At 35.8% G+C, this 72,089-nt stretch overlaps 4 protein-coding genes across 5 annotated transcripts; 2 read left to right on the top strand and 2 right to left on the bottom strand.

Annotated features, from left to right (window-relative positions):
* Positions 1-8,185: 8,185 nt before the first annotated feature.
* LOC122604344 (uncharacterized protein K02A2.6-like) lies at positions 8,186-8,782 on the top strand. Its single transcript, XM_043777234.1, has 2 exons — positions 8,186-8,206; positions 8,309-8,782. The coding sequence occupies exons 1-2, from the start codon at positions 8,186-8,188 to the stop codon at positions 8,780-8,782; spliced, it is 495 nt and encodes a 164-aa protein (XP_043633169.1).
* Positions 8,783-29,351: 20,569 nt separating this feature from the next.
* On the bottom strand, positions 29,352-30,587 carry LOC122604343. The gene is made up of 2 exons (XM_043777233.1): positions 30,219-30,587; positions 29,352-30,107 (listed from the first exon to the last, which is right to left on the bottom strand). The coding sequence occupies exons 1-2, from the start codon at positions 30,585-30,587 to the stop codon at positions 29,352-29,354; spliced, it is 1,125 nt and encodes a 374-aa protein (XP_043633168.1).
* Positions 30,588-58,031: 27,444 nt separating this feature from the next.
* Positions 58,032-59,085, top strand: LOC122604342. Its single transcript, XM_043777231.1, has 3 exons — positions 58,032-58,186; positions 58,300-58,543; positions 58,741-59,085. The coding sequence occupies exons 1-3, from the start codon at positions 58,032-58,034 to the stop codon at positions 59,083-59,085; spliced, it is 744 nt and encodes a 247-aa protein (XP_043633166.1).
* A 2,234-nt stretch (positions 59,086-61,319) lies between these two features.
* On the bottom strand, positions 61,320-68,570 carry LOC122603862 (cleft lip and palate transmembrane protein 1 homolog). Of its 2 annotated transcripts, none has more exons than XM_043776695.1 (12): positions 68,256-68,570; positions 66,227-66,373; positions 64,748-64,862; positions 64,531-64,625; positions 64,296-64,393; positions 64,166-64,203; positions 63,652-63,887; positions 63,169-63,262; positions 62,891-63,081; positions 62,559-62,778; positions 62,239-62,406; positions 61,320-61,698 (listed from the first exon to the last, which is right to left on the bottom strand). In XM_043776695.1, exons 1-12 carry the CDS (start codon positions 68,484-68,486, stop codon positions 61,541-61,543), a joined length of 1,791 nt encoding a protein of 596 aa, XP_043632630.1. In that variant the 5' UTR covers positions 68,487-68,570; the 3' UTR covers positions 61,320-61,540. The 2 variants fall into 2 exon arrangements, with proteins under 2 accessions (XP_043632630.1, XP_043632631.1); XM_043776696.1 differs by lacking the exon at positions 68,256-68,570 and adding an exon at positions 67,580-67,596.
* Between the last annotated feature and the right edge of the window lie 3,519 nt (positions 68,571-72,089).

Here is a 72,089-nt window from a genome sequence, read left to right as displayed (position 1 = left end):
TTATTTCCTTATTATTTATATTATAATTTCGATGATTCCTAGGCAGGTAGTTATCTATAAATAGGGGCTCATTTTCCTTGTAAGAACTTAGATTATGTTGTGTTGAATGAAATTAATAGAGCAGCCTCTATTTCTTAAAAATCTTCATTTACCTTTATACATCTTTGATCTTGGTGGTTTTGAGTGATCTCTTTATATATAATTGTTGTGGTCCGTCCTTTATCAATTATAGTGGTGAGATCCAAAAGCTTCGATTCCTTTATCTGTGTTTGTGGTGGCTAGACCTTTATCAAACATAGTGGTGGGTTGGAGTGTTTCCTTTATCGTTGGTTCCGGTGGCTTGGCCTTTACGAATCTTGGTGGTGGATTCTTCTATCTATCATTTTATTTATCGTCTTATTTGTTGTTTATTTCATAAAATCTAGAAAATACCAAAAATATCTAACTCCATTTTGTTTAATTTCTGCTGTGCTTGAGTTATTGCTTGTTTTACGCATCACAATGGAATCATTCCACTTTTCTTTATTCCATTCTTTATTTCAACTTCATTCTCTACCATTCACATGTACCAAACACTCTGGTGGACTTCAATAGGAGTTGTATTTGATTAACGAATTGATTCCCCTTTTAGGGATATCCTTATTTATACCTTAAGAAGAAATATAAGGCCAAATCTCTATTTTACTTTGTATGGGTATCTCGACCTTTTCAACTTCTATGCATGAATCCTTTTCTTGGTTACATATCCTATCTACCATGTAATGTATTATGGAACCTTCGTACCGTTGGAGGGGTATATTATCGGGACCCCAAGGCTAACATGATTGGATACGAAGTGCAATGTGTTAAACTCAAATCAGCAACCGTCGTAAAGTCAGGGGTCAATTTTAGAAAATTCAATTTAAATTTGAAATTGATGTGATGGTTAATTAACCCTAGTAGTTAGCACATATCTCGAGGTGTCAAATGGACGATTGGATCTACATGTATCCTATCGAAACCCTTTCACACCTATTTCTATTTCGTATCAAAATTTTGCTCAAAAAATATATCAACCTTCTCTATTTCTTCCGATCTTACATGTATCCATTTATTTCCTTTTGTTTTTCACTTTCTTCTTGCAGTACTACTTAGTATTGTTTATTAATGGTGAAAAGGGGTTGTCAACCACTGACTAGATCGTTATTCGATAGAGATTAAATAGCTTTGTAGACAAGTTCTTTCTTGGATTGTGGTGATTTGTTAGGATTCTCGCTGATGGGAAACCATCATTACTCTGCCAAAGGGATTTCTAGGGTCTTATCTTGAAAGCACGTCTACCGGTAATGTTAGGTATCTATATATTCACCCATCCTTTCTAGATGCCTAAAAACTAGGGTTGTGTACAGGTTAAAAACCGACCTGACCTATTCAAACGAGAAAAATGACCCATCTCGTTACTCTCTCTGGACGGGTCTGATGAGTGTTCATTTTGTGATTATTTCCCATATAGTTAGGCCGTGTTGAATGTGTAAATGAGTTTATAAACGTGAACTTTTGGTACTTAATAAGATTCACTATTAACACAAGTTCACAGGAGATGCGAACGAGGGTAAATGTCATCAACCAACTCAACTTGGATGCCAATGGACTTTACAAGATAAAAGAAGATTAAATGGAAGTCAAATGGAGAATATCTGGAGCTTCTGGAGAAACCAACGCTGTCACCCAGCCCAACGCCGCTGGCCTTCCACAGTACACTACAAGCACCGCTGGTAGTCCTCACCAGCGCCGATGGTAGCCCCGAAGCCAAAACCGACTTTCACCAACCACCAGACGTTACACACAAACCTAGGTCAAAAATTGAAATTGTCTAAAAGGATTTTGGAGTTAGAAACACCTCTTGATCTTCATATTTGAAAGTCCCTATACCACCGGATCAAACGAGATTAAGTATCTACTGTATAAGTGCGGAAAATCTTATACATTAGCAATCAACAACAAGAACACGAATGTGAATATAAACTTGAACTGTATATTACTTCAGTAAATGCCAAGTTCGGAATATGAAATGATGCAAACAAAATGACTGGAAGAGTAACCTTAAACATAAGGTTTAATCTCTATTTATACTAAAACTAAATGGACTAGACGAACCTCAAATTTCATGGACCGAGCCCCACTCGTATGCCCATTCGAGCTTGACCAGGTCGAGCTCGACCCAGTCAACGTGTTGACCAATTCGAGGTTGACTTTATTATACGCGAAACTTAACGTTTATTACAAGTACATATTCAATAGACTCAAGAAAAACTTCTATAATGATGTTGTCACCCGGAAATGCACCAATAGACTCCCCCTTGACATCAGCATTTAGAAGTTTTTATCGTTCTTCAAAGTCTTCACTTGTAATACATGGAGATAGAACAGAAATGCTCAATCAAGCACTTCTTAACTATTGCTATCAATTCTGACAATCATAATAATATTATGTCTTCTTTCGGTAAGAGTTGATCTTTATGCGCTGCACATTGATCTTCAAACCGCAAAATCTCTGTATCCTTATGACAATTAACAAATCCAATACACAAATTGTAATTCTCCTTTAAACAGTAACCTCCAAATTAAGCTCCAAGCAACATTATCATGCCAAACATCATTACTTTAAAGTAATACAGACATCATTGCCTCCTCATGCAATTCGGATATCATCATTCCAGACATTATGCAAAATAACATCGCCCAATCTATTTTGATCTTCAAGTTTAATCGACATATGATAAAGAAGTTGAATCTCTAACAATCAGCATCGAATTTAATCAGCTCTCACAACGATAAGAAATTATGTAACTTGAATATCAGATATGCAGCACTCACAAGATCTATGTCTTCAACCAATAGTGTCTGACTTTGTCTTATCTTCATGAATCCATCAATCACCTGAAGTCTTTTATATCAAATCTCCCTTCAAGGTAAGCATCTCCAAAATACATAGAGAACCACTTAATTTGCAACCTCTTCACTAGTCACCGGATTAATCATCTCTACATCATTGGCATTAAATAAATGTTTGATTTTCAGTTACTCGGCTACAAATGATTAACTTTATCACAAAAGCTTTTCAATCACGGTCTTCAATCTTCATCTGATTCATTTGAATCGCCTAATCTTAAATCAGGCGCCTTTGATCCAAAAACTAGGTCGGACACATGTCACACAAATTCAAAACCAAAAAGATACCATGACTAAACCCTATCGAAACACCATGATCTTCATTTCTACGAACATCTAAGAATTTTGCATAGAAAACATGGAAGCTTTAAATTTTTATCCCCCCCTTTTCTCTACAAAATTCTTAAAACAACATATATGTTTGTTTTTTGTTACAACAATTCTCCCATTCTCATCTTAATCCCATAGTTGTTCACATATGCAATCCAGAGATAACACAATAGCTCATTGCCATAACAACATGGTGACACAATTGTTCACATATACAATCAAGAGATAACCCAGTTGCTCCTTGGCAAAACAACTTTTTTGGCCTGGTCTTGAATTCCTTCTAAGATTTCTCAGAATCTTCTATAAAGGATAGAACTCTAGCCATCATTGATTTGAGTTGTTTAAATTTAGAACCTAAAGTTGATCAAGTTTTCAAGTCTATTGCTTTATTACAGAATTCGAACCAAAACTCAAAGAGTTTACAAGTTCAATATTCCAACAAGCTTAGACCAAGACTATATCAAAGTTACAAGTTCACAATTCGAAAAGTAATAAGTTAGAATCTAAAGTTGATCAAGTTTACAAGTCCAAAACCGTCGATTAACAAATATCAAACCTAAACTCATAAGAGTTTACAAGTTCAATATTTTTAGACAAGTTTGGAACCTAAACATAATCAAAGATTGCAAAAAATAAAAAACTAATCATTTCATCATAAAATCTGATTATATAGTCGAACAATAGATATCGGTACCTAGTCACTCGAGCTTAGATAGGTCGAGCTTGGACTGGTCGACATGGGTCAATTGCTTTATTAGATAGTTTCATTTTTAATTTATTTGTCCCAGGTGCGGTTAACGTTTTGTCTTGTGGTGCTTGTGCAGGTTCTTGCTAGTGGATGAACACAAGAGCTTCTGGCCGACCTTTGCTCAGTACATTGTCAAATCCAGGGAAAGTCAGACGTTGATTTGGATCTGTATTATTCAAAGCATCAAAAGTTCAATTATGTACTAAGTTCTCACAAGGAAGTGGTTTGTTTAAATCAGGTGATAGATCAGGAGACGAAAGAGATAACAAGAATTAGACACCTATACTTGGTTCAGCAGTAATTCCTTGAGTCAATCAACCAGTTCAAGTAGGAAGAACGGGTGATAGGAAGAACGGGTGATAACCAACCAGTTGTCCCGAATAACCGTCCCTGTGGGGAAAGAAGAAGAACCATACCGGCTAACTGGGGCACAGCTATTCGCCCTCCGGCAATCGCAACAGATTTCACCTTGAAGGATAACTATCTCAAGAGTGTTGAAGATGATAAGTTTGATGGAGTTACAAGTAGTGATCCCTATGCTCATCTTGAGAGGTTTGGGAAGATTTGCAGACTGTATCAGGATGGTACAGGGCAAGCTGACATTGTAAAATTGGAGCTTTTTCCCCTGACTCTTTGTGGAGAAGCTAAAGGTTTAAGGAACTACCTGATGATTTGTACTCTACTTGGGCTGAACTTAGGGAAGGCTTCATAGATGAGTTCTTAGGGAAGGCTTCATATATCAGAGCTTTTACTTAGGACACAGGAGAGGATGTTGTTAATGCTTGGAAGAGATTCAAAGAAATGCTCAGAAACTTCGCGGGACATAAAATGACTATTGAGGCAATTGTTGAGATCTTCTATGATGGTTTACTGAGAAAAACTAAAAGAGAGCTCGCGGGTGCATTCGGGAGTATTTTGAATAATGTTTCTCTGAGTGAAGGGTATAAAATCCTTGATAATATGGCAAAGGAGTTCTCAACCCATGAAGAAACCCAAGGTAGGAGATCTGGAAGTAAGACCGTGGCTAAGGTAGAGAGTGGTGAAGAGTCAAGACTAGTTGCTGAAGTCAAGTCTATCTCAAAGCAAATGAATGAGAGGTTTGATAATCAAGAGAGTAGGTTTAGAAGTCTTGAGAGAGATGTAAAGATCATGGCATACGGATGTGACCACTGTGGAAATTTGCATTACAGCGAGGATTGCCTGGACAAGCCAGCTCAGGATGTTAGCTATGTTCAGAATTAGTCGCAGTGATATTTCAGCCAAAACACCGATTATCAAAACCGGCAGTCAGCAAAATGAGCAGCAGGTTTAACAGTCAGCAAAATTTCGAATGTCGAATTAAGGGATATCATGAAGGATTTTATCAGCAAGTAGACTGGCTGTTGAAGATTCGAAGAAGTTGCATTCTGCACTGGATGTTGTAACTACTCGATTGGATGGTTTAGGGCAGCCCGGTACACTACTGAGCAACACTCAGCAGAACCCTAAGCCTCAGCAGAACAATCAGGGATCAGGACAGAAGTATACTCCTCCTAATGCTCGAAATGAGCAAGTGAATGCAATTACTACGAGGGCAAGTAAGACTTATAATTCTCCAAATCCTTTGCCTGATGATTCTACCCTTCTTGTGTAGGTGAATGAAGCTGATGAAACTGAGAATGACAAGATTGAGATGGAGCTGAACCCAGCCGTGCCGATATCGGCCGTTCCATCCAAACCCGTTAAGAAACCCGCTGAGAAACCCACGGTTAAGCCTTATCAACCGAAAATTCCATTTCCTCAACGGTTGAAGAAAGCAAAGATCAAGGAAAATTTCAAGAAGTTTGTTGATTTAATTCAAAATGTTAATATAACTATTCCTTTAATTGATCTTCTTACAGGTATGCCTAATTATGCGAAGTTTCTCAAAGATCTCATCAGTGACAAGAAGAAGCTGGAAGAAGCTAAGACTGTAGTCAGAGTGCCGAATGTTCCACCATTATCAACAATGAGATTCCTCCCAAGTTGGAAGATCCAGGGAGTTTTCTTATTGCTTGTTCTTTTGGAGCATATTTGTGCAAGGCAATGGCCGATCTTAGGGCCAACATTAACTTGATGCCTTGCAAGAAATCATTACATTGAGTGTTGATGAAACTCTACTGGATGATGAAACATTTGAAGAGATCACGGTTGATGAAAGCACACGGGTGCTAACCTTGGTTGAGAATCATCCCACCGACTGGAAGCTCAAACCCTTACCGGATCATTTGCAGTATGCATACTTGGAAGGTACATCTCTTTTACCAGTTGTCCTTTCGTCCTTATTATTGAAGGATGAGAAATCTAGACTTATGACCGTTCTTAAGGCCCATAAAAAGGCCTTTGCATGGAAAATTTCTGATATTCCGGGTATAAGTCCAGAATTTTGCAAGCACACCATAAACATTATTGCTAATTTTAAGCCGGTTGTGCAAAGGCAACGTCGATTGAACCCTAATATGAAAGATGTCATAAAAAAAGAGATAATAAAGTTGCTTGATGCGGGAATCATATTCCCCATCTCGGATAGTTCATGGGTAAGTCCGGTACATCGTGTACCGAAAAAGGGTGGGATGACCGTAGTTTTGAATGATAAAAATGAATTGGTTCCTAAAAGGACTGTCACGGGGTGGAGGGTATGTATAGATTATTGGAAATTAAATGATGCTACCCGCAAAGATCATTTTCCCTTGCCCTTTATTGATCAAATACTCGAACGGCTAGCCAGTAACGAGTATTTTTGCTTTTTGGATGGGCTCTCCGGGTACATCCAAATACCCATTGACCCCAAGGACTAATAAAAGAGCACGGTTACTTGTCCCTTTGGCACTTATGCCTATAGGAGGATGCCATTTGGTCTTTGCAATGCCCGTGAAACTTTTCAGAGATGTATGATTGCCATTTTTCAAAACATGATCGAGACTTCCATGGAAGTTTGCATGGATGACTTTTCCGTTTTTGGTTGTTCTTTTGAAAGTTGTCTAGATAGTCTTGATAAAATGCTTGAAAGATGTGAAAGGGCACACTTGGTTTTGAATTGAGAAAAATGTCACTTTATGGTTAAAGAGGGAATTGTGTTGGGACATAAAGTTTTTAAAGCAGGTCTAGAGGTAGATAAGGCAAAAATCGATGTCATAGCTAAATTACCTCCACCTACTAATGCTAAGTCAATAAGAACCTTTTTGGGTCACGTCAGTTCATAAAGGATTTTTCAAAAATCACCCGGCCAATTACCAAGTTGTTAGAAAAAGATGTCCCATTTGTTTTTGATAACGAGTGTCTTCATGCATTTAACTTACTTAAAGAGAAATTAGCTAATGCACCAATTATGTCTCCACCCGATTAGTCATTACCTTTTGAGTTGATGTGTGACGCTAGCGACTTTGCCTTAGGGGCCATTTTAGGCCAAAGGAAGAATAAACATTTTCGTCTCATTTCATATGCTAGCAAGATCCTCAACCCGACCCCACAAAATTATAGCATAACTGAAAAAGAACTGTTGGCCGTTATGTATGCTTTTGATAAGTTTCGACCCTACTGGGTTTTTAATAAGGCCATTGTGTATACCGACCATTTCGCATTGAGGTACTTGTTCTCTAAACAAGATGCCAAGCCTCGTCTCATCCGTTGGGTCTTGCTTTTGCAAGAGTTCGACATTGAGATCAAGGACAAAAAGGTGGCTAAAAATGTGGCGGCCAATCATTTGAGTAGGCTCGAAAACCCTCCGAGTAATTGCAAGAGCATGATATTGATGATGCATTACCTGACGAGTATTTGATGCAGGTTCAAGTTGAGGAGGAAGCATGGTATGCAGACAATGCTAATTATCTTGGTGCTAATGTCCTTCCCAAGGATATGACATTTCAACAAAAGAAGAAATTTTTTTCTGAGATTAAACATTATTTTTGGGAAAACCCGTATTTGTTTAGAATGTGTGCAGATGGGATGATCAAGAGATGTGTATCCGGTGCTGAAACCCGAAAGATTTTGGATGCATGCCACTATGGACCTACCGGTGGTCATTATGGACCGTCAGTGACCGGTAAAAAGGTATATGATGCAGGATTCTATTGGCCAACCATTTTCAAGGAAGCTAAAACCTTGGTTGAAGTTTGTGATGCTTGTCAACGCTAAGGTAATCTCACTAAAAGAGACAAAATGCCTCAACAGATGATTCAGGTATGTTAGGTTTTTGATGTATGGGAGATTGATTTTATTGGTCCTTTTCCCTCGTCAAATAAGTTTCTCTATATTTTGGTAGTCGTTGATTATGTGTCCAAGTGGGCCGAGGCTCAAGCCCTCCCTACTAATGATGCTAAAGTACTAATTGAATTTTTCAAAAAGTTGTTTAGTCGATTTGGTGTACCAAAGGCCTTAATAAGTGATCGCGGGACTCATTTCGTGAATCACCAGCTTGCTAAGGTTTTAAAGAAGTATGGGGTGACCCATAGGTTCTCCACTTCTTATCACCCTCAAACAAGCGGCCAAGTGGAAAACACAAATAAGGCCTTGAAACGAATTCTTGAAAATATCGTGCATGATAACCCCAAGATTTGGGCCAAGAGGCTTGATGATGCCTTGTGGGCGTTTAGAACCGCCTACAAGACTCTAATTGGCACTACTCCTTATAAGTTTCTTTATGGCAAAACTTGTCATCTTCGGGTTGAGATTGAACATAAAGCCTATTGGGCTTTGCAAAATTGCAATATGGATTTGATTTTGGCAGGTGAGAAAAGGTTTTTGCAGTTGCACTAGTTGGATGAAATGAGGTTTCAAACTTATGACAGTTCCATGCTATACAAGGAGTGTACAAAAGCTTAGCACGATAGCAAGATCAAGAGGAAAGAGTTTAAAGCTGGTGACAAGGTACTTTTGTTTCAGTCAAAGTACAAACTTAAAGCACCAAAGCTCAAGTCAAGATGGATAGGACCATATGAGGTTAAGAAAAGTTATTCGTTCGGATACGTGGAGTTGTTTGGAAATGGTAAGTTTCTTGATGTGACTTGACATACTTTATTCCCAACCTTTTTGCTAAAACTTTCCCAATCCCAGGTTGATAGTAATTAACCGGGTAAAGGTAGTTAAAGCTGCAAAAAGACTTTCCTCGTAATCAGTGAAAAAGTGTTGGTTGATTCTGAATCTGAAGTGAAGCTTCAGTGAGCTATATTCTGAATGACTTCAGAATCCTGAGTAAGCTTTCTTCACTGAGCTTCAACTATTTTGAACAAATTATACTTAGTCGATTTTCGACCTAACACGAATGATATTTGAAACTTAATGTTGATGTTTTATCTTTAAATCTTTTGTACCATGTCGTTCTGTGACACTTCGTGTTTCTGCCTTAGTCGGGGTGTTACAGAATCTACCAAAATCAAAGTTGAAACAAATGAGGAATCTCAAAACCCATTTTCCAAAGCTCCAACTTCATATTATTCAAAGAAACAAGTTATTTCCAAACTTGTCAAGACTAAACCAAAGACCATCACAAAAATCAATAAGTTAAAACCAAAGTGTCCTACCCCGGATAATCATGTCAAAACCAAACAAGTTGAGACCATTCCCAGAACAAAGTACACCAAAGTGAAACTTCCGAAAGACAATCTTAATGTTTCTTCATCTAACTCTCAATCTAGCTCATTACCTAAGGTATCTAAGTCTAGCTCAGTTTCGCTAACTAGGGTTACTTCAAATGGTGCAACTAGATATAGGGATAGATATGGGTGGTTTTCTCACGATAAACCAAAGAAACAAGAAGTTTCCGCACCTACAAAAGACTCTAAAAAGATGAAAGTGTTCAAAAACCCTCGTTCTAATCTTCTTAGTGTCAATTCAACAGGTGGAAAGAGCTTAATTAGTGATACTAAATGGGTTGCTAAGTCATTAGAACCTAAGATCACTAGTAAGTATGTTGAAGAAAAGAATAAGAGGGGAGAAGAAAGAGTCATAATAGGAAGAAGAGAGTTCCTATTGATCTGAACAATTCATCTTTGGAAAACAATGTTAATAATACCAAGGCAATGCCTTGTGGGTCTGTAAACAATTTTAATTCTCGTGCTTATGTGAATTTTGAATGTTGATAAACATGTTACTTTTAATTCTAATGTGAATGTGCATACCTTTTATCCAAATGTGCTTATTGATGATGTGCTTGTTAATGCTTATGTTAATTCTAAAGCATGTTTGTATGCATTTCCAAAGTTATATACCCTGCCTGTGTTAACTAACCACAAAGGACCCATCTTCAAGTGGGTACCTAAAGTCGGTTAAATTTCTTTGATTGCAGGAAATAACCATCTGTGTTTGGATACTTAATTCTGGGTGTTCAAAACAATTTCACTCCTATCTTAGGTTATGGAGACATTGAACGCAATGGAATTGTCATTAAGAAAGTTCATTATGTTAAAGGATTAAGTCATAACTTGTTCAGTGTTGGACAATTCTGTGACAACAATCTTCAAGTTCTTTTTCGACAATCTCTTTGCAAAGTCCAAACTCTAGATGGAGTTGATATTCTTTGTGGTGACCATGATGATAACCTTTTTACCGTTAATCTCGATAATAACCAATCAACCGATAATATTTGTCTCATTTCCAAGGCTACATCAAAGAATTCTTGGTTGTGGCATAGAAGGCTTTCTCATCTAAATTTTCCAACTATCAATACTTTGGCCAACAAGCATCTTGTTGAAGGCTTGCCAGACTATAAGTATGAGAGTGAGCATGTTTGTCTTTCTTGTGCTGTTGGGAAGATTAAACGAGCTTCTCATAAATCGAAGAAATCTTCAAATTCGTTAGCACCTCTTCATTTGCTTCACATGGATCTTTGTGGGCCGATGAAAGTACAAAGCCGAAATGGGAAGAAATACATCTTGGTTATTGTTGATGATTATTCAAGATATACTTGGGTCAAGTTTCTTGCATCCAAAGATGAAATAACTTAGATTTTAATTGATTTCATCACTTCTACTCAAGTAAATCTTCAACTTCCAGTTCGTTACATCCATTCGGATAACGGTACTGAGTTCAAGAATACCGTTTTTGATGAGTTTTGTAAATCCAAGGGCATTACTCACCAATTGTCTGCAATTCGTACCCCACAACAAAACGGTGTCGTTGAAAGGAGAAATCAAACGCTAGTGGAAGCTGCAAGAATAATGCTTGCTTATTCCAAGTTGCCTTCCAATATGTGCGCTGAAGCTGTTGACACTGCTTGTCACACTCAGAATCGGTCCATTGTCAATCAGCGTTTCGAGAAGACTCCTTATGAGGTTGTTAACAAACGCAAACCCAACATCAACTATTTTCATATCTTTGGGTGTGTTTGTTATACTTTGAATGATCGGGAGAATCTTGGAAAGTTCGAGAAGAAAGGTGATAAAGGTTACTTTGTTGGTTATTCCAAGACATCAATTGCCTACCGAATCTACAATCGCCGAACAAATACAATTCAAAAAACAATGAATGTTTGGTTTGATGAGATGTCGGGCATGATCTTTGAACAAGAAAGTTTGTTACCAACAAGTAATGATCCAAGTGCTTCAAGTACTTCATCAAGGACTTCTACTTTAGCATCTAAATTCAAGAAGTTTCCAACTCCAACAAGTGATGATTTAGATATTCTTTCTGAAGAATTCTACAATTCCAAACCGATTCATGATGAAGAACCTCGAGTCATCATTGAACCAATTTAGACAAATAATACAGTTCGTGACAGCAATCGTGAATCATCATCAATTCATTCTGAGCAAGGTGCTACATCTTCTAGTAGTAGTTCTTCATCCTCTTCTAATGATTCTTCTTCACCACCTTCTCCTGATAATTCTTCTCAAGTGAATGTTCAAGAACAACCTACCCAATTTACTCAAACAACGAATCCGATAAACACTCCAAATGTGTATGTGCCACTTGACTTCGATCATCCATCCTTTGAGGAAGCTGTTCTACCAAGCTATGATTCCATCTCTCAACAAAACTCAGATGTTGATGTTCAACAACAAGATCCTCTTTCTCATGATCGCAAATGGTCACGTATGCTGAAAAATCATCCTACTGATCAAATTATTGGAGATCCACAAGCCGGAGTAACTACTCGTACTTCAGTAAACGAGTGTCTTGTTGCACTTTCTCTCAGCAACATCAAACCCAAAACTGTCTTTGAAGCTCTTCGTGATCCAGAGTGGGTTCAGGCAATGCAAGAAGAACTCGCTCAGTTTGAAAGACTAAAAGTATGGAGATTAGTTCCAAATACGAGAAAAGATGAACCAATCGGAACAAAGTGGATTTTCAAGAACAAAAAGGATGAAAATGGAGTGGTAGTAAGGAACAAAGCTCGACTTGTTGCAAAGGGTTATTGCCAACAACCTGGTGTTGATTTCGACGAAACTTTTGTTCCATTTGCAAGAATGGAGGCCATTCGGATTTTCTTAGCTTATGCCGCATTCTGAAACTTCACTGTGTTTCAAATGGATGTGAAAACAGCTTTCTTAAATGGTGACCTCAAAGAAGAAGTTTACGTTGAACAACCAGAAGGTTTTGTTGATCCTAAAAGGCCAAACCATGTCTACAGGTTAGACAAGGCTCTCTACGGTCTTAAGCAAGCACCCCGTGCATGGTATGATTCCTTAACTACTTTCTTGATAAGAGGCGGCTTTACCAAAGGTACAATTGACCCTACCCTGTTCATTCGTAAACAAGGTAAACATGTTCTTCTTGTTCAAATATATGTTGATGACATTATCTTTGGGTCAACCAGTCAAACATTTTGCCGAAACTTTTCATCTCTAATGGTTAATAATTTTGAAATGAGTATGATTGGGGAAATGAAATACTTTTTGGGTCTTCAAATCAAACAATTACCAAATGGTATTTTTATATCACAAGGTAAATATATAAATGATATGTTGAAAAAGTTTGATATGACTTCATGTTCTACAATTTCTACCCCGATGGCTGCTCGAACAAACATAAATGCTGATAAAAATGGGAAACCATTTGACCAAAAGAGATATCGAAGTATGATTGGTTCATTGTTGTATCTCACAAAATCTCGCCCAGATATAATGTTTGCAACATGTATGTGTGCTAGGTATCAAGCTTCTCCAACTGATTTACATTTTCAAGCTGTGAAACGAATATTTCGTTATCTGAAGGGTACACCCAATTTAGGTCTCTGGTATCAAAGGGATGCTGGATTCAATCTAACTGCCTATTCAGATGCAGATCATGCAGGTTGTAAGCTTGATCGCAAGAGTACTTCCGGTACTTTACAATTTTTAGGTGATAACATTGTGAGTTGGTCTTCCAAGAAACAGAATTGTGTGTCACTATCAACAGCTGAAGCTGAATATGTGGCTGCGGCTAGTTGTTGTGCTCAAGTGTTATGGATGAAGACGCAACTAACTGATTATGGTCTGAAATATGATCATATCCCTATCTATTGTGATTCTTAGAGTGCCATTGCTATTGCTGTCAACTCAGTAAACCACTCTCGATCAAAGCATATTGATGTTAGATATCATTTTCTCAAAGATCATATTGAGAAAGGTGACATCGAGCTCTACTTTGTGGGAACTAACTATCAACTTGCAGATTTGTTCACAAAGCCATTGGACGAAAAGAGGTTTAACTTTCTTATCTCTAAGCTTGGCATGTTAAATCTTGAACCTTAACTTATTTTGTTCTTGATACATTCTTAAAAACAAAATACAAAATTTGAAAAGACAAAATCAAATACAAAAATATAAAATTTTGAAAAATAACAAAAAGATTTTCTTTATTTTTTCTTCTTTAAAAGTGGTTTACGTATACTATGTATGTAACCCGTGCTTCATTGATTTATTTATATCACAATGGCTTATACATACTCTGTGTATAACCCGTGCTTCTTAGTTTTATTTATTTCCAAAAGAAGCCTTCATGATTTCTTTATAAGATCATGGGTAAGAATTATTTTTCCTGCCAAAAGAATTTGTTACTCTCTATTGTTTAAACAAGTTTTTTTTTCAAAAAACTCTCAATTGTTGATATGAGAAGCAAAGGATCGAACGCCTTTGTGTACTCCCTGGTTGTCTCATCTTGAACAATTGATATAGTTAAAATTTTGTTTGCTTTTTGCTTAAAGTGTTTATTTGCATCCAACTTGTTGATGTAAGATGCGAAGGATCGAACGCATTTGTGTACTCCCTAGCAGTCTTACTATGAACATTGTTATTGAAGCAAAACTTTGTGTTTCTTAAAATCTTGTTCACGTTAGAGTCTCAAACTTTTCTGTATGTATCACAACAAAGATTTTTTTTTTTTTTATTTCACAAAAACAAATTTTTGCTCTACCTTTATATGAAAAACATTTTGATCTACCTTTGCATAGATTAAAAGGGAGTTTGTGATTTCAAAACTTTCAAAACTTCAAATGTGTTTTTAAATCTTTTCATACACACGTTTGATGATTTTCAAATGACTTTTCATCAATTGAAGTTCGGTGATTAGTTTGCACTTGAGCGATTCGTTCACTCCATGAACTTTATCATCGCCGATGAGTTCTACCCCGGAGTATTCAATTGTTTCATTAAATAGTAAGGTTATTTTGAGTGAAGATGGTTTCGTGCAAATAGGATGGAGGGAGTAAAGTCGAAAAGTGAGAGGTTACGGTGATATGTCGTGAGAAAAAGGTTAAAAGAAATGATACCCTTCCCTAAATTCTCAAATCGCCGGGTAAAACAAATTTTTATCGGATGTCATTTGTTGATATCTTGGTAAAGACTTCATGGACCCAATGAAGCAATGCACATCTTTACCTAACCACTCAAGTGTTTCTTAACAAATACTTCTTTCATTTCTCACGGAGATTTTCACATTTCTATTAACTCTTCATTTGGAAGATGTTGATATTGAAAAAGGGCGATATTCTGCTCCAGTCCCCGACTTCATTTGATCACGTTGTGTCTAGAGCTATCTTGTTTGATCATTCATTTGATCACTATCCATTTCTTTAGGACACATTCAAGTCATATCTTTGTGATATTATTGTTTATCTTTGTGATATAGCCGGAACATTTGTAGTGATATCTTTTGATATTTCACGATGATCAAATGGAAATCCTACCAATGCTAACATCTTTTCCAACATTGAACGTAGGTCTCATAATTTGTAGTGATATCTTTTGATAATTACATTTATGTGATTATTGAGTGAGCGAGAAGTCTAACAGTGACCTCGGATTTTACTTAAAAGTCTTTAAGGATAATAGATTGTGGTTATCGAACGCTTCGGCTGTACTAACCATGATTTATATTCTTTGGAGCAATCTAGTGATTGAAAAGCCGCAGACCGAACTATGTTAGAACATTGCTTTGTGCATGTCTCAATGATACATAGGAAATCCGAAAAATGTTATACATTTCTATCGGTCATTTCCTTAATCCTTTTGATTTTTGAACATGTTAACGGATCATTCTTATCCGGTTTTTCATTTCTCATCTCACAAACACAAAAACCACCAACACCACTCTATAACATTTGTATCAACAACTTCAACCTTACATTTTAGTTACCCTTAGGATTCTTTGGGTTGGTCTAATGGTTTGGGTTGATGTTTTCGTAATAACACGATTTCTGCTCTTGATTCGATCTCAACAATGGCGGTTCAAGTGTGTGTGTTCTTGGTGTGTCTAGTGTGTGTGATTTCTAGTGAGAGAGAGAGAGAGAAAACGATCTGGATTAAGTTGTATGTAAAATATGGATCAAAGGCTTATGATTTCTAAGGAGTTGAGGGTATTTATAGTCTAAATCTACAATTAAGCTAATTGACACTCCTAGTCCCTCAACCTTAGAAATCATTTCACCATGTCTTAATCAACAACAACGTCCACTAACTTAAATTACAATTTATCACTATTTTTATATTTCTAACATTCTCCACCTTAGTGATATATTGTAATGAGTAAAGTACGTGTTATTTTATCTTTTAGGAATTAAGTTGATGAGCCCGATGGTGAAGACAATTGGTGTGATGAAACAAGTCTTCAAAGCTTTCTCATTGTCTCTGGAGAATTTGAATCAATCTTGGTCTTGGACTTCTTGTAGTTAAAGCATGATGAAATTGTCAATGTTCTTTTTGAACAAAGAATAAAATGAATGAGTCTAGAATCTTTGAAAAATGTTAAACCATGAATCAGAGTTGTCTTTTGAAGTGCGGAAGGTATAAATTTGGCTTTGGTTTTTCAATCTTCGATTTTTGCTTGAAAATTTGTTTCCTTGGAATGAAGTATCAAAAACTTAAACTCTCCCCCTTAATATATGCATTGAAGCTTCTTGATCAAGTATTATTATATGACTTTGAAGATCTTGAATGAAATGTGTTGATGAAGACTCTTTCGAAGTTTTACTTCTTTGTCTTGAATCTTCCAATCCATCTTTCAACTTTTGTAGCTACGATCTTTGGAGAGTAAACTTTTGAACAAAACTTGAATTAATCATGCTCCCCTTTAATTCACGAGTGTAAGCATTTTGGAGCATATTTGAACACCATATCCTTATCTTTGTAATTATCCTTTTTCCAAGTCAAGAACTCAAATCTGAAAATGAACAACTCAAATCTATCAATTGCAAATTTTCCCATCAATCCCATACACTAAATATTCTCTCTTATCTTTTATCCGTAACCTCCATACACTTACTACAACCTTTTTACTAACTCCATGTTTGCACAAATCAAGTTCAAAGATTTTCTTTCTCAATCAATCATAATCTTTTTCTCCCCCTCATAATGACAAAGTTGGGAACCAATGTCATTATGCAAACATTGATTGATAAAATACGAAAAGAAATATCACAAGTTAAAACTAGATCTGCATGGAGAAATATCAAATAACAACACATCAACCAAATTCAATAGTCCTAACCCAAAGAATCCTAAGGGTAACTAAAATGTAAGGTTGAAGTAGTTGGTACAAATGTTATAGTATGGTATTGGTGGTTTTTGTGTTTGTGAGATGAGAAATGGAAAAAAAAATCGGATAAGGATTATCCGTTAACATGTTCAAAAATCAAAAGGATTAATGAAATGACCGTAGAAATGTATGACATTTTTCGGATTTCCTATGTATCATTGAAATATGCACAAAGCAATTTTCTAACATAGTTAGGTCTTGTAGCTTTTCAACTACGAGATTGCTTTAAAGAATAGAGATCATGGTCAGTGTCACCTAAGGCGTTTAATAACCACAATCTATTATCCTTAAAGACTTTTTAGGAAACATCCGAGGTCACTGATAGACTTCTCGTTCACTCAATAATCACATAAATGTAAGTATGAGACCAACGTTCAATGTTGGAACAAATATTAGCATTGGTAGGATTTCCATTTGATCATAGTGGAATATCAATTAAGATATCACTACAAATGTTCCGGCTATATCACATAGATATGCAATAATATCACAAAGATATGACTCAAATGTGTCTTAAGAAAATGAAGAAGGATCAAAATAATGATCAAGCAAGATAGCTCTAGACACAACGTGATCAAATGAATTCGGGGACTGGAGCAGAATGTTGACCTTTTTCAATATTAACATCTTCCAAATGAAGAGTCAATAGAAATGTGAAAAATCTCCGTGAGAAATGAAACAAGTATTTGTTAAGAAACACTTGAGTGGTTAGGTAAAGATGTGCGTCACTTCACTGGGTTCATGAAGTCTTTATCAAGATATTAACAAATGACATCCGATTGAAATGTGTTGTACCCGGCAATTTGAGAGTTTTAGGGAAGGGTATCATTTCTTTTAACCCTTTTCTCACAACATATCACCATAACCTCTCACTTTTCGACTTTACTCCCTCCATCCTATTTGCACGAAACAATCATCACTCAAAATACCCTTACAATCTAAAGAAAGAATTGAATACTCCGGGGTTAGAACTCATCGGTGATGATGAAGTTCATGGAGTAAATATATCGCTTATGTGCAAACTAAACACCGAACTTCAATTGATGAAAAATCATTTGAAAATCATCAAATGTGTATAAGAAAATGATTTGAAAACCCATTTGAAGTTTTGAATTCTTGAAATCACAAACTCCCCCTTAATCTATGCAAAAGTAGATCTTAAAAGTTTTTTCATAGAAAGGTAGCAAAAATTGGTTTTTGTGAAGTCAAAAAGAGTAAAATATTTGTTGTGGTATATACATGAAAAAAAATTTGAGAGTCTAAAGGTGAACAACATTTTAAGAAACACAAAGTTTTGCGTCAATAACAATGTTCATAGTAAGACTACTAGGGAGTACACAAAGGCGTTTAATCCTTCGCATCTTACATCAACAAGTTGGATGCAAACAAAACATTTAAGCACAAATTTAACTCAATCAATTGTTCAAGATGAGACAACTAGGGAGTACACAAAGGCGTTCAATCCGTCGCTTCTCATATCAACAATTGAGAGTAACAAAATCTTTTGAAAAGAAACATAATTCTTTTGAAAATAAATAAAACTTTTTAAGAACAGGTTATACACAGAGTATGTATAGGCCATCTTGATATAAATAAATCGTTTAAACACGGGTTACATACAGAGTATATGTAAACCACTAAGATATAAAAGAAGACAAAAAAAATAAAGAAAAAATATTTTTGTTATTTATTGTTTTTAAAATTTTATATTTTTGTATTTGATTTTTGTCTTTTCAAATTTTGTATTTTATTTTTCAAGAATGTATCAAGAACAAAATAAGTTAAGGTTCAAGATTTAACATGCCAAGCTTAGAGATAAGAAAGTTAAACCTTTTCTCATCCAGTGGTTTAGTGAACAAATCTGCAAGCTGATAGTCAGTTCCCACAAAATAGAGGTCGATGTCACCTTTCTCAATATGATCTTTGAGAAAATGATATCTTACATCTATATGCTTTGACCGAGAGTGATTTACTGAGTTGACTGCAATAGCAATGGCACTTTGAGAATCACAATAGATGGGAATATGATCATATTTCAGACCATAATCAGTAAGCTGAGTCTTCATCCATAACACTTGAGCACAACAACTAGCCGCAGCCACATATTCAGCTTCAGCTGTTGATAGTGACACACAGTTTTGTTTCTTGGAAGACCAACTCACAATTTTATCACCCAAAAATTGTAGAGTACCGGAAGTGCTCTTGCGATCAACCTTATAACCTGCATGATCTGCATCTGAATAGGCAATTAAATTGAATCCAGTATCCCTTGGATACCAGAGACCTAAATTGGGTGTACCCTTCAGATAACGAAATATTCTTTTTACAGCTTGAAAATGTAAATCAGTTGGAGCAGCTTGATACCTAGCACACATACATGTTGCAAACATTATATCTGGGCGAGATACTGGAAGATTCAACAATGAACCAATCATACTTCTATATCTCTTTTGGTCAAATGGTTTCCCATTTTTATCAGCATTAATACTTGTACGAGCAGCCATTGGAGTTGAAATTGAAGAACAAGTAGTCATATCAAACTTTTTCAACATGTCATGAATATACTTACCTTGTGATATGAAAATACCATTTGGTAGTTGTTTGATTTGAAGACCCAAAAAGTAGTTCATTTCCCTAATCATGCTCATTTCAAAATGATTAACCATTAGAGATGAAAAGTTTCGGCAAAATGTTTGACTGGTTGACCCAAAGATAATGTCATCAACATATATTTGGACAAGAAGAACATGCTTACCTTGTTTGCGAATGAATAGGGTAGGGTCAATTGTGCCTTTGGTAAAGCCACCTCTAATCAATAAAGTAGATAAGGAATCATACCATGCTCGGGGTGCTTGCTTAAGACCGTAGAGAGCCTTGTCTAACCTGTAGACATGGTTTGGCCTTATGGGATCAACAAAACCTTCTGGTTGTTCAATGTAAACTTCTTCTTTGAGATCACCATTCAAGAAAGTTGTCTTCACATCCATTTGAAACACAGTGAAGTTTTTGAATACGGCATAAGCTAAGAAAATCCGAATGGCTTCCATTCTTGCAACTGGAGCAAAAGTTTCGTCGAAGTCAACACCAGGTTGTTGGCAATAATCCTTTGTAACTAATCGAGCTTTATTCCTTACTACCACTCCATTCTCATCCTTCTTGTTCTTGAAAATCCACTTTGTGCCAATAGGTTCATCTTTTCATGGATTTGGAACTAATCTCCATACTTTCAGTCTTTCAAACTGAGCGAGTTCGTCTTGCATAGCTTTAACCCATTCTGGATCTCGAAGAGCTTCAGAAACAGTTTTGGGTTCAATGTTGCTAAGAGAAAGTGCAACAAGACACTCATTCACTGAAGTACGAGTAGTTACTCCGGCTTGTGGATCTCCAATTATTTGATCTGTAGGATGATCTTTTCGCATACGTGACCATTTGCGATCATGAGGAAGAGGATCTTGTTGATTGACATCAACATCATCATCATTAAAACCAGAGTTTTGATGAGAGATGGAATCATAGCTTGGTAGAACAGCTTCCTCGTAAGATGGATGATCGAAATCAAAAGGCACATATACATTTGGAGTGTTTATCGGATTGGTAGTCTGGGTAAATTGGGTAGGTTTTTCTTGAACATTCACTGGAGAAGAATTATCAGGAGAGGATTGAGAAGAAGAATCATTAGAAGAGGATGAAGAACTACTACTTGAAGAAGTAGCATTTTGCTCAGAAGAACTTGATGATGATTCATGATGGTTGTCAGGAACTGGATCATTGTTTGAAACTGGTTCAACGATGACTTGAGGTTCTTCATCATGAATCGGTTTAGAATTGTAGAATTCTTCAAAAAGAATATCTAACTCATCACTTGTTGGAGCTGGAAACTTCTTGAATTTAGATGCTAAAGTAGAAGTTCTTGATGAAGCACTTGAAGCACTTGGATCATTGCTTATTGGTAGCAAACTTTCTTGCTCAAAGATCATGCCCGACATCTTATCAAACCAAACATTCATTGTTTCTTGAATCGTATTTGTTCGGCGATTGTAGATTCGGTAAGCAATCGATGTCTTGGAATAACCAACAAAGTAACCTTCATCACCTTTCTTTTCGAACTTTCCAAGATTTTCCCGATCATTCAGAGTATAACAAACACACCCAAAGATGTGAAAACAGTTGATATTGGGTTTCCGTTTGTTAACAACCTCATAAGGAGTCTTCTCAAAACGCTGATTAACAATGGACTGATTCTAAGTGTGACAAGCAGTGTCAACAGCTTCAGCCCACATGTTGGAAGGTAACTTAGAATAAGCAAGCATGGTTCTTGCAGCTTCCACAAGCGTTCGATTTCTCCTTTCAACGACACCATTTTGTTGTGGGGTACGAACCGCAGAGAATTGGTGAGTAATGCCTTTGGATTTACAAAATTCATCAAACACGGCCTTTTTGAACTTAGTTCCGTTATCCGAATGGATGTAACGGACTGGAAGTTGAAGATTTACTTGAGTAGAAGTGATGAAATCGATCAAAGTTTGAGTTGTTTCATCTTTAGAGGCAAGAAACTTGACCCAAGTATATCTTGAATAATGATCAACAATAACCAAGATGTATCTCTTCCCATTTCGAATTTGTACTTTCATCGGTCCACAAAGATCTATGTGAAGCAAATGAAGAGGTGCTAATGAATTTGGAGATTTCTTGGGTTTATGAGAAGCTCGTTTAATCTTCCCAACAGCACAAAAGGGACACACATGCTCACTTTCATACTTATAGTCTAGCAAGCCTTCAACAAGATGCTTGTTGACCAAAGTATTGATGGTAGGAAAGTTTAGGTGAGAAAGCCTTCTATGCCACAACCAAGAATTCTTTGATGTAGCTTTTGAAATGAGACAAATATTATCGGTTGGTTGGTTATCATCGAGATTAAAGGTAAAAAGGTTATCATCGCGGTCGCCACACAAAATGTCAACTCCATCTAGAGTTTGAACTTTGCAAAGAGATTGTCGAAAAAGAACTTGAAGATTGTTGTCACAGAATTGTCCAACACTCAACAAGTTATGACTTAATCCTTCAACATAGTGAACTTTCTTAATGACAATTCCATTGCGTTCAATATCACCAGAGCCTAAGATAGGAGCGAAATTGTTGTTACCAAATCGAACAGTTCCCATGAATCGTTCGATAAAAATTTTGAGCAATGCTTTATTGCTAGTCATGTGTTTTGAAAACCCGGAATCAAGTATCCAAACACAGATGGTTATTTCCTGCAATCAAATAGAATTATCCGACTTTAGGTACCCACTTGAAGACGGGTCCTTTGTGGTTAGTTAAAACAGGCAGGGTATATAACTTAGGATACGCACACAAACATGCTTTAGTATCAACATAGGCATTAACAAGCACATTATCAACAAGCACATTTGGTTTAAACCAACGAACATTAACACACGAATCAAAAGTAACATATCTACCACCATTCAAAGAGGATTTAAAAGATAAATTGTTTGACACATTAGAAACAAGCTTCTTCTTACTACCCGCTTTTCTCCTTTGCCTTTTCTTCCCTTTCTCAACTTTAGTGATCTTAGGTACTAAAGACTTGGCTACCCATTTAGACTCACTAATCAAGCTCTTTCCACCTGTTGGATTGACACTAAGAAGATTAGAACGAGAGTTTTGAAGCACTTTTATCTTTTTAGACTCTTTTGGAGGTGCGGAAACTTTTTGTTTTTTAGGTTTATCATGAGAAAACCAGCCATATCTATCCCTATACCTAGTTGCACCATTTGAAGCATCCCTAGTTAGTAAAACTGAGCTAGATTTAGATACTTTAGGTAATGAACTAGATTGAGAGTTAGATGAAGAAACATTTAAATTGATTTCCAGAAGCTTCACTTTGTTGTATTTGATTTTGGGAATGGTCTCAACTTGTTTGGTTTTGGCATGCTTTTCCGGGGTAGGACATTTTGTTTTTAACTTATTGATTCTTGGTTTTTTGACAGTCTTTGGTTTAGTCTTGACAAGTTTTGGAATAACTCGTTTCTCTGAATAATATGAAGTTTCTCTGAATAATATGAAGTTGAATCTTTGGTAAATAATTTTGGAGATTCCTCTTTTGATTCAACTTTGATTTTGGTAGATTCAATCTTTTTCTCAGTTTCAGAATCAAAAGCATATTCTCTCTCCATGAATTTATCAAAATCATCTTTTGTGAAAGGTTTAAACGGAGAGATTTTTGAAAAATCAGGAATCTTGGTATCCAACTTCACACTATGGGTAGTCTAAGGAATTAGATCAACTTGAACTGACACATCTTTGGTTTCAAAAGAAATTAGAGTAGAAGTATCAACACCTATACTAGCACTAAGATTAGGGTGAACAACTAATTCTTCAAAAGAATCACAAGTGAAAAACCTATAGTAGTACCATATCAAAACTAAACTATATGCAAGTTCGTCATTAGATAAATCAGATTGCACATAATCATCAGCTATAGTAGCAGCAGTTTGACATGAACACTCAAGAGAATCAGTCAAGGTCTGGGTGGAGGAATCAGTAGATGAAACACAAGTAGTCTGAGTGGAATGGTCTACTTCAGCACTTAGATAAGTTTGAGTGGTAACATTCACACAAACTTTCTTGGTGTCTACATCAATTAATTCATTCTCTGAACTTTGATTTTGAGACTTGAGATGATCAATGACTTGTTGTTGAGAATTCACCTTTTGTTGTAAACCTTCTATTTATTTTTCTAAAAATGTGGATGGAACATACATTTTAGTAGGTTTAGGTGAAATACCAATTGAATCTTGGTTTTGAAAATTTGATGCTATTTCTTCTAATTTGAAAATTGAAGATTCTTTAAAATTACATGAAGCATTTATAGCATCATAGTTAACCAAAAATTCAGTTTGAGGTATTTTCTCAACATCATCAGTCTCAAATTCGTCATCCAGTGTACGAATAAATTGTTGTACACCAAGACGAAGAAATTTTTCATCATACAGAGGTTCAATTTGGTCTTTGCCTTTTGTAATGGAGTGATATTCTCAAATCCCAACCCATGAAGAAGTTCCGATTTGTCAATTTTCGACTTGTTGAAATAGGCGGTAAAATCCAAAAGAGGGTTTTGTTCAACTTTATATAAATTCTCTTGATAGAAAAGTATATTCTTTTTGAATTCCTCAATTTGGTTTTTAAGATTTTTAATCTCAACACCTTTCAAAAAACAAGTATGATTTAAATCAGAAATCTTTCTTTCTAGTTCAACATTGTTTGGTTTGGATTCTTGAAGCTTTTTATTAAGAATATCAACATCCATTTGTCTAGCATTTGCTCGAAGCCACTCATTGGTCTTTTGAATTTCAAGATCTTGATTGGCTTTTTCAAGATCATGAATGGTCTTTTCAAGATTGTGACATTTATGTAATAACTTAGAATCAGGAGAGGCATTCAACTCACATTCTTTAACCAACATTTGATCTTTGTATGTTTGAAAATCTTGTTTAATAGTATCATAATCAAAAAGTAATTTTGAATATTCTTCAAAGAGTTTTGAAAATTCACTTTTAGAAAATGAAATACTATTTTTCAACTTCTTATTTTTGTTGGTTAAATATGTGATATGAGTTGTTAAATTTGATAAAGCTAAATCAAACGACTCTTTATCTTTAACTATTGAAAAAACAGAGTGTAGATTTACCTCATCATCCGAGTACTCATCATCAGTGCTTTCAGCCTCAAAAGCTTTGTCCTTGGCCAACCTCGCCATGAAGCACACATTTGTAGAGAGATCTTCATCTTCATCATCCGAGAGCAACAGCCATTTGTCATCATCAGCAACATCTTCTACTTGTAGTACTCATAGTTCCGCTTACGAGGTTGCTTGCAATCAATTGCAAAATGACCAGGATTACCACAATTGTAGCACTTTTTATCAGAAGCTTTACCCTTCTCAACAACTTGTTTGTCATAACCTTCAACTTTCTTTTCAACATGCTTGGATCCACTTGATTCACCTTGACCATTATTCTTTGAATGATAGTGTTCCTTCTTGGGAAATGCACTTGTGGAAGAAGTGCGAAGATTATTGTTTGTTGGCCTCGCTTTGTAGAACTTTTTCTTGAAGTGCTTGGTAACTGCGGCAAGAGCTTGATATAATTCGTCAGAAACACCATCTCTTGGAGCCAACATATCATCTACCTCCTCATCATACGAAGAAACAACTACCATTTGCCTTTTAAGAGCTTCAGAAACCTTCTTTTCAACAATTAATGCCAAGGGATCAGAAGATACAACTTCTGGCATTTTGTTCGATGAAGCTTTATTTAGGACTTGATGTTCATTGAGTTTGAAGGATTCATGAAGATTATGGATGGAGAACTTGGCCAGATTTTGATGTTGCTTAATCTGAGTTCCATAATCTTCTCACTCAGGACCAAGAGCTTTGATGAATTTTATGTTTAACTCAATCTATGATTTCTTGACATTGTTCTTCCTAAGTTCATTTATGATATTGCAGAATCTACAGTAGACAGCCTCTAGAGATTCATTTGGCAATTTGCTGAAGTTGTCAAACTCAGTCAACACATTTGTCAATCTAATTGTTGAAGTTAGGCCAGATCCTTCCATTTGTCATGCCACCTCATCCCATATCTCCTTGGCTGTATCATAAGAATCAACAGAACCGTAGATTTCATCTGGCAGTGCGTTGTATAAGCATGATCTAGCTCTGTTATCTGCAGTTGTTCGATCTTTTTGTTCAGCATTCAAAAGACCAAGAGTGAGTATTGCACCAGTGGTGGGATGACGATGAACTGCAAGTCCATTAAGGATGGAATCTTTAAGAAGGTGACCATTTGGTTGACATTCCACATAATCCATGAATCTTTTCTCCCATAGTCCATAAGGACCACGGTAGAGAACTGGAAGTCTTGTGTCAGAACCTAATGCCAAAGCTTCACGAGAAGCCATTTGAAAGAGATTTGATTTGGAACTTGAATTAGAATAAAAAGTTGAAAATATCAGAATTTGAAACGATCTTGGAGAAGATCGTCCTAGGATAAGATCGTTTGGAAGAAGATCGTCCTAGTAGAATGAAGTAAGACGAATTGAATTAGATCGTCTTAGGTTCTTAAAAAAAGGAGACGATTCAAGGAAGATCGTCTTGAAGAACCTTGGATGAAATTTGATTAAGTATGGAATGAAAAGTGAAATAGAATGATGATTTTGTCTTTTGGAATTGGAAACTGAAATTGAAAGAAAGTGATTGAAAGTTGAAAATTGAAACTGAAAAAAAATTGGAAATGAAACGATCTTGTGGAAGATCGTCTTGAAATTTTGAAGACGAAAATGAGACGGTCTTGTATAAGATCGTCTTGTAAGACTGAGAAATTTTCCAAGAGTTTTAAGAAAATTTGGACAGAGTTTAGTTATGAATTGGTAGGAATGAATTTGAGCAAAACCAATCAAGAATGATCAGTTACCCAGGAAGTGTGTGATTCCCAATCACAACAACTTCAAAGTATCAACCAAACCACACCAACTTACAACAGACACTGAGACGATCTTAATCAAGATCGTCCTAGAGTCAAGTAACTGAGACGATCTTGGCAAGATCGTCTTAGTATTCTGCCAAAATTTTCAAAGTATAAAACTTTGAATTGACCACAACCGATCCTTTCAGATTAGTTAGCCACAATCAATACTTCACTCCACAACCACTTGCTAGAACGATCTGGTGAGGATCGTCCTATAAGCCACAACACAGAAAGTATGAATGAAAGAAAATTCAAGCACTGAGACGATCTGCAAAGGATCGTCCTAGTGAGAATCGTTCTGATACCGTCTTCTTCATCAAACCAGTATGAACAAACTCCATTGATGACTTTTAAAGCTTCAATATCTTTCGATTTACTTGGAGTTAGAACCTGAAACCACTTGCAAAACGTTTGTAATTACGTCCGCAACAAATCCTTGAACAAAATTCAGCTAAAAACACAACAGAATCAAATCCCGAAATTTGAGCGCTAAAAACTCAAAATTCAATTTCAAGTTCTAGATCGAATTGGAACTTGAAACTTGACAGGATTATGTTTAAAACTATTAGGAATCTAATGGTGAAAAAAAAACGATGATTTTATGTGATTTTTCTGGTGAAAAATGATGAAACAGTGACGGTATGAAAAACGGTTTTTGATATGAAATTGGATGAAAAGTGAGATCAAAATCAGTTATGGATCGATATCAAAATGATTTTATGCTCTGATACCACATGTAATAACACGATTTTTGTTCTTCATTCGATCTCAATAATGGCGGTTCAAGTGTGTGTGTTCTTGGTGTGTTTAGTGTGTGTGATTTATAGTGAGAGAGAGAGAGAAAACGATCTGGATTAAGTTGTATGTAAAATATGGATCAAAGGCTTATGATTTCTAAGGAGTTGAGGGTATTTATAGTCTAAATCTACAATTAAGCTAATTAACACTCCTAGTCCCTCAACCTTAGAAATCATTTCACCATGTCTTAATCAACAACAACGTCCACTAACTTAAATTACAATTTATCACTATTTTTATATTTCTAACAGTTTTGATGTTAGATATTTCTCCATGAAAATCTAGTTTTCACTTGTGATATTTTTTTTTTCTCGCATTTCATCAATCAATGATTGCATAATGACATTGGTTCCCAACTTTGTCATTATGAGGGGGAGAAAAAGATTATGATTGATTGAGAAAGAAAATTTTGAATGCAATCATGGAGTTAGTATAAAAAGGTTGTATTGATTGGGTGTATGGAGGTTGAAAATGGAGTTGAGAGAAAATAATTAGAGTGAATTGGAATGATAATTTTAAATCTAGTTTCTTATCCAGTTTCTTCAGATTAACTTGTCAAAGATTTTCAAAACAGTTCAGTCAATTGAGCTCAAATTTTCAGTAGATTTTAGTTGTTTCAGTTCTTGATTTTGAAAAAGGAGGAAATCTACATTGATTACAAAGATAAGAATGAGACCAAAGATGAAAGGACATTATCTCAAGATGGAACAAATGTTCAAAGATGCTCCAAAATGCTTACACTCATGGATTGAGGGGGAGCATGATCACTTCATAAGAGACTTATCCAAACTTCATTCAAAAGTTTACTCTCCAAAGTGTTCAAGTTAATGTGACAAAGATCAAAGCTACAAAAAGTTTAAAGATAAATTAGAAGATTCTAGACATAGAAGTAAAGCTTCAAAATAGTCTTCATCAACATATTCCATTCAAGATCTTCAAGTCATACAATTATACTCATTCAAGAAGCTCCAATGCATACATCAAGGGGGAGAGTACAAGTTCATGATACTTTATTCCAAGAAGATGAATTTCACTCAAGAATCAAAGATTGACGAACCAAAACCAAGTTTTTACCTTCCGCACCTCAAAAGACAACTCTGATTCATGGTTCAACAATCTTCAAAGAATCAAGAAAGAACACACACTTGTTCTCTGTTCAAAAAGAACATTGAGAATCTCTTCATGATTTAACTTCAAGAAGTCCAAGACCAAGATTGAATCAAGTTCTCCAAACACTTGTTTCAACAAACCAATTGTCTTCACCATCGGGCTCATCAAATTCATTCCTACAAGACAAGATTAACACGTACTTCATTTATTACAATATATCACTAAGGGGGAGAATGTTAGAAATCTAAAAATAGTGATAAATTGTTATTTAAGTTAGTGGACTTACTTGTTGTTAAGTCAAAGATAAATGATTTCTAAGGATGAGGGACTAGATGTGTTAATTAGCTTAACTATATAGTTAGACTATAAATACCCCTCATCACCTTACAAATCGTAAGCCTTTTTCTCCCATTCCATTTCATTCCTGTAATTTTACACACACTTAATCACAATCTTTCCTATCTCTCTCTCTCTCTAGAAACACACACTAACACACCAAGAACACACATACAAATGAATCCACCATTGAATCTGTGAATTCAGAGATGAAATCGTGTTAACTACACCCATGAACTATCTACAATAGGGAAAATGATCCCTGCATCTAACAACTTAATGGCTTCTTTCTTAAAAACCTCTTTCATATTGGGATTAAGCCTCCTTTGTCTCTGGACAACGGGCTTAACATCATTAAAAAAAATCTATTTTATGTTGGCAAAAATCAGGACTAATACCTGGAATGTCGGTAGTCTTCCAAGCAAAAGTCCGCTTATGAGCTTTAAGTACGGCCAAAAGAAGTCCTTTCTCTTCACTCAAGAGCGAATAAGAGATCACTACAGGTAAAGAGGATTACCTGCCAAGTAAGCATACTCCAAGTGGGCAGGCAATGGCTTAAGTTCCAGATCAGTAGGGGGTACATCAACAGAATTCGGTACCCTTTAGCTTCCATCAGCAACAACTCTTTCAAAGCTCTCATCTTCTAGAGGTGTCTCATCCAAACTTAGTACCATAACCTCTACAAACAACTCATCATCATCTATATCTCCAGCTCCTAAGCAAGTGAGCTCTTCATCAACCTCAGTCTCCATGAATTCCTCAAATTCCTGATCCAAAGCATCATCAATGACATCTATCCTGAAACAAGACTCATCAGTAGAGTAAGAATGCTTAATAGATCTTTCAACATTGAAAACAATCCTATCCGTACCCACACCCAAATAAATCTCCTTATCTTTCACCCGAATGATAGCATCCGTGGTATTAAGGAATGGCCTACCTAAAATTTGGGGTACCTTAGTATCTTCCTCCATTTCGAGGATCACAAAATCAACAAGAAACACAATATGCCCTACCTGTACAGTCATGTTTTCAGTAATCCCAATGGGATACTGAAAAGAATGGTCAGCTAATCTTATACTCATACGGGTAGGTCTCAAAATTCCGGAAGCCAACTTACTCCAAACCGAGTAAGGCATCAAGTTAATGCTAGCACCTAAATCGGAAAGTGCCTTACAAGTTAAAGAACGAATAGAACAAGTGATAAGGAAACTCCCTGGATCCTCAAGCTTAGGTGGAATCTGTTTGTTCTGCAAGATAGCAGAACACTCAGCATTAAGATAAGCGGCCTTCACCTCATCTATCTTTCCTTTATCCGTCACAAGTTCTTTGATAAACTTTGCATAATTTGGCATTCCCTGGATCAAATCAACTAAAGGAACATTAATGTGAACATTTTTAATCATATTAACAAATTTATCATATTGTTCCTTTAGCTTAGCCTTTCTGAACCGTTGTGAAAATGGAACCTTAGGCTTGTATGGCTTAGCCTCGGGTATCACAGCCGGTTTCGGTGGAGTAACCGGAGTCTTCACAGTCGAACTATCTTCCATCTCAATTTCTTCATCAACTTCATCATGATCACCTGTATCTTGCACATCTGAAACAATAACATTAGGATTAGGAGGAGGGTCATAGGTTCTACTTGTTCTGGTTGTAACGGCGTTTGCTTGCTCCTGACGAACTGGGGGTGGAGTGTACTTCTGACCATTATTCGACCCTTGATTCTGCTTCGGATTCTGCTGAGTGTTACTAGGTAAAGCACCTTGAGGCTTAGTTATAGCAGCCATCCTACTTTCAAGATCCTTGAAGTTGATGCTCTGATTGTTTGCATTCATCTCCACTTTGCCATTGATCCTATCCAACCTCTCACTCAACTCCTTAGTATCCTCTCTTATGTTCTAAATGCTTTGGTTGGTCTCAATCTGATTGCTCATCATTTGCTTCATCATCTTTTCCAACTCGGCATTAGGATCGGAAGTAGGAGTAGAAGAACCTGATCCTTGACTTTGTTGAGTCTCCTGCTGCTGTACCCTGATTCTGATAGTTGTTCCTTTGCCACCTATTACCTGAAAAACGAGTAGTATTAGCAGGAAAAGAAGAGTTATAGGAGTTACTACCTGATGACCGGTTCTGAAAACCGGTGTTTCGCTGAAAACCTCCTTGTTGCTGATTCTGAATGTAGTTTACATCTTCAGGTCCCCGGTTGGGACAATCTTCAGAATAATGTGTATCTCCACAATGATCACATCCATCAGCAAGAACTTTCACATCCCTTTCAAGATAACCAAACCGAGACTCTAGTATCTCGTCAATGACACTAGAGTTGTTACTACCTTTGGCTCTTGCAACTTTACCTTCCTTAGCTCCTCTGATGAATCTACTCTCATTCTTCAAAAACCTCTTATCATCCATAGCTGCATTATCCTTCACCATAGCTTCCAAGATGTCATAAACTTCATTTGGAGTAATCTTGCTGAAACTTCCACCAAAAGCATACCCCATCTCTCTTTTGGACGCCTTATTCAAACCATCAAAGAACAACTCTACATACTTTTCCTTGGTTAATTCATGTCCCGGACAATTTCTCAACTTTTCTTTAAATCGGATCCATGCATCAACAACATCTTCCCCATCTTCTTGCAAAAGGATCTAATCAAATTTTCCAATTGCCTTTGAGTTCTAACCGAGTAAAACTCACCAATAAACGCTTCTTTGAGTTGGTCCCAAGTAGTAATCGAATTCTTAGGAAGATCATTGAACCAATCTTCGGCATCTCCGGTGAGAGTAATAGGAAAAGTCTCAAGTTTCATGGCATTCATTTGGTTTTGGCTATATTGATAAAGTCGTGCTAACTTCTCAAATCTCTCCAAGTGCTTATATGGATCCCATTTCTTCTTTCCATCAAATTTCTGCTCTTCGATGCTCTTAAGATGATTTGACTTCAAGTTGAAATTTTGATCTACACCCGGTGTTCTAATAGCGGAACCACGAGCCGTAGGAATAGTTCGGGCTCGGTCACCATACCAGATGTCATTTGGATCTCTCGGTCTTTCGTCACCCATCTCTTCTTTAATAAATGCAAGATTAAAGAATTCCTCTAAATAGATGCCTTCTTCGTCTGAATTTGGAGTGGGTAAAGCTATAGGTGAATATGGTGGTGGTGCTTCGAAATTAATCCAGCGTCTTGGTGGAGTTCTCAAAGGACTATGCAAAGGTAACCCCGAAGAACGCAAGTTTATCAAACTAGAAATAATCCTGCAAAACACAACTAACACCAACGTCAAATGCACCTGTGATAAACATAGAAAAAGCTAAACTATTAAAGCAAATAACTTCCTCACGCGTGAGGAAGGATCAAACCACTAAATTAACAACTAAATCGGCACACAATCCCCGGCAGAGGCGCCAAAAACTTGATGTGCAAAATCGAGCTTTAAATTTATAAACTAGAATCACCTACAAACTCACTACTACGCACTCACGGGCAGTGGACCCGATCGGTTGTAATATAATTATGACGTAAGACTGTGTTCGTTCGCAAGGATTGGAAAGACTAGTTGTTTGGTGAAATGGTTTGGAAAAACGGGTGTTACTTCAAAAATCCTTTGTGACAATAAAATTGAAATTGATTTGCAAGGCAAATTGCATAAAATTAAAAAGAACTTCAAACAATATAATTAAAAGTCATCCACCTTGACTTTACTAGACTTCAAATGTGATTGCATTTGATTAAGACCAAATTCTTTAAAGTTTAAAGATAATCGTGACAAGATTAAGATGTTCACGTGGTACCACCAACCGTGAACAAATTACCGAATCACCTAATTTCTAGTTGAATTACCCAAGCCGATACCACCAAAGCAAAAACAACTTTTTCCAACAATTAGTTTTATTGATTATCGAATTATCAATTGTGCCTATGTGACAATAACGTGGTACCACCAACCGCTAAGAATCACGTTGACAAGATTAATCTTTTCTTAAAATGATATCCACTATCATACCATGAACTAGTGATAATTACTCATAGACAAGTAACCATTTTAAAATCACATATACATTCAACTGGTACCACCAACGAAGAATCATATGCAACCAATATCATATTTAATTATTAAAAAGAATTAAAATCATCAAGATCACAGAACAACGATAATTAAATAAACTCTTTTGAATTAAAAGTATTGTAATCACATTATTCGTCTTGTTTCATCAAGGTGGATGATAAACAGTTTAGCCACTCATGATTAAGTAACAATAATAATCAAATAAAGACAAGAACATATTGTACCAATCGTATGAGTAAAAGAGAAAATTGCAAGACAGCAAATTAATACGATCTAGATGGGTGTCCGTGAATCTTCGATGAGTCCGCCTAAGTGAAAACCTGCTTGGAGATCGAAGAACCCTTGTAGAACAACTTCTAGAAAGACTTTGGATACTTTTGATAATTAGGGTTTTGGTTTATATATATACCCTCACGACATCTGATGCAGAAACACTCCAAATCTTCAATTCCCGTGTACCCACTGTGGCGCAGTGGTGTTGTGATGTCCATCACTGCGGCGCAGTGAGGTGATGTTGACTTTAACCTTCGGCGACTGCGGCGCAGTGGGCATGATTCCCCTCCACTGCGGCGCACCAAGAATCCTCGGCCTCTAATTCTTCCTTGTTGATTGCGGCGCAGTCCTTTCCTTGCCATCCCCATTGCGGCGCAGTGGGGCTTAATCAATTAATTTCCGTGGAATTGGGCTGCGGCACAGTAGGCATAGCATCCCTCCACTGCGGCGCAGTCATTGCCTGTGTAAATCAAACTTCTTTCGATCTCGAATACTTGACGAGCTCTGCCGTCTTTTCTACCTAAATCAACTCTCGATTATCAAATCAAATTCTGGGCCAATAAATCTTCCGAAAATGTGCAAGATAAGCGTGTAACCTGTTTAGAGCCTGAAACCACTAACAAACACCATAAACGTGCTAAATGCACATAAAATCGACTTAAATTACATAAATATATGGCCAATAATGATGTGGGTAATGGGTATAAATTTGTCACATCAGTACTGTTCCACCTTGATTGAAGTTTTGACGAGTCACAAATGACCTATCATTCTTCCTAGGTCTCTGGCATTCTCTAGCAAAGTGTCCAAGACCCTCATAGTTGTAACACTGGACTTTTGACTTGTCAAAGCTTTGCTTGGAACCCACAACCTTTTTCCCTGTTCTTGCCAAGAATCCTTTAGTCCTAAGGGTCAACATGGCCATTTGCCATTGTAGATCTATTTCTTCTAGATCCAAAGGATCAATTTGCTCATAGTCTTCATCTATAAGAGTAGGATCTTGAACCTATCCTTGGATAAACTGTTCATATGATGTCACAAATGATGCAAGAACGGATAAGTGACTTTCTGCACATTTGACACTTATAGGCATGGTGGAACTAACATTGGAGGTAGGATATCCACGGTTGCCAAAATTGTCGCTCTGACTTGAAACAAGACATATATTCCCTTCAGAGTCAACCGAGATCTTTTGTAAGTTAACATCTTCACTCAGGAAAGCCTTTGTACTTCCTTCAGGGAACTTGGACTTACATTGATCAAAGGCCTACCGTAATAAAGCTCGGGAATCTGAGCATTATTATATCCTGCTTCCCTCCTCTTTTGTTTCATTTCTTGTCCCCCAAACTTAGCAACTATCTGAGTTAAAGACATGCCGTCGAAATCTACTTTCTCTTGCAAAGTGGTAATATAATGATTCCACTTTTCTGGCAAAGAGCTCAAAAATGTCTCGACCTTCTCTTACTCAGAGTACGTAACCTCAAATGCTTGCAACTCAGCTAGCAAATGATAATATCGTGTAATTAGTTGATCTAAGTTTTCACTTCTTAACCCATTAAATACATTATACTTATGCTTTAGAAGGTCTTTTCTATTCTTTTTAAGTTTTTCATCCCCTTCACAATGATTTTTTAATGCTAGCCAAAGTTCTTTTGAAATATTGAATCTATTAAATAAATGTAATATATCTTGTGGCAATGACATTTTTAAACATCAAAGTGCCTTTTTCTCTGCCTCATATAATTTTTTATCGGATTCAGTCATATCTTGATAAGCATATACTTTGGTGACACCACTGTCCTCATATGTTGGGGCTTTAAATCCTTCTGTCATACAAGTCCACATTCTAATATCAGTTAATTGAATAAAGGATTCGAATCGACCGTTCCAAGAAAAGTATTGGTCAATGATCATCAGTTTAGGTGGTGAATTACCCTTGCCAGTCTCATGGTCCATTAGTATTAATTAGTTAAGATAGTTTGTTGCCATTGTGTATGATGTTCAACTTATAAACACGCAAATGACACAAGAACATGCAAATTGGGAACACTCAAATGAAACACGCAAAAGTGTAGGAACATGCAAAATCCAGGAACACGCAAATCCTTGGAAATGCGCAAAATCTGAGAACACGCAAATACAGAGAAACACGCAAATTCAAAAAACACACAAAGTTCAATAAACACACAATATCTCAAGAACTCTCAAAGTTTCAAGAACAAGCAAAAAACTAAAACACTCAAAAGCCTTGGTAATAACGAAATGCGCAAAAAGGTACTAATGCTCCAGAACACGCATATCGTACACTTTTTCAAGAACACACAAAACACCACTTTCACACAATTTCGTAGATCCCGAGCCCGATGTTGCTCAAGGATAAACGAGATTATGAGAAAATGTTACTAGGATATAGATTAATCAATATTTGGCAACAAGTTTGAACCTTTATTTCAAAAACGTGCCCAAAGACTAATTTTCACCTAAATCTCGCAAACAAAGGGATACCTAAAAACCGTTGTCAACCTCTAACCAAGGTTACGAAAACCTGTGGCTCTGGATACCAGTTGTAAGTCCCTCGGGTCTTGTACTCTTATCTAACCGAGATTGACTTAAGGATATGTCAAGGTGCGGAAATTCCTCGAGATAACCCACGGTTTATATATCAACCTTTAGATGATATATATATATATATATATCTTTTTGCGAGATAGTAAACACTCCAAGAACGGCTCATGCACGAGACGAGTATTACCCACAAACACGTGGTAATCTAAATCTACGAGCCGTTTGGGGAGCCGGGTGTGTGTTTGCGGTTCATGCACGAGACGAGTATTACCCAGAAGAAAACCTAATGCGTGTTCTTAAGTTTCTCTCTCTAGAATTTGCTCGTTTCTCTCTCTACACTCTTGTTGGAACACGCATACACACACCCTCTATTTATAGGCAAAGACTTAGGAACACGCAAATGGTTGTTTGCGTGTTCTTAAACATGCAGGCCCATACGTGTTTCAAAGTCCAAGGCCCATTAGGGTTTTGGCCTGTTTGCGTGTTTCCCTGAACACACAAAACAGTTTGAGTGTATTTGTGGTCAAGCATACATTTGCTTGTTTCAAAGAAACTCTCAAATGACCATTTGAGTGTTCTTACTTGAACAAGCAACTCTTTTGCTTGTACCTAAGAACCCTCAAATAACACTTAGATTATATTGAGTAAATGTCTTTACAGCTGTCAAGACACAGAACCAACATTGTACTCAGAGTTAATGTCTTTACTGCTGTCAAGACGCAGAACCGACATTAACTCAACTAATGCTTTAAAAGCTTTAAATATACACAGAACTAGCATTAGCCTTCGACAACATTTCAATTCTTGTGAATACGCAGAAACAACGTTGTCTATATTACCTATTGGAAGTGTGTATTTAAGATAATGTTTATACTGCTGTAAATACGCAAAAACACAACTATTTTAACTTCCCTTTGGAAGTACATTAAGTTAATATCTCAACTGTTGTTAATACACAGAAACAGTATTAACTTAATGACTCATTACATGTTATGTCTAAAACCTGCAAAATACAAATAATAGACAAACATATAAACCTAATTGGATCCCAATTGGCTCAACAAAATATGCCAAGGTAGTATTAAGGACAAACGGTAATTACAAGATAATTACAAGACTTGAACTTATAAATGAATATACTTCACATATCTAGAATGCTCATGTCACTGAGAATCATGCACTAACACCATTAGATCAATCAAATCAGTATCCCAACCAACAATGATCCAAGCACCTTTATTACATAAACCTCCATTAGATGTCCAGTCCCAAGTTCTACAAATTTTCTTGCAGACGTCAAAGAGTTTAGTAAGATCTACTTGTGACTCCATAATAGCGCATAACTTCAAGAAGTTCTCACGCACTACCTGTCGAACCTCATTTTGCTTCAGAGGGCGGTTCAACCCCCTTATATTCCACGATGCAATACTACCCATTAGAACCAGTTTGACCGGGAGTGCTTGACCCTTCAGAAACATTCTTTTTAAAACTATTTTCTGTAAAAAACTGATCTGATTCATCATAAAAAATCCTCAACCTCTTCATCATCAGAGTTATCATTAAAATCCCTCATTTGCTTAAGCTTCCCATCGTTATTAATCCCTGTTGACTTGTTCAAAACAGGTTCCTCACACCACTTCCCATTATCAGATAAGACATCATATTTATTTATAGTTTCAATGGGATTTCGAGAAGTGCTAGCCCCATCAGGATGAACCTTAGGTTTTTCAACAGGTCGGTATTCAAATTTTGGTTTGGGTTTATTTTTGTTCATATTAAAACCACCCTTGTTCTTCTTCTTTCCAATCACTTGAGTGAATCCATTAGCATCAACTTGAGAAGTTGTTTTAGGGGCTGCCCGAACCACGTTAGGACACAAATTAGATTTATGTCCAAATACACAACATGAGGCACATCTAGGTGGCCTCCATTCATATTCTACCTGCATAGTTTCCTTAACATACCCATGACTTCCACCAGTAGAAACTCGAAATTAGCAGAAACTTCCACCAAAGCCCTAGCATAACTGCTTTTTCCACATGACTCTGTGTACATCATATTCGTGTAGGTATCTAGAAGTTTTGGTGTGCCAATCGTAGATAAAAGCATGCTCAATCCATCATCAGTATAAGCTGCAATTGGAACATTATGTAATTTAACCCAGATTGATATCTCCTTAATGTCCCCCATCTTTAATTTAACAGTTGGGTGCCAAACATTATGTAATTTAACCTAAAAACCTCTGTTTAACAATGTCAGACATGATCCTTTGACTTGGAAACGAGCATTGTGGTCACTGGAGATAATTATTACCTGGTTGGCTTAAGAGCCGGGTAACTAAAATATGAATTAATAACTCAAGCTTTACGTCATTAAACAATGAATCTAACGAGAATTTGTTTATAGGGTAGTGTGAGTCTAGCGGCAGGACTAGTTAATTAGGCAAAGTGAATCTAATGAGAATCTGAGACGTGATTAAGTTTCTAACAGTCTAGCAAACGGGTAGAATAGTATTTGGTCGTACCATGAGATCGGAGATGCCAAATAAATATTTAATTTAATTACATTTATTAGGTTTGTCTAGTATTTTCGTTGTTTCTTCAGATGCGGCGTGCCTCGTTAACGCGTCTCTGCGAACGATCCTATAACTTTTCACTAAAACTATATTACACTTACCGGGTTCTCTGCTCGTAAGTGTGTGTGTGTTTTCAGATAATTACTTGTACAACAATTTTATAAATTTAAAAGCAAAATTAAAAACCACCATCACGTACCAAACGATAGATGGGATCAGGGGGTTTCAAAGAGGTTAAAGGAAGAAAAGAGCGAACCAGGAGCAAGGATTTAATTTCAGTAAACAAAAACCAAAATTTGAATACCGACCAGTAAGGAAACCGAATAGTAATTCTGAGGGGGCAAGCATTCTCGGTTTTGGAGTTTTTAATGGTTAGTATCGCAGCATAGAATATAAGCGGGTGAAACCGCCCCCTGAAACAAAAAGAGGTTTGTGAGGTGATCAATGAGAATCACCTTAATGTTTGTGCTATTATGGAATGGTATGTGGATGTGTCTAAGCTTTTTGATACATGTAAAAATTTTTGTAAGGATTGGAGTTGGACATCTAATGCTTCGTTGAGCAATAGTGGTACCCGTATCATATTAGGATGGAATACTGATCTTGTAGATGTTATGGTACTTGCTCAATCGGACCAGGCTATTCATGTGCAAATTATTTACAAGCTGGATAAAAAGGCCCTATGTTGTTCGTTTATATATACCGATAACCATTATAAAAGTAGACATAGTCTTTGGTCGAATCTGTGTAACCATAAAAATTTTGTTCGTAGGAAACCTTGGGTTGTTATCGGGGACTTCAATACCTCTTTAAACTTGGAAGATAGCTTTTATGGATCATCAACTATTAATATTGCAATGTGGGAGTTTAAAGAGTGCGTTGAAGAAATAGAGGTTATGGACATCAATTGTACAAGATTGCACTATACTTGGATGCAAAAGCCTAAAAAAGGAGTTGGAATATTCAAAAAAGATCGATAGGGTGATAGGCAATGTTCATTTTATTGATTAGTTTCCGGCATCCCATGCTATCTTTCAACCATACAGGATTTCAGATCACTCTCCATGTATAGTAAAGTTACCTTCTGTTTCTAGATCAAGGCCTAAACCTTTTAAGTTTGTCAATCTGATTGCTAGTAAACTGGGGTTTCTAGATGCTGTTAAGAAGGGTTGGGAACAAAAAATTGATGGGAATAAAATCTTTAAAGTTGTTAAGAAGTTGAAAGGCTTGAAGCATCCTATGCGTAAGTTGTTAATGAATCAATGGAAGCTTCACACTCGTGCTACTCAGCTCCAAGAAGCACTTGATAAAGTTCAAAAGGATATTGATATGGACCCTACAAATCAGCTTTTACGTGACATTGAGGCTAAGTGTGTCAAAGACTTTAATGAGGCCGTTATTGATGAAGAATCATTTCTTAAACAGAAATCAAAGGTAAATTGGTTAAGGGTTGGCGACTCAAACTCTAAATTATTTCATAATGCGGTTAAATGTAAGAATCATCGTAGCAGGATTGACTCGATAAAGGATGCAAATGGCATATATTTGCATGGTGGAGATGTACCTGATGTTTTAGTGAACCATTATAAGCATTTTCTTGGAGAAGTTCAGGCCACGAACAGTGACCACCTAGCTGGGATCTTCACCAGAGCTCTCAATTCGACCAAGGCCACAGCAATGGTCCACCCAGTTTCAAAGGATAAAGTTAAATCAGCCATGTTCTCGATTGGTCATGACAAAGCACCCGGGCCGGATGGTTACACGTCGGTGTTTTTTAAAAGTGCTTGGGAAGTTATTGGAAACGAGGTATCTGATGTTATTATTTATATCTTTGATTCAGGTAGACTTCTAAAAGAATTGGATCATACTATTATTTCTCTTGTCCCAAAAGTCACGACCCTATCTAGTATCTCAGATTTTAGACCCATCTCTTGTTGCAATGTGATGTATAAATGCATTAGTAAGATTATTACTAATCGCATAAAAGATGGACTTGATGATATTGTTAGCAAAAACCAGTCAGCCTTCATCCCAGGCAGGAAGATTTCAGACAATATTCTCTTGATCCAAGAGCTAATGCACAGTTACCATCGGAATGTTGGCCCGCCAAGAAGTGCTTTTAAGCTTGATATACAAAAAACATATTATACTGTAGATTGGCAATTCCTTAAAAAGTACTTGTGGCATTTGGATTTGATGGGAAAATGGTTTTATGGATCATGGCGTATGTTACTAGTACCTCATTCTCCTCGAGTATCAATGGAAACTTACATGGTTACTTTAAAGGTAAACGTGGCCTCAGATAGGGAGATCCCATGTCCCCGTATCTGTTCACGTTAGTTATGGAAGTGATTAATTTGTTACTTCAGAATGCTATCGAGAATGAACCATCCTTTAAGTATCATAACAAATGTGAGAAACTTTCCCTAGCTAACCTTTGTTTTGCAGATGACTTATTCATGTTCTCTCGTGGAGATCTAGCCTCGGCCAAAGTGATCATGGATACACTAAATGATTTTACAGCAGCTTCATGCCTTGCGCCATGCCTTTCCAAGAGTGTTGCATTTTTCTGTAATGTCAACCTCACATGAAAGCAAGTATCCTTAATATCATGCCTTTTGAAGAAAGTATTCTACAAGTTAGATATTTAAGGGTTCCCTTAATATCTACTAAGTTAGTTGTATAAGGATTGTAAAATCTTAGTTGAAAGAATGGATAAAAAGGATTTTAGATTGGAAAAACAAGTCTTCATCTTTTAGAGGAAGACTTCAACTAGTAAACTTGTTCCTTGGCTCCATGCACATCTATTGGGCATCAGTTTTTATACTTCCAGCAAGAATTGTTAAAAATTTGGAACAAAGAATGAGGAGTTTTTTGTGGTGTCAAGGCCCTATGATTAAAGGCAAGGCGAAGATTTCATGGAAGGATGTTTGTCTACCTAAATATGAAGGTGGGTTGGGTATCCGTAAGATTGGAGAAGTGGTCTTTTATGACGACCCATATGTGGAGTATCTTAAACAGGCAATCATCGATTTGGGTAGACTGGATCTACGCTTACATATTGAAGAATCGAGGTTTTTGGGATGTTCCTTTTGGTACAAATGTTAATTGGGGATGGCATAAACTTCTCAAACTTCGAATAAGAATTCGACCACATGTGAAATGTACTATTGGTGATGGTCTCTCAACCTCTATGTGGTTTGATAAATGGGATACTTACTGCCCATTAAACAAGTTCATTACACCTCGTCAAATATCTCAAGAGGGGTTTTCCTTAAGTAATTGTGTTTCGGATTTGATTGAACAAGGAAATTGGAAGTGTCCTACGCCCTGGTATGATTTGTTCCCTGTCTTATTAAGTGTACGTCCTCCTACCTTACATCATAATAAACCTAATTTAATCTCATGGGTATGGTAACGGTAAGGAGAAGACTTTTTTTGCTAGGCATGTATGGGATACTATTCGACTAAGATCTAAAGAGGTTAATTGGGTAGATAGCGTGTCGTTCCCTCAATGCATTCCGCGACATGCTTTCCATATGTGGCTGGTACTAATGAAGAAACTCAAGACTCATGACAAAATGGGATGTTGGGATGTGGGAGGTGCTGCTACTATTCTTAATCTTCTCGTGTGTTCTTTGTGTAAAACAGGTCCTGACTCACATGAGCATCTGTTCTTTGGATGCACGTACTCTTCTCAAGTATGGCATTTGGTTCCCTGGTGTGGCTAATATCTTTAGTAATTGGAGTGACATTATGAATTGGCTGGAATCAAACTCAAAATCGAAGTCAGCTAGTACAATCATTGGGAAGATTTGTGTTACTGCTACGACGTACTATATATGGCAGGAAAGGAATCAACAAACATTTGCAAACAAAATACGGACAGAAACTCAATTACAAGATATTATTGTTCAAACAATACGCTATAGGCTGGTCTCGTTAACGTTTAAACAAAAGCCTAGTGTTGCACAAGCGCTTGCTGTATGGAATCTACCAAGTATCTAGTAGCTACGAGTCATCATATTAGCAGCTTCATCTAGTGGAGATCGTGTTCTACTACTGTTTGCATTTACATAATCATTAGCTCCCCATGTGTCTTATGTTAGTATTAGCATAGTAGTGATGATTATGTATTGGTTAATAGTTGACTTTTTTTTCTTGGAACATATTTACGGCATGTCGTATGTATGAACTTGTGTCGTATATAAAATCATCGGGGTATCCCTTTACCCCAAAAAAATAATTAACTAAACTTATCCCTCTAATTTAGTTAAAATATAATTAACTCATTTTCAAATTTTATTATCAAAAATAAACTTTTGAAAATCTGTTAAGTCATATACGAGGTCGTACCCTTGTACGAGGTCATATTTCATAGTCAAAATTAGGTCAACCAAATTCTAAAATACGAAGTCGTATTTTCCAATTTGGCCACGTATTTGGTGCAGGCCGTTAATCGGCATCACATTTCGAAAGTCAAACTAAGTCAAAATAAATTGACATTTACGAGGTCACAAATCTGGGCTAGCAAACCCCCAAATGCGAGTCCTTCGCACTGTTCATCTTCCCCAACGCGAAATCACGATTTACCCAACTAAAACTTGTAAAAGTTGTTTCTATACACTCGTATTCAAACAATAAACATACTCCAACCCTTATTTTTAACCAAAAATATCAAAATCGAATGAAAATTAAAAAACCTAGTTCAAAATTTTCGAACTCTATTTTCTTGATTTTCTTGTTGCATGGTTAACTATATGACGATTAGATAGTATACCTAGATTCTGTTTTTCGAGATGAACACAAAAATATCAATTAAAAACTTTGGATCTAATTGTATGTATCAAACCTAAATCGGAGTAGCAAAGTTCTTTTTCAGGGTCATAATGCTATAATTTTGATTTAATAATTGTGAGGTCGTATTAGGGTAAAAATGGGTTTAGATACCCACGTGACCCGAGTGGGTTTGTGTAAGTCCCCAGGGTCTTACTGAAATGAGATTGACTTAAGGATATGTCGAGATGCGGAATTCCTCGAGATAACCTAAAGTTTTTATATCTATAGGAGTGGTGAAATGATTCTAAGGACAGAATCCTATTAAGGGGGAGGTAATTGTAACATCCTAAACTTTTCTATCATTGCTTTGACTTTGACCGTTAGTTGACTTTGACATCGCTAGTTGCTTAAATGCTTAAGTAATTAACTATTGATGTTTGAATGATTAATGTAATACTTTAACTAGTTACTAATGATCATAAGATGTTATTAAAGTTGGGATATAGTAATTAAGGTGCTCCATCGGTCGTTTGAGTTCCCGGTTCATTAGTTTGAGCCTTAACGGTCGTTAGATTTAAGTTAAGGGCACTTTGGTATTTGTGAAAGGGAGTGGACCGTTTTGAGGGTGAATAGGCATCCCTAATCCCTAATTTTTTCCAGATTTAAGTGTTTGTAATTGAAGGTGTGCCTTCCTTTTTTTCCTTCCCCGCTTAATTCCTTTGATTTCGGGTTGAATTGGAGTGATTAAACGCTTGTATATTGAATCTCTAATCATATTTAAGGTAAGGATGGTAATCCCTACTGATTTTTGGTTATATTCATCTATTAAATTCATTCATATATATTGAATACGTTTTATTGATAGAATTGGTGATTTTGGGCCGTTCGGTAACCCTTATTTCGATCAATTGAGGTTTAGTGATTTCCATCAGGTATGAACGTGATATTAATGATCTTTTTGATGATATTATGTATTTCATATGAGTGTCACATCTGGTGTTTAGGTTTGATTTGGATTCGATTGCATTTGCGAGTCGATTTAGGTCATTCGGGTGCCAAATCGATTGTAAAATGAGTAGAATGAATCCATGAATCAATTGATTATTTGATAATGATAAGTAAGTCTTAATTTGATGTGTATGAACTGTAGAGCTCGTGGTGGCTTGACGTGGATGTTTGATGGTGGAAATTGTTTGCAAAACAAAGGGTTATTAGGTTTGAAAATTCAGTCTTATTGCAAAAATCATAGTCTCTATATGAACGACATAGGAGATGAATCTTATATTTATAAAAACCTCTGTGTAACCTAAATTCGATATGAACAAAGTTTCCTATGATTATGCCCAGAGATATGCGAAAAATGTCAATTTCCAAAAATGGTTAGATTTCGGACGATTTCTGCAGACGTATCATGTAAACGTCATAAATCATTCATTAGAGAACTTCAAGAGTCACACTTTATATTTCTGGAAAGTACTTTGAATTCCCTTCATTTCATAACAACTAAGTTTTGACTCATTTGGTCGTCTAGAGGTCAAAAAGTCGCCTGCAATGAAGGGTGTCATTCTGAAAACTGAAGTCGTCGAGACACTAGTTGGCTAGACAAGATCATGGCCAGGTCTCACTTTTGATGCATTTTGAAACTTGAACTCGACGAGACCACCCTTGGGCTCGGCGAGATCAGCCAGCAGAAAGGTTTTAAGCGTGTTTAAGTGTCTAGTTGACTTATATATCCATCCTTCTTGTACCATAGGTTATCAGGGGCACTTGTCAAGCACGGTAAACACATTTGTGACTGTTGAGTACTCCGCCGAGGTAAGATACACTACTTTGACACGCCGAGAGTTCAACAAAAACATGGTTTTCATATAATAACTTCCCACATGTTATCTTCATTGCTTATGGGTTTTCGGGGTTACACGGGGGGTGATATGGGCTATGTAAATGACTATTGAGGCCTGAAATGCAAACCCTATGATATGAAATGTAATGCTATGCTATGAAATGTTATGAAATGATATGAGATGTAATGATATACTATGAAATTTTATGTAATGTTTTGAGATGAATTGAAATGTGATATATGCAATGATATGTGAAATTTGCATGATGTTTAGCTAACATGGACACCTAAACTATATGTGATGTAAATCGAGCTCGTAAATGATGTAAGAAGTGTTAAGCTTAACCCGTACTTGCCCTTGATCGGCGGGTGCGTATATGTGGTTGCTTGGGTGGCTCCTTGCAACATAACTATGTGGTTTGAGTATCTCCGGGTGGCGTGATTAACCACCAATGTCTTTGAACATATGAACTACTCCTGGATTGGCTTGCCATTCCTTAACGACATTGATGTACAGCCGTAAGGTTTGTCCATCTAGTCGGGTGTGACTAATGTCACACTTAATGAGATGTATATGTTATATGATATGCGTGACTTATGTCACACTTGCAAAGATGATATGTGGAATTACTTTACCATCTATTTTATTTTGAGCTCGACATCTAGAAGTACGAATGGCGTATCTGCAAAGCAGAAATACTGTAGCAATAGAACCCTAACTCTCTCTCTCTAGCATGGACGAATTCCCTTCTTCTTCTCCTACCCTAATCTGATCGATTTCTTTGGATCTTTCTTCATGATTTCATGATTATGTTTGAAGGATTCTAGTTTCTGATCGACTAGGGTTTTATTTTTCTTTATTTCCGTTCGTCTAGATTAGGGTTTTTTTTTATTTATACTTGTTCTTCTTTTTGTCGTCCCTCCCTCTTGCACTAGTGATTGTTTACTTATGATCCTTTAGCAACACACCTGATCGGGGCCATCTTTATGGTTTAGCTAGATCGCTGGTAGGTTTCTAACGGATTTAGGGTTTTCGATTTGCTTTGCTTCCTAGGGTTAGGGTTTCGGTTTTTGTGCTAAGTTAGATATCTTGAAGAAATCGTTCGAAAATCCTACCCATAATACCAATATGAAAAAGAATAAAAAAACACAAGAATGGGTCTCCATCGCCAAGCAAAACTACTGGTGGTGGTGGCAATCAAAGTATCGGTCCTCCATCGCCAAACAAAACTCCAGTAGTTAATAGTCCTGATGGAAAGATGAATGTTGGTTCTGATTCGCGTAAGGATAATGAGAAACCATCAAGTGGTAGCGTTGAATCCACCATGGAAACTCCTGATGGTGATACACATACAGCCACAAGTGGGGGTTATTCTAACCTTGTTGTACATGATGAAACAAAGAAGGATGAACAGGTTTTGCAAACACCATTGGAGGGATTCCAAGACGATGGTAGGAAGAATGGTGAAGAGGTGTATGACACTGGGGATGCAAAAGGAGTGAATAATACTAGCTCTTATGCTACGAAACTGAAGGCTGGCTCCATGTATAAAGTGGTAAACTTCAAGAAAATTGAAAATATGGTAGAAAAAGAAGGTGTTGATGTAGTACTACCAAAGGAATTTGTCTGACAAGTGCAAGACAGATTTGCGAATACTTTGTTTGGTTACTTTCTTGGCGATAGAATTGCATACCCGGTGGTTGATTACTTTGTCAAAATGAATTGGAAGAAGTTTGGTTTGCAAAAAGTAATGATGAATGCAAATGGTTTCTTTTTTTTCAAATTCGTGGATAAAAATGGTATGCAGAATGCACTTGAAGGAGACCATGGACAATTCGAGGTATGCAGTTGTTTTTAAAGGTTTGGTCCCCAAATGTGAAACTACAAAAAGAAGAAATAAAGGAGGTGGCAGTATGGATCAAAATCCATAATGACCCGATTGCATCTTACTCAGACGATGGTTTATTGCTTCTAGGATTGGTAATGTGAAACAACTTGATGCTTATACAAGTGCCATGTGTACTGAGTCGTGGGGCCGTAGTAGTTATGCAAGAGCACTTATAGAAATTTCGGCAAATTCTGATTTTAAGGATGAATTATCTATTGAAATTCCTGATATGGATGGTGATGGCTATACGAATGAATTCATGAAAGTTGAGTATGAATGTAAACCACCTAGATGCTCATTATGTTGCGTTTATGGACATATAGATGATCAATGTGCAAAAGCTGTTAAAAAGCAACCTAAAGCTGGGAAGGAGGTAGACAGTGATGGATTTCAGCTAGTTGGCAAAAAGAAAGGTGCAAGGCAAGGATTTCCGGTCCAAAAAAGAAACCTAAGTTCGAGTATCGACCCGTGGTGAAACCAAAAATGAGTACTTATCAAGAAAGCACCTTAAAAGGGCAGATTCTCACCAAAAATACATATGATGTGCTGAATGATTATGGAGATGGTTGTATAGAACCGGTTATGGTTGAAACAATGGAGGAGGAAAGAAGGGAATTGGAGAAGCAAAAGAAGCTGAATGAACACTTTGATGTTGACTCGGATAATGAGGAAGACGAGATAATAATTGAGGATACAACACCGAAGCCAGTCATTTTTGAGAAAATAACCACGGTGGGGGCAAGCACTCCCGTACAAAATCTGGTTAATGGGTAGCATAGCCACCTGGAGCATAAGGGGTTTGAACTGACCCCTGAAACAAAAGGAGGCTCGTCATGTGATCCATGATAATTATTTAAATAATGTGCTATTATGGAGTCTCATGTAGATGTTAGTCGTCTGGTTGATATTTGTAAGAAGATTTGTAGAACATGGAATTGGGCGTCAAATGGTGGTGTCTGTACGAAGGGAACACATATGATTTTAGGATGGAATACGGATGTGGTAGAACTTATGGTGCTTTCTCAATCTGATCAGGTAATGCATACACAAGTAATTTTCAAGCAAGAATAAAAAGTCTTATTTTGCTCATTTGTTTATGCACATAATTACTACAAAGAGAGAAGAGCGTTATGGGCTGATTTGTGTAAGCATAAGACCTTTGTCCGGGACCAATCATGGGTTATTATGGGTGACTTTAACTCCTCTTTGAACTTGGAAGACAGCTCGGCAGGTTTATCAAACATTACTACTGGTATGCAAGATTTCAAAGAATGTGTTGAAGAGATTGAAGTTATGGACATTAAGAGTTCTGGTATGGATTACACATGGAGTCAGAAACCTAAATGCAGGACAGGTCTTCTTAAGAAGATTGATCGTGTTATGGGCAACATGAAATTTATTAATGACTTCTCCGTTGCGTGTGCATTATTTCAGCCTTATAGAATATCAGATCATTCTCCGTGTGTGTTAAAATTGCCATCTATATCAAGAGCTAAGCCAAAACCGTTTAAATTTCCAAACTTTCTTATTCATAAGGATGGTTTTCTTGAGGCTGTGAAAAAGGAATGGGAGACTGAAATGGCTGGAAATTTTATGTTTCGGGTCACGCAAAAATTAAAAGCAATAAAGAGACCCATGTGTTAAATGCTTCAAAACATGGGAAATCTGCATGCTCGTGTTGATATGCTACGTGCAAAATTAGATGCTGCCCAAATATCCATTGACCATGATCCTTCTGATCCGCTCTTACGTGAACATGAAGTTGTTTGCCTCAAAGACTTTCATCAAGCTCGGTTAGATGAAGAAAGGTTCCTAAAACAAAAGGCGAAGATTGAATGGCTAGAGGCTAGGGATGCAAATTCGGCATTCTTTCATAGATCCCTGAACTGTAAAAATCATAGAAGCAGAATTAAAGTCATAAAGGATATGAATGGAGTGCTTCATGAGGGAGGAGATGCTCCACTGGCATTAGTTTATCATTACAAAAATTTCCTTGGCATGGAGGATACAAATTCGCTTGGTTTCCCCTATGATATCTTCCAAAAAACTTTGAGTCAAAGTCGTGCGAACTCTATGGTGAGATCTATTTCGGATGATGAAATTCGCATAGCCATGTTTGATATTGGAGAAGACAAAGCACCAGGACCGGATGGTTACTCGTCAGCATTTTTCAAAGGTTCTTGGGACGTGATTGAATCAGAGATATGCTTGGCGATTCATGAGTTCTTTAGAAATGGTAAGTTGCTTCAGCAAATTAACCATACCATTATTGCTCTGATTTCTAAAGTGAAAATCCCTTCTAATATTAATGATTATCGCCCTATCTCGTGCTGTAATACCCTTTATAAATGTATCAGCAAAATAATTACAAACAGGATAAAGGAAGGGTTACACGAACTAGTGAGTGTTAATCAATCGACATTCGTTCCTGGGCGTCAAATTTCAGATAACATATTGTTGACACGGGAACTTATGCACAATTATCATAGAGATTTGGGTCCCCCTCGGTGTGCTTTTAAGATAGATATTCAAAAGGCTTATGATACAGTGGATTGGAATTTCTTACAAGCTTTGCTGATTGGGTTTGGATTTCACCAAAGGATGATCAGATGGATTATGACATGTGTTACTACAACCTCATTCTCATTATCAATTAATGGTAACTTGCATGGATACTTCAAAGGTAAGAAAGGGCTCCGACAAGGTGACCCCATGTCTCCGTACTTGTTCACATTGGTAATGAATGTTAACGCTTATGTTGGACAAGAATGTGTTGCTTGCATCTCAGTTTAGGTTTCATAATAAATGTGATAGACAGCGTATCACCAGCTTATGCTTTGCAGATGACTTATTTATCTTTTCTAGAGGTGAGGCGAGATCTGCTGAGGTAATAATGGATTCTTTAAATGAGTTTAGTTACATGTACATGTTGGAATTTCGGATGCCCAAGACACATATTAAATTGACGTGGCTAGTATGTGATGATCCAAGTCAGGTCATACCCAATAACAAGTTAGACAAACACTTATGATATGTATTTATATGATATGATCTTTAAATAAATATCAATACTTGAAGCATTTAGGAAATGGGTTTCTAAATAAATGCACTTGAGAAATATAAGTAAATTATATGGATAATTTATTTTGAGAAATATGTGAATGTGTTTATTTGGCAAAATAAACACTTATGTGTGTTATGTATAATACATAATATGTTACATAAGGTATATAACATGTTATAATACATTTATATATATTGTATAAAAGGAAAATGCAAGTGGATTTTGAGTTGGTGAGACCCATGTGGTCTCACCTTGTGGCCAGCCAACCCCACCCAAAAATGCACATGCATTTGCTTGTTTTACATAACCCACTAGCTACATTGGAAACACACAATTGTTACATGCATTTGCTATAGTGTTCTCTCAACTCTCAAGTGCAAAAACTCTCTCTTTTTCTTCTCTTGATTTTGGCACAAACAAGGCAAAAGGAGAAAGTTTTTTTTAAGTCTAAATCCTAGCATATTTGGGTGTTTGTTGGAGACTTGGGGTATGCAAGCTTGAGGTACTTCTATCTTGAAGACTTGGCCTTTCTAGGAACATCATCTTCTTCATATCAACCTTCTCATAAGCTTGGAAGAAGGTAGTCTTCTAAACACCCTATGGTTGTTATTTTGATTGTATGACATTCATATACATGGATCCTTATTGTTTGGGGTTTTCTTTTATATGTTAAAATTTGATTTTAACTACATATAACATAATGAAAGGTTCATTTCTTCCGCTGCGTTTTTCATGTTTATAAGGAAAATATGACTTTGATAAAACCCAAAAGACCCAACAATGGCATCTAGAGCCGGTTATATGGATGTATGCATCAAAAGTTGATTTTTGTTTGTGTATTATAGTGTCACAACTTAGCCAAAAGACCTTGTGATTGTTTGTGATATGTGGATGTGTTTGTATTTTATTTAATTATTCAATGGTTGTAATAGTTAAATAGGATTTTCTTCATTCATTTGGTTATGTAATTTTCTTTATTTCATTTGGAATGTAATAAGTAGACTAGTTGCATTTTTTCTTGTAAATGTAATCTCCAAGAAGGCTTTAAAGAGTTTAGGGGCTGTTTTGGAGGCCAAAAGGAAGAGTGAAGAAAGACATTCAAATCACATCACAAAAGATTACTTGAAGCATTTGGATGCAAGATCAAGTGGGAGTTCATTGACATAAATTTTGTGTCACTTTGTCCCTTAGGTTGGGACCTTTTGACACACTTGTTTCGGCTAACAAGTGTGGTCAAATTAGTTGGCTAATGTTGTGCACTTATTATTATGTTTGTCATGTTTGTGTGGTTGTTTGATAATATTGTCATGTGGATGTTCAAAACTACAAACTAAATGACATACATAAAAGTTTAAAAATTGGTTTTAAAATTGACATTAACTTGGTAAAATAAAATGGTTTTTATTAAAAGTTAATGGCTACAATTATAAAAATGGATTTTATAAAAGAACTTTGAAATATGGATTTCAAAATTATCATCATGATACAAAGTTTTAACTAGAATATAAAAACTCAAACGACCCTTTAAAAACAAGTTAAAACGCCATCTTTTATACAACACTTAATTATTTGGGAACTCTTTGTAGGATAAAGGTCACCTAACTACCTTGAGGGAACTTATAAGTTAAGGTAAATTCATTATACTTGTGGGATAAAGGTCACCTAACCATTTGTATAGATAAATTTACATGTGTGTATAAGTGAGACAACTTGACTTGGAAGCCATGTGATTAGGGTCACCGAAGCATGGTAACCAAAGGCGTTGATGGGATTAAACATGCCGACTTAACATAAGATGTTAAAACCGATCCCATACCACTAGAAATTGTAAAATGTTACAATTGTCAAACGTTGACTACCTTGTTAATTTAAATAATGGGATAAAGGTCACCTAACCATCATTTAAATATAACATTGGATTCTAGATTTTAATTATTAATTGTCCATGAGACATAAAAGGGTATTAACAATTAAAATTTATATTTGATATCGAAAATACTAATAAAGACTTTGTTAATCTTGTAGATGGCCGCTAACAATCCAATCAACCCCAACCCAAACGTCCATAATTTTTCACTAAGATCCATCCTTGAAAAGGAGCGTCTTAACCAAAACAACTTTGTGGATTGGTTTCGTAACTTGAGAATTGTTCTCAAGCATGAAAAGAAATCCTATATACTAGACGATCCTATTCCCGATGAGCCCGAAGAAACAAATGTTGATGCCTACAATGATTGGGTTAAATATGTCGATGACTCCGTGCAAGTTAGTTGCATAATGTTGGCGAGTATGACTCCCGAACTCCAAAAGGAGTTCGAGCACCATGGGGCATACGACATGATTACCCAACTCAAGGAAATGTTCCAACAAAAGGCAAGGGTTGAACGCTTCGAAACGGTTCGAGCGCTTCATGCATGTCATATGGATGATTCTCAACCCGTCTCAACTTATGTTCTTAAAATGAAAAGCTACATTGATCGCCTCGAAAGGCTAAATTGTCCCGTTTCAACCGAGTTGGCTACGGATTTGATCCTCAACTCCTTATCTAAGAGATTTGAGACCTTCGTGTTAAATTATAACATGAACGGATGGGACAAAACCGTTTCCGAGCTCCATGGGATGCTCAAAACGGCCGAGGCTAGCATGGGAGGAAAGGTTCAACCCGTTCACATGATCAATGAAGGCGGAAAGAAAAGGGCCAACCCCGGACCAAAGGCAAATGTTGCTAAAGGAAAGGGAAACAACAAAAGGAACAACAGAGGAACAGGAAAGGCAAAAATGGATACTCCAAAAACGAAGAAGCAAAAGGTTGCTGTCAATGACCCATGCTTTGAGTGTGGGGAGGTAGGACATTGGAAGCGTAATTGTCCAACCTATCTCAAAGAGTTGAAAGCTAAGAGGGATGCAGGCAAACCTCAGGTACAATATTTATGATATATATTGAGCTTAATACTGTTTTTTCTTACATATGGGTATTGGATACCGGATGTGGAACTCATATTTGTAATATGTTACAGGGGTTCATAAGAAAAAGGAACATCAAGAAGGGGGACATTAGTCTCTTTATGGGCAATGGTGCGAAAGTACAAGTTGAAGCCCAAGGAGACTATCTTTTGAAACTACCAAATGGTTTGGAAATTGTATTGAACAATGTTTTGTATGCACCTAGTTTAACTAGGAACATTATTTCAGTTTCCCGTTTAAGACATGTTGGATATGATTTTAAATTTGTTAACAATGATATCCATATTTCTATGAATGATGTATTTTATTTTAAAGCCATGCCTAGAAATGGTATTTATGAATTGGTTCATGAAAGCACAACATATGACAACTCAATGTACCAAGCTACCACCAAGAAACTTAAATTAGATTTAAGTGAAACCTATATTTGGCATTGTCGTCTTGGCCATATAAATAAGAATCGCGTACTAACACTTCAAAAGAATGGTCTTTTGAAAACAAAATCAAATGATTCATTTGATGTATGTGAATCTTGTTTACAAGGCAAGATGACTAAGGCACCTTTCAATGGCACTAATGAAAGGGCAAAAGATTTATTAGGTATCATACATTCGGATGTATGTGGTCCTTTTAAGCCAATGACTAGGAATGGTGAAAGATACTTCATTACATTCACCGATGACTATAGTCGTTACGGTTATGTGTACTTATTAAAACACAAGAGTGAAGCTTTTGAAGTGTTCAAAATTTTCAAGAATGAAGTAGAAAACCAACTCAGCAAGACAATAAAAATTCTTCGTTCTGATAGAGGAGGTGAATACCTAAGTGATGCTTTTCAATATCATCTTAGAAGTTGTGGGATAATCTCACAACTAACTCCCCCTGGAACACCACAACATAATGGTGTGTCTGAAAGGAGGAATCGAACCCTATTAGATATGGTTCGTTCTATGATGAGCAAAAGCTCACTACCTCTGTCATTTTGGGGTTATGCCATAATCTCTGCTGCCCGAATTTTAAATATGGCTCCAACCAAGAAAGTGGAGAGAACACCTTTTGAAATATGGCATGGAAGAGTTCCATCTTTGTCATATTTAAAAGTATGGGGTTGTGAGGCTTATGTAAGACATGATACCTCAAGCAAATTAGAACCCCGATCCACTAAATGTATCTTTGTAGGATATCCTAAAGATGATTTGGGATATTATTTCTACGATCCTAATGAGCAAAATGTATTTGTTGCTCGAAAGGCTGAGTTCTTGGAGACTAAATTCCTTATGGAAGGAACTAGTTCTAGAACAGTGGAACTTGAAGAAGATCAAGAACCACTGACAGATACACACTTGGGTGACACTAGCTTTCAACAAAAATATGTTGAAGATGATCAAGGAGTTGATCAAGGCACACAAAACGTTCGCAGATCTGGTAGAGCTTCTTATCCACCTGAAAGATATGGATTTCTTATGGATGAATGCTATATGATGGTTTCTGATGAACCTACCACCTACCATGATGCAATGTCCAAATCGGATTCGGACAAATGGTTAGAAGCCATGAACGCTGAGATGCAATCCATGTATGATAACCAAGTTTGGGAATTAGTTAATGAACCACCAAATTCCAAAGTAGTTGGAAGTAAATGGGTGTTCAAATTGAAACACGATATGCATGGAAACTTGCTTACTTATAAAGCTAGACTTGTAGCAAAAGGTTTCACTCAAACTCGAGGGGTCGACTATGATGAAACTTTTTCGCCCGTGGCAATGCTAAAGTCTATTAGGATATTATTTGCCATAGCCGCTCATTATGACTATGAGATATGGCAAATGGATGTCAAAACCGCTTTTCTAAATGGATATCTTGAGGAAGATGTCTATATGGATCAGCCTGAAGGTTTTGTCGATCCTAAACATCCTAATAAAGTATGCAAGTTAAAGAAATCAATCTATGGATTGAAACAAGCATCAAGAAGCTGGAATCGTCGTTTTGATGAAGAAGTCAAGAAATTTGGCTTCATCAAAAACGCTGATGAAGCTTGTGTGTATAAGAAGGCCAGTGGGAGCATCATTACCTTTCTAGTATTATATGTCGATGACATTCTTCTATTTGGAAATGATATTCCAACCTTGGAAGGTGTAAAAGCCTGGCTTGGAAGTTGCTTTTCCATTAAGGATCTTGGTGAAGCCGCCTATATTTTGGGAATAAGGATCTATAGGGATAGATCAAGGCGCTTAATAGGTTTGAATCAAAGTGCATACATAGATAAAATCTTGAAAAGGTTCAAGATGGAAAACTCTAAGAAAGGTTTAGTACCTATTCAAAGAGGAACTATATTGAGCACTTCTCAATCTCCTAGCTCAAAAGTTGAGCAAGAGAAAATGAATGGAATCCCATATGCATCTGCTATAGGATCCATCATGTATGCTATGATATGCACGAGACCGGACGTGTCATGCGCTTTGAGCATGACAAGTAGATACCAGCAAAATCCAGGAGATAGTCATTGGATGGCTGTCAAGAATATATTGAAATATCTTAGAAATACTAAAGATATGTTCTTAATATATGGATCTGGTGAGGAGGAGCTCGTTGTAAAGGGTTACACGGATGCGAGTTTCCAAACTGATCGAGATGATTCTCGATCACAATCGGGGTACATCTTCATTCTAAATGGAGGAGCTGTTTCTTGGAAAAGCTCGAAGCAAGATATGGTTGCATTGTCCACTACAGAGTCAGAATACATCGCCGCCTCTTTGGCAGCACAAGAGGCTGCATGGTTGAAGAAATTCATTGCCGATCTAGGGGTTGTTCCTTCCATTCAAGAACCCCTAGAAATCCTTTGTGATAACGAGGGCGCAATTGCTCAAATCAAAGAACCTCGTGCGCATCAAAAGACTAGACACATTGAGCGGAGATTCAACTACATAAGGGATGAAGTTGAAAAGGGAAAGATATGTATTCGCAAAGTTCACACCGATCAAAATATTGCGAACCCACTCACGAAGCTCCTTGAAAGGCCTAAGCATGAAAGTCATACTTGTGCCATGGGACTTCGATATTCTAGTGATTGGATTTGATCTATTTTATGTATTTGGATATCGGAACGTTTGTATTTGTTAACACTTTTATATGAATATTGGTATTATGCATTTAAAGTGTGTTATGTTCCATTTTTTTTTTTTTTTTTGCATGTTTAAATCCATGAATAAATTAGTTATTCTAAATGTCCGTAGTCGATCATATTTGTGGGAACAAATATGAATGTAAGACTGTTATGAACTTGGATTGGTAGATGTTCAAAAGGTTTTCAATATAGAGCAATGTGTTGCTGCCAAGGTTCATAGATATTTGTGGGATACAAATATTGGACTGACCTGCACTCAAGCATTACTACATGGAATCTTTGTGATTGATCATAAGTAATCTTGATTTAAAAGGCGAATATCATTGTGTCCTCAGACCTGAGATACATATTGGGTCTTGATATTCACTGAATATTACACTTTGACTTGGTTCTTCGCTGTTCTGAAACATGGCAGTACATAAGGCTAAGCTCAGGTATGATATAAGGTGATTGTGAAAGACGTATGTAGTCGAAATGGGATTTGTCCCTCTTATTCGTTGAGAGTTAGATGTCTAAGGCCTGTTACAAAGTTAAATCAATAGAGAATGATCACTCTATGTCTCTAGGATTTAACATGACATCTGTGACAAAAGGAAAAATGATCGATTCACCTAAATCATTTCAAGTAGAGACTTGAAGGGGATGATGTTATTGAATGGCACTACGTCACACGTATTAGGGGTAGCAAACCGTTGTTAGGCGGTATTTGCTATTTGCGTCAATATTCTATGAATCTTGTGCAAGTGGGAGATTGTTGGAATTTCGGATGCCCAAGACACATATTAAATTGACGTGGCTAGTATGTGATGATCCAAGTCAGGTCATACCCAATAACAAGTTAGACAAACACTTATGATATGTATTTATATGATATGATCTTTAAATAAATATCAATACTTGAAGCATTTAGGAAATGGGTTTCTAAATAAATGCACTTGAGAAATATAAGTAAATTATATGGATAATTTATTTTGAGAAATATGTGAATGTGTTTATTTGGCAAAATAAACACTTATGTGTGTTATGTATAATACATAATATGTTACATAAGGTATATAACATGTTATAATACATTTATATATATTGTATAAAAGGAAAATGCAAGTGGATTTTGAGTTGGTGAGACCCATGTGGTCTCACCTTGTGGCCAGCCAACCCCACCCAAAAATGCACATGCATTTGCTTGTTTTACATAACCCACTAGCTACATTGGAAACACACAATTGTTACATGCATTTGCTATAGTGTTCTCTCAACTCTCAAGTGCAAAAACTCTCTCTTTTTCTTCTCTTGATTTTGGCACAAACAAGGCAAAAGGAGAAAGTTTTTTTTTAAGTCTAAATCCTAGCATATTTGGGTGTTTGTTGGAGACTTGGGGTATGCAAGCTTGAGGTACTTCTATCTTGAAGACTTGGCCTTTCTAGGAACATCATCTTCTTCATATCAACCTTCTCATAAGTTTGGAAGAAGGTAGTCTTCTAAACACCCTATGGTTGTTATTTTGATTGTATGACATTCATATACATGGATCCTTATTGTTTGGGGTTTTCTTTTATATGTTAAAATTTGATTTTAACTACATATAACATAATGAAAGGTTCATTTCTTCCGCTGCGTTTTTCATGTTTATAAGGAAAATATGACTTTGATAAAACCCAAAAGACCCAACAGTACGGGTTAAAGCCTAGTCTGCCTAGGAGTACTATTTACTTTTGCAATGTCCCTAGTCGTTTGAAGCAATCTATTTTAAATATTATGCCTTTTGAGGAAGGAAGCCCGCCAGTTAAATACCTTGGAGTTACACTTGTATCATCCAGATTGACATATAAAGACTGCAAGGTACTGGTTGAACATATGGAAAAAAGGGTGACAGACTGGAGGAATAAGTCACTGTCTTTTGCAGGTAGGCTTCAATTGATTCGATCTATCCTTGCATCCCTACACATTTATTGGGCATCTGTTTTTATTCTCCCGCAGCGAATTATAGATGAACTTGAAAGTAAAATGCGATATTTTCTTTGGTGTGAAGGAGAATATGTTAGAAGGAAAGCCAAAATCTCGTAGGAGATTATCTGTAGGCCAAAAAATGAGGGTGGTTTAGGGATAAGAAGAATTTCAAATGTTAATAAAGCGTTGATGACCACTCACATTTGGAGCATTCTCGATCATAAAGAATCTTTATGGGTGAAATGGATACACTCGTATAGACTCTCTAATCGTAGCTTTTGGGATGTCCCCATTCCTTCCAACTGCAGCTGGGGATGGCATAAATATTACAGCTTTGAGATCAGGTACGTCCCTATATTTGGTCGAAAATAGGTAATTGGAAGAACACTATGGTCTGGTTTGATAAATGGGATGAAAACTGCCCTATTCGAAACTTAGTATCTAACCGGTATATTAGGAATGCGGGATTTTCATTACATATCAAAGTGAGTGACCTAGTGATGGATGGAAATTGGAAATGGCCTGATGAATGGCTGGATTTATACCCTGCTTTAAACGGTTTACCTTCTATTATCATAAGGCCGCATATTCCTGATTCTCTATATTGGAAAGATAAAGATGGTAATGAGGTGGAGTTCTCGTCGTATGCAATATGGAACACATTAAGGCAGCATCATCAGCAGGTTCCATGGGGGAATGGGGTATGGTTCAAACAAATGGTGTCGAGACGCTCTTTTATTCTGTGATTAATTTTTCTCTGAAGGCTAGATACGCGAGACAGAATGATGAAGTGGAGTGCTGGAGGAACATGAATCTCAACCTGGTTTGCTGTCTGTTATGCAAACAAGGGCTGGATTCCCATAACCATTTGTTATTTTATTGTTCTTATTCTTCTCAGGTTTGGCATACAGTTCGGCATTTAGCTTACATGCAAAACGTTCAAGAAAAATGGGATGATGTAGCTGAATGGATGATTCAAAAGAGGAAGTCGAATTTAGCAAGAACGGTAATTGGTAAATTATTAGTTGCTGCTACGACATACTTCATATGGCAAGAGCGAAACATGAGACTCCAATCCAATAAATCAAGACCTGTGGAGAAGATCTTGGATATAATATCCACTAGAGTCCGGTTAAAGCTTGTAACATTGCGGTTCAAGAATACAAAGCTTGCTAATCATATGGTAGAAGATTGGAATTTGCCTAGGCATTTGGTGATTTACGACCAAGGAAGGATTGATTAGTGATGTATATCTTTTAGTCACTTTGTTTTTCATGTAAAATAGGGTGGCTTTGTTTTTTTTTCGTTTTGTGATGGATTAATAGTGTTGTTAGAATAGTTTGTCTACGTATTTGGGGCATGTCCTAAATACGAACTAGTATGGTACTCGATCATACTACTTGTTTTGTAATTTTTTGGTGGATGGAATACAATTTACAGGGGTATACCCATTAACCAAAAAAAAAAGATATGAAAGATGACTAGACACATTCAGGGTGGTTCATCCTAATATGAGAGATGTTGATGTTATGATATGTATGTGAGATGATATGATTGATGATATGTGCCTTAACGATCCAAATGATTTTTCTATAATGTTCTAAATGGACAAATGCTTTATAAACTATGTGTTATCTTACTTAGCTAATTCGTTAGCTAACATTTGTTCTTTCAAAATGTGTTGTGCCCTCAGGTCCAACAATAGTGAGCAGGTAGATGTGAGAAGATGTGAGGCATGGGTAGATAATCTTGAAGCTGGCTGTAGATTACCTATAGGGGCTATTTGCATTAGACATTGATTTACGATTAGATATTTATGATTTACATTTTTTTTTTAGAAAAAGTCTCATTAATTTACCCTTTTTCCATCAATAATTTACACTTTTTAACCTTGTATAAATAATTTAAATTTATTTTTAGTCATCAACTTGAGAAACTTTTTTAAAATTTACAATCATTTAGTTAAATTTTTTTTCAATATACTAACTATTGTATAAAAAAAATATTTCAAAATCTAATGACTTATTAACAAATATTAGATTAGATTTTTATAAATTATAAATATTAATATTTAGTTTAATATTTAATATAAACACAATTTGAATTCTAGATACATATCTCAAACATAATAACAGATGACGATATATAATATCTTTATCCTAAACACAATATGAATCACAAAACATGAGACGGTCACAGAACAAAACATGATTTACAACAAAGAGTTACTTGAATACTAAATCGAAGTGAATATGAACTCCATTCAAGATTCATTATATCTCTCAAATAAAAAAGGTACATAATTTTCTCCTTTTTTTATATATTAGGTTTACGTATTAATGTTTAAAGTTACAAATGTCACTCAAATGAAGAGTCTTAACTGCTATCAAAGAGTATGAAAACAATCCTAATTGTTATCAAATTATCATATGACAGGTGATTGAAAATAAATATATGCATGTTATGGGTCTGCATCATGTTCAAATACATATACTTGAATGTCAAATACATGATCAAAAATATGTTTATATTTTAATTCTTAATTATCTTTCATAATAATATCACATAATGAGTAAAACCGGTTTCAAAAAGTTATATAATAGAGAGATAATTATAACATGTGCTTTATGGAATGAATACGACAAATAATTTCATTAATATGTCTCAGCTGATAATGACAGTGAAGAACATATGATTATTGTACTACAACTTGTAAAGTATAACACTTAGTACCCTAAAGCTTCAAATTATAAGTTTTTATGACTTGAATGTATGAAGATCTAATATTGATAATATCGAAACCTTATGTCCAGTGTTACGGGTCTAAAATCTAGTTAATACTATAAGCAATATCAATGGACTAATTAATACTTTCTTAAATGTGATATTAGTAACTTAATTAGCATAGTATTTGCGAGTGACTTTGAGTTAACGATAAAAAAAAAAATTAGGTTATAGAAATAACATGATATCAGGTCATAGAAATGAGGACTGAATCTTTTTGTTTTGAGATTGATCTCCACTTCTTGTTGGTTCGATATAACAATCCCTGTTTTGAGATTGATCTCCACTTCTTGTTGGTTCGATATAACAATCCCCACTCCTTGTTGGTTCGATATAACAAGGACTAATTTTTCAGTTAACAACCCCACTTTCCAAAACTAAGTTATAGTACTGATTCAAGACCTATTTGTTTTTTTAACCATTAAATGACTGAATAGATAAGTAATGTTTGTATGGATTAAATCAATACGGTTATTTTTTGTTTATTAAGTTAAACAAACAAACACTTTTGATGACTTAATGAATTAAATATTTTTGATTAAGTCACGACTTAATTTATTAAGTCGAAAACAAACGCCACCTTAGTAATTACCAATATCAGTCCTTGATAGACCATAAATTCAGAATTCAGGCTTCTTTAATACTTTATTATCCCAATAAATTGGAAATAGTCAAATAACTGAACAAATGTTCTTAATAGAAATAATTAGATATTATGCAAATAGATGAAAAATGGACAATCGTAATCTAAAACTACATAAGTTGTACCTTCTTTTCTACTTGAATTTAATAATATCAAGATCAACATGTTTAGATAAAGTCAATCACAGTCAAAACAAAATAATCTTAAAAACTGTAATAATCTATAGTCTAAAGTCTTTTCAAAACTTGATATTATTTTAGGTCAGCCAGTCTCACTTGGTTTTCTTCTCCTCTGTACTACTGCCAGAGACCGAGGTTAGGGCTACGGCTGTTTCATCTTCATCCTCTCCGCCAAAACCAAACTCATTCACTCTCTTTTTGTCCACTGGATAAGCCCATCTTTGATACAAATATATCAGAAATATTACATCTGCAACCACAACGTAGCAAATATATACAATATCAGTAATACAAATAGAGAAGTCGCGTAACTGCTTGGCCAAAACATTAGAGGTGGCAAGGTTGACTAATTTACTTACGAATGAGTCAATTCGCTTTATGTTTTGTCACCGACAGATCAAATTATTTAAAAAAACCTTGAAAAAAGGCAGGGTGAAAGTGAAAAATGTCGCACATACTGCACAAAAACTCTGGCATCATTTTATATAAAAGAAATATTCTTTTGAATTAAAAAAAAAAAAAAAAACTCAGTATCATTTTACCCGAAACAACTATTTTTTTACTAATAAAACAAATTTTGATATCATAACTTGACACAATTAAGTATTGGAAATATTAAACAAAAAGTTGTTTTCCTTGGACAATGAAGTTTTCCGGATAAACTTAACCTCATCAGACCCGTCCTGTCCAATTTTCCACCACTACTATATATACATGCAGCGTGTAAGCTTTACTACAACTTATTTCAAATCAATAATAGTAGAAACAGTGAAGTTGGATTTAAACATACCGTCACGGAAGACGGAAAGTCTATGTAGCATTGGCATCTTTATTACAAAGGCAAATAGATCATCAATAATTGTATTGAGAAACTTGTAAGTCATCTGCCTCCATGGTAAATGAGCAACCGATTTTAGCTTATAATTGATGAACAGCTGTGGGCACATCATAATGAAACCTGCAACATAGTAACAGACGTAATTAGCTCGACTTAGATTCGGAGAACAATGACCCCTTTAAATTCCAGTAGTACAGAGTCAGAACTAAAGGATGCTGTAAGAATATCAAAAGTCAAACTATTGTGTTCGTTACATAGATTTAGGGCCTTACCGAACATGTATACACAGCTTGTAAGTGATGAGAGGATCCATGAGTACCAGCTTTTGTGGGTTTCATACATGAGTGAATATACAGAAGAGCAGCCAACAAGTACGAAAAGTACATACGACAAATACTTCATTGCAAGATCATCATATTCTTTTGTCTTGTTTCCTGCATAAGAATCCCTATCGCTGAACTTCAATTTAGGTATGCTACCAGTTCTATCAACCTGATTAAAGGTAAAGATGATTAATTATTTACATCTACTGATTTACTTTAATGAGATAGTTAGGATATAGAACATACACATATATTGCTGAAATGATTATTTCATAGTGTACCTCAATGTGCATTGCTTTCCCTATTTTCCAGAACTCTATGCAGACCCCAATTCCAGAACTTGCAAGTATCATCCAAGAGGTATCATTGTCTAGTAAGTAGAGGAAGATAACTAACTGACAAATAAAACTCACAACCACTGATTTTGCAGAAAGTCCTTCCATAGATTTATTTTTGTTCCAGAACTGTATATCTGCATTAATAGAATTGATCATAGAAACAATTATTAAATGGTTTTCATAACTGAGAAATGAACGAACAATATGATTTTTGACATTACCATTCTTGAAGGCCAAAAAGTCAAATACTGAATGAAGCAGTGATACAAACATAGTAATTCCCAGGAGATATGGATTTCCTTCCACGAACACTCTCTGCATCAACAACAATATCATGAACAATTACACACATCAACATTGATGGGAAAAAGCAGCATGAAAGAAATTTTTCATAACTGAGAAATTTTTTTGAGAAAATTTTCAACATTGATGGGAACAATTACACACATAAAATGGTTTTCATAACTGAGAAATTTTTTTTTTTTTTGTAAAGGTAACTTCTTAGATATTGTAATCCTTCAAGTAAACCACTTTTCGGGCACCACAAAAGAAAAAAAAAAAAAAAAAGAGTCAACACCTTGGTAAAAGTTACCACCTCGTCCTTACCTTGACAGGGTATTCGGGTAACACGTTCAGATTATGCACCAATATTCAAAAGTTTGGGACCAATTAACACTACAAATTTAGAAGACGGAAATGAATACCTTAAGCTCATCGGCTTCTCCTTCAAGCATACTACCATAACTGCGATGAATCTGGAATGATTGATCAATTTGAAGAAATAACTGCCATTTTGTCATGCTTATAGGAGCCACTTCCAAATGAAGGGGCAACTCCATCACTGTCTCATTGATTGCTATAAGCTTATCTCTAAGTAACCAAAACTCGTTGAAGAAGACAGTTGGATAATAGTTCCCCGAGGTGGGTTCAATATTCATGTCTGCAACTCTAGTCAAGAAATCCCAATTCTATTTAAGTGGATAAATGAAAAGCTTTTAGATGTACTCTCAAGAGGGGCAGGGATAATGTGTTTTCAAAGTGACTGTGATTTTGACTAGTTAGATTGCAGCTATAATAAATTAAGCTGTAAGAAATGATATTTGTATGTGCTTTTGAAACAAGAGTATATAAAAGAACTGCTAATAATTGAAGCTATAAAAGTAGCACATCATGGAACTGACGGATCAAATTATTAGAAACGGAAGACTAGAAGGATACGAGGAGCAACATTCGGTGGAATTGCACGTTGAGAGTACCTGGGAAAATTTCATAAAACAAGGCCATGCCCATGTCAGCGAAGAACTCAATCAAATAACCATTTAGGTAGAAATTATAATCCATCACATACTTCGAAAAATCATCAACCAGGTTAACAGTGATATTTGGTTTCCAATATGAATCCATAGGACCATCATCCTTTGAATCAGCTTGAGGTTCATCATCAACCTGACCACATGTCAACGGAAGCATCCAACTCAGTCAAATGTCAATAATACCCTTAAATGTGACAAAAGGATAAAGATGATACAAACAGACTCCAATAGTCAAACTATAAAAACTCATGTTAATTAGAATGAACAAACCTCAAAGACTGCAACATCCTCAATGTTGTCTTTGGAGTTCCCCAATAGGCTCTTCTTTTTGTTTGCTTTTGACTTTGGCAAGTATGTCACGATAGCTGCAAGAGAATATTGTTCTTAAGATACATATAGCCAGGGTAGAATAAAGCTTGTACTAATTATAATGTAGATTTTAGTTGGTGCCAATCCAAAATTAACTTGATAAGATAAAATGTATTACGATGTTTCAGTCCAAATGCAGACAACGGCTGGTATTCAGGGTCATTAGGGTCTACTGGAAATCCAGAACGTGCAAAGAAGACGTGGGCAAATACACTCCCATTATGCTTTAAAGCCTGAAAAAATGTTTTAAAAATATTATAAGTGTCGTCATACACAAGCAAAACATACATCTAAAATAATAACAAGATGCGAGTCTTGAACGCTTTTTTAATAACTAAGATGGTTGACTGGGTGGTTTATTCCAACTTAAGAGCCTATAAATCACCGTTGTATATGGTATGTGTTGGACTGTTAGGAAAGAAAAAAAGAAAAGGGGGGTGGGGAGGGGAGGGGAGGGGGTAGCTGATAAATTTTCAGCTTAATCGCGCTTAGGCAACTGTTTTCTTTTTGAGCTTCTAAGCTAAGAAACATAAAACAGAAACACCCTAAAAAGATGATTATTAAAACTTCATTGTATTAATAGCCTTTTCTTAATAAAATAGTCTTTTGGTCAACAGCTTATCCATGCAAGGTCAGGGCACTCGTGGGTATCCCTTCAAACGCGTTTTTATGGAATTCGAAAACCGTCTCGGAATGCTATGTTATCAATTTCGGTGGTATTTCGGTGGTATACCGATTTTCAGTGGTGGGACATAATTTCGGTTTTGATATCGTTTCCGAAATTTTCGGTGGTATTGACCGAAATACCACCGAAATTTGACTGAAATTTCCGAAATTTCGGTGAATTCTGTTTCAACACTTCCAGGTTTTATCTTTTACTCTTATATATGTATATATATAAATATATATACATAATATTAGAATTATCGAAATACCACCGAAAAAAACGATATTTCGTGTACCAGTCCGTGACCGAAACACCGAAATTTATGTCCTTGACTACTTAGCTCGTGACTCAGATTGGCTAAGGGGGGTGGGGATGGTTTTTTTGAAAGTTAGGACTTGAACGGGAGAGAAATCAGATTTAGCTTTTACACATAAAAATAACAATTTATGAAATTATATGTAAACAACTTCAAAGTTCAAACTTGGCTGTCTAGAAACATAAATGTAAACCAATTTAGGATCCATTAAAAGTTTCTCACAAAAATGACCATAGTTAGACCCGAGTCGGCCAAATCTTGATCGAGTCATCCGTGTTTTACCAAAGTTGACCCGAAACTGAGCTCTTGACCGGTTTTTCGTCCAATCCGGCTGATTCAAACCCTCAAGCCTCCCAATCCCCGATCCTCATTTCCCGGCCAATCCAGCCAATGTTTACAAACGTGGACTGACAACAACCCTATATCCACAGTTACTATACATATTTAATTCTTGAAAATTGAAGGGATTAAGATGTGTCATGTGTGACTAAATGTTTTATAAAAAAAGTATAGGTTAAGGTCAAAAATGCAGGGGGTATAGTAGTCATTCTAAGTAGTTCTAAGATATTAAGTGACAGGTTTAAATGCTTTATAAGAAAGTTATAGAAGATTACCTCAGAAGGATAATACTTCAAAGAAAGAGTACGAGTGCTCTCTGGCGTCCAAACTGCATAAGGTATATTTGATTCGTGCCATATAAGTGCCTCTTCATTCCCGAAATCATTAAACTTCTCATGTTCAGAGAGATAAAACCACATATCCTGAAGAAAAAATGTATAAGCATAATAATATTTATAATATATATGAAGACAAGAAACTAAAACAGAATATATATTGTACGGCTCCTCTAGAAATTTAGAACAAATAAACGACTGATATAGTTTTAGTAATAGTGGAGACCAGCTTCAAGAATTGATATTTTTTCTTACACATGAAGCATCCTTGGTTATGAACATGCACTTAGTAATAATTAAGGTTTAAAACTGCAAAACAAAGAGTTAATCTTTTCATTATGACCACTTACGTAAGCTAGTTGTTCATAAAGATATAATCTTTTTTCCATATAACCTTCTAGCAACTATAAGCAACAAATATAAAAAAGGTTTAGAGTCTGAAATTTCTCACTTAAACCTAGTTTGTTTGGAATGTAGAATTGCTATGTAGCAAGTTACATCTAAAGAATCATTCTTTGTTTTTTACAACCCCCCAAAAAAAAAACTGTTAACCCAAGATAAAAGTTTTCAGTGGGGCCCAGCTAGAAGGAAAAATATGGATGTAATGTGTTGCCCTCTATGCATTGCTGGTTTTGATTCACATAACCACTTGTGCATACTCTACTCAGGTTTGGTTAGCTATTAGAGATCGAGAAAATATGCGAAGTGTTCCCCCTTCATAGGATTCGTGGTATACTATATTAGACTGGCTGATTACTCACTGGCAGTCTAAATCACTCCACTATGTTATGGGTCGACGACTTGTAGCTGTTGCAGCTTACTTCATCTGGCAAGAGAGGAATCAATGACTTTTTGCTAATCACACTCGGCCACCTAATGTCTTATGTATATCACTGTTTTTCGCTTAAAACTAGTGAAGTTGAATATCAAGAGTACTGCTAGAGTTAATTAATTCCATACTTGATGTTTGGAATGTGCACGGTGATTGTTTGCGGAAGGTTGATTCATAGTATTTCATAATTTATGTGTCTACTTGTTTGTCGTTTGTTTCTAGCATATAGGTAGACTAGTTATTTTGGCTTTTTGATTGGTTATGTTTCTCTTTAGAGTATATTGGGTTTACATATATGAGGCTTTGTCCCATATATGAATTATAAAAGTCAGCAGGGTAATCCCTTTACACAAACCACACACAAAAAAAATAAAAAAAAACCCTTAAATATCTAATCAACTTGGATGCGCAAAAATCATGTAATAATTAGTTGATATCCTAAAAATGGAAATTAACCAAACCTCTAGTAGTCCCACGAACCAGTCACACTACTTAACCGGACATGTAAACATGATTTGAACCATTGACCTCCACCTTTTGAATTGTATGTCTCCCTCCTACTGCGGGGGAAAATTTTGGTAATATTATTTTTTTAGTAGCATAGATTATGCAATTATCCTACATAACAACTCACTCATCATTACATATATATATACACACACACACACACATACATACGAATTACGTTTGAGTGTATCACTCCGCAATATAGAATTGCAAAAAGTAACTTACACAACTCATGTTTCCAATAAAAGCCAAAGTTTATACAGATCTATTCAAGCACTACATGTAACAGAAGACAAGAAGTCATGCGTTGGAATCTCGTTCCCATTTCCCTTTAACTATAATGTTACTCGATTTTACCTCTACCATATTGGCCGTTAGACCGGTACCACCAAAGGGTTGGTTACCTTTATTAATCTATCACTCATGTGCAAAGACTGATATGTAGTTCATTCATAGTGACACATATGTATTAAGTATTCTTAAAAAGCCTCAAACTTTACCACAAACATCACTACGACAATTATACACGTGTATATATATATACCATAGGGAGATCTAAATTCATTCACACAAAAAGTTATATATATATGTATATATGTATGTAAATTATATAAGAAAAAAGAAACCGACCAAAGATTCAGATTTATGAAAAAGATTGGAGATCTGAATAGCAGGATCGGAAGAGCCTGGAGCACCACCATGAGGTTTACTGGGTGAAAAAAACTTGGAAGCAAAGTAATATATAACAGCTATTCTTATTATTCCGGTGACCATCTGCCCCATGCCCTGAGGTTGAGGTTGAGGTTGTTGTTGTTGTGGTGGCCCACCACCACCGTCAACCACCGCTGCCGGCTGCGCCATTTCTCAGTCAATATATTAGTTGGGTGAGAGAAAAAGATATTAGGAAGAGATTGATGTTGTTTCGATGGATGTACTTGTGTTTTCGCTACTCCTTAACTGTAGTGAATTTGTACGTCACACTTTTTTTTTTTTAACAAGGAAAATGATAAATATAATCTAACAAATTACTCTAATGATTGACGTTTGTCAAAATCAAATAATAAAATTAAAAGAGATTACCCTAATAATTATCGTAACTATTACATTATGATAAGTGAATAAGTGATTTCTTATCATGTTTTAAGGTTATTCAAAAGATTATTATGTGAATTATTAGAAGATTTATCATATCTCTTTAATCACAATTGAAACAATAGAAAAAGAAAAATGAGTTAATATATGCTTTACAGGCTTGCAATTGTAATGTTGGAAATTAGACTTGCGTGTTTTGTGGTGAGGTACTAGATACGGTGGAACATCTATTTTGTGAATGTTGGGTAGTAGCAAAAGTATGGTATGCAATTAGTAAATGGTGTAGATCATCTCCATTCTTTGTCTTTAATGTTAATGATTTGGTGGAGTATCACAAGTACCAGGGATGCAGCAAAGAAGTGGCACAAGCTATTAGAGGGATTATTATGATTAGTTGTTGGAACATTTGGAAGGCAAGGAATGATATCAAGTTCGGAGAAGGCAAAAGAAATGTTATAAAGATTATTCAAGACATCAAAACGCTAGAATTTTTATGGTATAGTACAAAGTCAAAAAACAAAAGTATATCTTGGGATGATTGGTGTAAATTTACTTGTGTGTAAATTCTTGTAAATATTTACCACTGGTGTTTTGTCAAGGTATGGACTAATAAAAACTTTACTTTTCAAAAAAAAAAAATATATGCTCTAAAGTTGAAAATCTTATAAAAAAGAAAAAAGGTGGGGATCCCCCATATTAGTATATTATAAGATCTAGTCGATCTTGTTTAAAAAATGACATGCCGCCACTCAGACTCGAACCGAGATATTTATCATTTCCCTTTAAACAATTATTGTATGTCACACTTGGATGCAAATATATGATTGAAATTCTCTAAAATTATAGTAAACTTCATTGTTAAAGTTAAAACCTCTTTTGAATTAAAATTAAAGATTATGTTTCAAATATGATTTTTTTAATCTTAACTATTGATTTAATTCAGTGGTCCACATTGCCGCCACCATTGTTGTCATCCCTACACCGTCGTCGCTACTACCATCATCGCTACATTGTGCAGGCATAGATCTAGTTTTATATTATTGGTTTTATATAAGGGTGCATTTGCTTGATTAAGCGAAACCAAACAAGAGAAATAGAAATGATTTAATTTTGAAAATTATATTTTATTTTAATAAATAATCTAATAATTATAACATACGATAGTTATAATCTATTTATATTTTCTTGCCTAATATTATTAATTTTTGTTAAATATCATATATAATTGTTACAAGATTATTACATTAATTTATTAGCAGCATTTATTTTTTTTTAGATTTTTATTGCTTGGTTAGGTTCAAATAACGAAAAAGAAAATCAAAAAATAAAAACTCCCGAAAGGCTTAAAAGTTTAGGACTATCAAAAACTCCTATTAATTAATTTTCACAAGTGTGAGAGGTGAGATTTGAATCTAGACGGATCCTCCCAAAATTTAAAACTTTACCAATTGACTGATTTCCACTCCCCCGTTGTTTTCCACCAAAATTGATCGTGTTCTACCATGATTGTTCGTCTTCTACCATTTCCTATTGTATACTCCCTTAATCCTAAACCCCTATCAAAATTGTGAGCAATCGATTTGAAGCTTTTAGGTATTTTTTATTCTTATTATTACTAAAAAGTTATATTAACATCTCCTATAATTTTTAGCAATAGATATCTTGTGAAAATATTGTTGAAATATTGGGTTTAAAATCTAAATTTAGTCAAACCAGTTTCATAGTATAAATCACCGAGATACAATTTTTTTTATTTTATTCGGTCATGAATCCAAAAGATTGTTGAAATGTTGAGAACTAGCCGATGGATGAGCAGGTTTTCTTTTTAAAAAAATGTTGTGTTTTAAGTTTGTAAAAGTAGAAGGAATACCTCACAACCAACACTCACTTACTGTTTGTAAAAATATGTTTAAATGTTGTGTTTTAAGTCCAGAATCGTTCGCAGCGCTTGCAATATTTAAGTCTAATATGTGTGTAATTCTAAAGTGGTTGTAGATTGTTACGATTTCCTAAACTATGTTAGTGCATGTATTTAATCTACTAATCCAATTTTATTTGTCTTTTGAAAAATTCATTTTTACCAAAAATCCCAGAAGCTAAAATGTTCTTTGAATACGCTAATCAATTTCTATACATGACTCAATTAACTAATAACAATCAAACTCAAAACTTAGATCTGTTGGGTCTTTCTTTAGTTGAATCTGTTAGTATATGATCACGTAAAATGAACGTATGTCCGGAAAGTATTTAAGCCTACGGGGTCACACGTCTCGACACAAATGTAATTATAATTAATTGATATAATTAATGTAATTTATTGATTAATTAAGATCACAAAAATATAACGGTCGTCTGTTAAATGTTAATAGTTAACGGTACTTAACTGACGGACTTAATGGTGGAGAAGATTGTAATTAAGAAAACAATTAGGAAACCCTCTAGAATGTTCTAGGGGGGGGCGACCACAAGAAGGAGAAGGAAGGGTTTTGAAAACCCTAAACTTTGTAAACAAGTTACCTAATCCTATAAATAGAGGCTTAACCTAATTGTTTTCACACACAATTCAAAAGGTTTTCTAAAACCCTAAATCTCTCCCTCTTTCTCTCTCTTTTCGGTTCTAAGGGCCGAAAATCATAACCCTTAGGGTTTTTGGTGATTTCGCTCAAAGCAAGGTAAAAGGAGAAGTCAATCGTTGCCGGTTTCGTGATCAAGTGCTAGCACGCATACATTCTAGTGTCGTGTGTGCAAACGTAGAGAGGTTTTACTTTAAACCTTTTTATGAAGTATCTTACTTTATCATCTTAAATTAATGGTACATGCTTTCTTTTTTGGTTAATTAATTAACTACATAGATCTATCTTCCGCTGCGTGCTTTGTGATTTGATTTGATAATTGTTATATAACCCAACAGTGGTATCATGAGCCTACTATGTATGTTTCTTGATTACCAATTAAATCAAAACTTGAAGGGGGGTTAGGGTTCTTGAGATCTATAATTTTCGAATATATATGTAGATATTTAAATTAATTTTTGTAATTTAATTACATTATTTAAAGAAGAAACAAATAATGTTTAATATATATATATACATATGGTTCGAAAATTTCCAGAAAAAGTTTAAAAAAAAATTTGTTTTTTTTAGGGTTCTTAATCCAAGTTTTGATTAATTACATGTTTATGCGATAAATTGCATGTATATAATTGTGTACCTTTAATTTTAATTGTTAAAAAGAAGTAAAAGTCTACAAATTATTCATGATTGTTACTTAGATATATTGATATGAAATCTTGATCATTAGGGTTAATTATGCTAGATAATTGAATGAATAACTGTGTCACAATGTGATTATGCTTTGTGAAATTTCCTGTTT

The sequence above is a fragment of the Erigeron canadensis genome, chromosome 6, assembly GCF_010389155.1.
Source record: "Erigeron canadensis isolate Cc75 chromosome 6, C_canadensis_v1, whole genome shotgun sequence".
NCBI classification, from domain to species: Eukaryota; Viridiplantae; Streptophyta; class Magnoliopsida; order Asterales; family Asteraceae; genus Erigeron; species Erigeron canadensis.
This window is presented reverse-complemented; position numbering and strand designations above follow the sequence as displayed.

Bases quoted from the DNA above. Each gene is read 5' to 3' on its own strand.
- LOC122604343 (XM_043777233.1), bottom strand. From the start codon at position 30,587: ATGAATGCAAACAATCAGAGCATCAACTTCAAGGATCTTGAAAGTAGG. The intron at 30,108-30,218 runs GTTCCATTTTCA...GATTTGATCCAG, and splicing joins CTAAGCCATACAAGCCTAAG to GGAATGCCAAATTATGCAAA.
- LOC122604342 (XM_043777231.1), top strand. From the start codon at position 58,032: ATGACCACTCACATTTGGAGCATTCTCGATCATAAAGAATCTTTATGG. The intron at 58,187-58,299 runs GTACGTCCCTAT...CCGGTATATTAG, and splicing joins TATTACAGCTTTGAGATCAG to GAATGCGGGATTTTCATTAC. The intron at 58,544-58,740 runs GTATGGTTCAAA...TATTCTTCTCAG, and splicing joins AGGTTCCATGGGGGAATGGG to GTTTGGCATACAGTTCGGCA.
- LOC122603862 (XM_043776695.1), bottom strand. From the start codon at position 68,486: ATGGCGCAGCCGGCAGCGGTGGTTGACGGTGGTGGTGGGCCACCACAA. The intron at 64,863-66,226 runs GTAATCTTCTAT...ACATTTTTTCAG, and splicing joins TGAAGTATTATCCTTCTGAG to GCTTTAAAGCATAATGGGAG. The intron at 63,888-64,165 runs GTATCCTTCTAG...CTAGAGTTGCAG, and splicing joins TCCACCGAATGTTGCTCCTC to ACATGAATATTGAACCCACC.
- LOC122604344 (XM_043777234.1), top strand. From the start codon at position 8,186: ATGCCTCAACAGATGATTCAG. The intron at 8,207-8,308 runs GTATGTTAGGTT...TATGTGTCCAAG, and splicing joins TGCCTCAACAGATGATTCAG to TGGGCCGAGGCTCAAGCCCT.